The sequence below is a fragment of the Leiobunum rupestre genome, chromosome 3 (genome assembly GCF_980474605.1).
Source record: "Leiobunum rupestre chromosome 3, qqLeiRupe1.1.hap1, whole genome shotgun sequence".
NCBI classification, from domain to species: domain Eukaryota; kingdom Metazoa; phylum Arthropoda; class Arachnida; order Opiliones; family Sclerosomatidae; genus Leiobunum; species Leiobunum rupestre.
Genome location: NC_143386.1, coordinates 59,668,807 through 59,740,895, shown reverse-complemented (window position 1 = coordinate 59,740,895; position 72,089 = coordinate 59,668,807).

The following is a 72,089-nucleotide window of genomic DNA, read 5'->3' as shown; positions in this document are numbered from 1 at the left end:
TCGCAACGAAGCAATGGGAGAGGGGGGCGCGGAGAAACTAGCGGGGGATGCGTCCTGTACCATTTTATGTGGAATCGGACCGAAAGTCGGCAACCTACCAGTGACGCATGCGTCGTGAACTGCACGTGGGGGAGGGGGGACGAAAGCGTTAGGGCGGAGGGTTGGAGGGCGATAGCGGCTGCCCTGGTGGAGAGGTGGAGAAACAGCGGAGCTACTCTATGATACAAGCGCACAGGCGTCAGTGTCTGGCTCCAAATGTAGGACGCAGCTTCTCCGTTTTCGCGCGCGTCGAGAGAAAGAGCACACTAGACATTAGAAAAATAAATTTCTTTTTCTACAGGGGGGGAGCGTTTTTGAGGGGGGATTCCTTTTTTTATCTCTGGTGGAGCTGGAAGTAAAAAGGGGGGTTTTAGCGGGCGGTGTTTACTTCGTTTGGCTTCGAACCTCCTGATATTGAAGTCAGGAGGATGGAAAAAGGGGGTCTAATAAAAAACAAAACCTACTAAAAAGAAGAAGACGAAAAGTTAAGAAGAATAAAAAAACCCCCAACAAGTGGGTAGTAAATGGTATTGGATAGTATTCCTGGAACCATTTTGCAGACGATTATATCACGTGTAGGAGTTTATATGGGATTTTTATGGGGTTTAAAATACTGCGAATAAATTGGAAAGGTTTGTAGAACAATAAGATAGTTCCACTATGTATATCTTTGATCATTGGCGCCATTTTGGGAACAGTTTATTGTGGGGGAGGTGCGCGGGTGACGTCACACGACGTCGCAGGCTGGTGGTAGTATCTGTAGAACCCTATTAAAATTTGTAATACCTACAGTAATCACTCAATCGATTATTAGGATTAAATCGGACGCTTTGTCTGTTAAAAGATTAAATATGATTAAATTGTAATTAAATATTTAATCTTGATTATTAGGAGTCGAGTAGAAAATCTGCCCCTAGCTAATCCCACTATTATCAAAATTGCAATAGTTCAAAAGGCATGGTGGCGTCTTATTGCAACCCTGTTGAAGTTTTGTGGTCACAAATTAAGATTCAAAACTCAAATACCTCTTTACTTCAACAAAACTAATGCTAGAACAAGCTTCTATTTTCCAAAGTTTACCTATATTATTTAAAAATAGATTTTGTAAAGACTATTTACGACTTACAACCGTGGCAAATACTCCAAAAGCCTGATTGCACAGAGACGGACGCCCTTATAGGCCATGACGTAAAGATGCTAATTTTAGGCTATCAGTTCCGCTTTTATTTCCGAGAGGGGTCCTGTGGCTGGGGAAAAGGCGCGCAGGGCGAACACCTCCGCAACCCTCCCCCCTCGCGTCTGCCCCCCCCCCCCTCTTTGCTAAAAATAAAAAAAGTGGTGACGACAAACCTCCCACACACAGACAAACACTAAGCAGGGGGGCTTGCTCAAAAAGGGTGACGAGGGGGAAAATGGCGGCGCGCGTGTTAAAAAGAGAGGGAAAAGTGGATGGGCCAATCGAGAAATTTCCCGTTGCCACGGAAACCGTTATTTACTTTAGATTCTGGTTGGTGTTTCGGCGGTTGACGTCACGAGGGCGCGAGTCGAGATTAATTTCAATTCACAGGCGCCCCGATTGCGCCACCCGACCAATATTCAACTACGCGCGTTTAGCGACAAAATATTGTCATGGAAATGTACTAACCTTGTTAGGCACAGTATGCAACCCGAAGATAAACAAGTGGATAGAGACCCCCCCGTAAGGTAAACAAATTGTTAAATGAGCCTCCCTTACAAAGGAAAATAAGTCTATAAATAACCCCTAAGGCGCGTTAATTATAAATAATTTCATGGTAAACAAGTTGATAAATTCCCCAATTGTAAATAAGTGGATAAATACCTCTATGGTAAACAAGTGGATAAAATAAATAACAACTAAGTTAAAAGTCACAACTTTAATTACGCAATAATTCAAACCTGATGATGCGCCTATTGGATCTAAACGGTTTTTAATTGTTTATAAATTTGTTTTGTTTTATTGCGTAATTAAAGTGGGGACTTTTAACTTAATTGTTATTTAATATCTGATACGCAAGTAGCCAAAAAGGTTACTTTATAAGCAATTTATTTAATTAAAAAGAGTGGATAAATACTTCATATTGTTAACTAGTGGATAAAAACGCCCCAAAATTAAATAAGTTTATAAATAATCCTAAAGATACTTAAGTAATAAATAACTATAAATAACCAATAAGGTGCGTAAATAATAAATAACCCTTAAGGTTCGTAAATAGTAAATAAACAAGTCTATAAAAAACCCAGGTAAATAAGTGGATAAATACCCCCATGGTAAGCAAGTGGATAAATAAACCTAAGGCAATCAAATGGATACAAAAGCCTCAAAGGAAATAAGTCTATAAATAACTCCCAAAGGTAAACAAATGGTTAAATAAATCACTCCCAAATGTAAATAAGTGTATAAACAAGCCCTTAGGTAAGCAAGGAATAGATACACTTATGATAAATTAAATTGATAAATAACCCCCAAAAGGTAAATAATTGTATGATTAACCCCTAACAAACAATAAATAGTTCCAAGTAAACAAATAGTTAAATAATAAGTAAGTGTGTAAATAATAGTAAGCGGATAAATAAGTTAAAAAAAAATAGTAAGCGGGTAAATAAGTTCAAAAATAAGCATAAGCGGATAAATAAGTTCAAAAATAAGCGTAAGCGGATAAATAAGTTCCAAAATTATAGTAAGTGGATAAAAAAGTTCAAAAATAATCCTAAGGTAAACAAGTTAATAAACAACCCCAAGATCAACAAGATACTAAAAAATCGAGGGGCTAACCACTCTTAGAAAATCTGTACACCGGATTACGCTTAGATTAGCACTGCCAAATGCAGGGACTTCAAAGATTACGCGTATTCCCATTAGTACAGTCAAAGGTACGGCTCTGTACACCGATTACGCTGAGTGATCAGCCCCTCGTAAAAAACCTCAAGGTACACAAATTAATAATTAAACAAGTGGATAAATAAACCCAAGGTTACACATATTAATAGTTAAACAAGTGGATAAATAACCCCAAGTTGCACAAATTAATAAACAAGTGGATAAATAAACCTAAGTTACACAAATTAATAAACTAGTGGATAAATAACCCCAAGGTTACACAAATTAATAGTTAAACAAGTGGGTAAATAACCCCAAGGTACACCGATGGATAAATAATCGACAACCTAGGTAAACAATTGAGACTAAGAACTCCAAGCTCGCGGTGGGAAAAAGTGACGCTAAAGCCACTAATACCAGGAACGAAAGTACCCCAGAAGAAGCGTACAAATATAGCCGAAAAACCACAGAAGTGAGCAAAAGACCGCATTGGTAAACAAAGGACCACCGAAAGTAAACAATTATCGCGCATTCAGTATCAAGATCATTGTTGTAAAATAAATACTTCTATACCTATTTAACTATTTTTAAATGAGTTTTTTGTGTGGAAAATAACTTGGTATATTTTTCAGTTGATAAGCGGCATATGGGGCGCCTACCCATACATTCAGAGTGAACTGGGTCACGTAATCAGCGCGTTGGAACGGGCAATAGTTTGTTGACGTGTTCGAATTAACGAATCACATTCTGAACCCTCAAAGCTTTTCTAAACAATGGACGTATTAAATATTAGGCATCCGAACGGGAACTTGTACTCGGAAAGCGAGCCTCATAGAAGCCTACACGTCATGTATTGAATGTTAGACTAGATTTTAAATATCGGCATTATATTTCTGTAGATTTGGATTTCTTCACATTTCCCGAGATCTCTTCCGATGTTTCTAAAAGCTTTTCAGTATTTCATAAATCTTTTCGATATTTCTGAAATGTTTCCGATATTTCTGAAATCTTGTCGATATTTCTAAAAACATTTCGATATTTCTTAAATGTTTCCGATATTTCTGAAATGTTTCCGATATTTCTGAAATCTTGTCGATATTTCTAAAAACATTTCGATATTTCTGAAATGTTTCCGATATTTCTGAAATGTTTCCGATATTTCTGAAATGTTGTCGATATTTCTAAAAACATTTCGATATTTCTGAAATGTTTCGGATATTTCTGAAATCTTGTCGATATTTCTAAAAACATTTCGATATTTCTAAAAACATTTCGATATTTCTGAAATGTTTCGGATATTTCTGTAATCTTGTCGATATTTCTAAAAACATTTCGATATTTCTGAAATGTTTCGGATATTTCTGAAATCTTGTCGATATTTCTAAAAACATTTCGATATTTCTGAAATGTTTCCGATATTTCTGAAATGTTGTCGATATTTCTAAAAACATTTCGATATTTCTGAAATGTTTCGGATATTTCTGAAATTTTGTCGATATTTCTAAAAACATTTCGATATTTCTGAAATGTTTCCGATATTTCTGAAATGTTGTCGATATTTCTAAAAACATTTCGATATTTCTGAAATGTTTCGGATATTTCTGAAATCTTGTCGATATTTCTAAAAACATTTCGATATTTCTGAAATGTTTCGGATATTTCTGAAATCTTCTCGATATTTCTAAAAACATTTCGATATTTCTGAAATGTTTCCGATATTTCTTAAATATTTCCGATGTTTCTTAAATATTTCCCATATTTCTTAAAAATTTACCATATTCCTTCAATATTTCCCATATTCCTTCAATATTTCCCATATTCCTTCAATATTTCCCATATTCCTTCAATATGTCCTATATTTCTTCAATATTTATCATTTTTCTTCAATATTTGCCATATTTCTTAATTATCTCACAAATGGAGGAAATTTTACCATAGTCGATAATTGAAAATAACGGTCGAAATAGCCGCCGATCAGTTTAATGAAATATTGCGGCGGCGCAAACGTCCAACATTTTAAGTGATGAGAAATAGCACTGCCAGGCAAACACTTTCTTAGCCGGTCATAAGGATATTTTTTTAGTAGTCAGCCTGACTAGTGAGGCCCCATCCTAATTTATTTTAGTAGTGACTGACTAGTGGGGGTAAAAATGTGGGTATAAAAACAAGAAGGACAGCCAATATTTCGCTTTACCAGTCAGAATTAAAATAGGAATTTATTATCACTTTAGTTACATGATGTTATTTTCTTTTAAATGAAATGGGATTGATGAATGACGAATTTATGATACGCCATATTCACCATTATTTATGAATATTTTTGGCGAGGGGCAGGTCACTTCCTTGAGTAACGACGCACCCCTCAAAAGATTAAATCCGATTTAAACGTGATTATGTTGATTAAATCACGGTTACTCATAATTACAATGTTTAAATCTGATTTAATCATGATTAAATGATTAAATCTGATAAAAATCATTAAATCCTGATTGAAACGATTAAATCGCGATTAGAAATTAGAACGAGAATCAAACACAATTGCGATAGAACCATCAATATTAATAATTAATATTAAATTATCGTACTTTAGTTTTGATTTTTATAATAAAATCTCGATTCGACAGATTATATTGATTAAATCGTGATTAAAATGATTAAATCGTGATTAAAATGATTAAATCGTGATTAAAATGATTAAATCGTGATTAAAATGATTAAATCGTGATTAAAATGATTAAATCGTGATTAAAATGATTAAATCTGATTAAAATGATTAAATCGTGATTAAAATGATTAAATCGTGATTAAAATGATTAAATCGTGATTAAAATGATTAAATCTGATTAAAATGATTAAATCTGATTAAAATGATTAAATCTGATTAAAATGATTAAATCTGATTAAAATTATTAAATCCTGATTAAAGTGATTAAATCTGATTAAAATTATTAAATCCTAATTAAAAATATTAGATCATAATTAGAATGATTAAATCTCGTTTAAATCGTGATTAGATAGATTAAATCATGATTAGATTTTCTAATCGTGATTAGATTTTTTTCTAATCTTGATTAGATTTTCTAATCTTGATTCACTAGTCAAGTAGTCAGAGCATTTATTTTAGTAGTCAAATGCCGTGACTAGTGCCTTATGTCATAAATAAAGGATAGAAGTGTGGTTAGATTCAGATTATTTGGTTTTAAATGACCAACTGTAGTTTCGCCGCTGAATGTGGAGCTAGAAAAATAATCTTTTCGGATCGACTTGGACTATACAAATAAATTCGAAACCGATCGAATTCTCGCCAAATTGAACGACCGAGGCCTGAACTCGGAAGTCCACAAGGAAGTAGTGACGGGATGGTCCCCCAAAAGTCACAATTAAGGTTCGATTCCTGTTTGAGGCAAGTTATTGTTCATTATTGTAATTATTACTGCACCAAAATAAATATTAAAATTAATTAAATTAATTAAATTTTTAGGAACTAAATTTTCCTCTTTTACGAGAGACGTATGTGAAAACTAATTTTGTTTAAAGAAATATCATAAAAACTATTGCCATTTTTTATTTTTCTTATCTGTTAAAAGGTTAGAAATTTTCTCCGTCGCCTCATTTTTTATTGTGTAAATATTGTTTTTAAAATTAAGTATATAAATCAAACGTGTTTGCCTGTTTACCAGTGCCAGCAAGTTCAGTCTAACGCTCAAATTTGTATGTCGTTCTCTGTAAAATTGTAGTAATAAAAGTTTTAAATAGACATTATTACTCTAGTTGAAGTAAATTAGTTATTGCTAAGCAAGAGAAATAGACAATAAATTCTACAACGTATCCAATATCTATCTAGGCCATTGAAATGAAAAATGTTCCTTCGTAGGCTCGACGCGGATCTAATTGTATTCTAACTTCTCACACCACATGATCCAAATCGCGAACGTGTAAACATTGGAGTTGCGGAGTGGTTAGCACTTTCGCCTCGCAGCAAGGGGAGCCAGGTTCGATCCCAGCAGGGCAGGCCCGTACACAGCCGCCAAAACTCGGGGGCGCTCAAATTCTTTTTGGGGGTGGCAATGCCTTGAGTCATTTTTATCTCCCCACCTATTAAATTAGTAAATTGGGGATGCTCAAGTACTCATTTGGGGGCGCTGAGCATCCCCTGCCCCCCCCCCCCCCCATGTACGGGCCTGCAGCAGGGGCGTAGGAACGTTCTAGAAGTTGGAGGGGGCAAAGAGAAACGAAAAGGGGTCTTGAGAATGGTTTTAAATTTTTAATGGCGTGTAGCTTCTCCGAATGCATGTGTACTGTTTACTACTATGTAAATTGGCGGGAAAAGACTGGAATTTAAACATAGTTGTGGTTCTATAAAATTATATGCGTTTAAAATGAGCATTTGAGCCTTTTGAAGATTTCAACAGACCAAAAAGTTGGAGGGGGGCAATAACATGAGGTCTAGGAAGGGGCATGCCCCCCCCCCCGGTTCCTATGCCCCTGGATCCCAGCTTGTGGCACTAGGTGAAAACTCGGAACGACTCCTTCCGCGTTGAGTTTGCAAGTTAAAGGGGTTTTCCCACGAGGTCTCCGTTTTTCCCTTCCATAAAAACTTGTCGAGGTTAACGATAATAGTTAATGGAGGGAGCTGTTGGCTCGCGTGGCATGATGGGGCTTGCCAACACCCTCCTACGCGTTGTAACCCGGCCACCTGAATTAATGCCTTTAAAAGTCGCTTGATGAGTTAGGCCTAAGGTGGTGCCTTGGGTATAGAGTAGTAGCACTCCGTAGCTTTGGCCATGGCCGCCATTGTGGGCGCGAATTTTTTATGAATAGGAAAACGATTGGTGACGTTGTGTGACGTAGCACTGCCATTACTCTATTAGCCTAGCTGATTATTATTATTAGCCTTACGGCTCAAACTTTACCAAGAATGTATTTATTTATACTCAGGGAGAATGAATATGTCGAGATTATTTTTAGCGTTTCTCCAATTCCATCCGTTGGGGCCCCCGGTATGCTCCTCCGCTTTAATAAAATCAAATAATACTGCAATCTCATTGGTTCTTAAAAATTACGTTTTTCGACGCGATTAACGCTGCTGCGTGCGAGGACGCAAAAAATAAGACCGCCTCCCCCCCCCCCCCCCTAGCGTGATGGGGTTAGGGCCTCAACGTGTCCGTCGATTGTCTCGACATATTCATTCTCCCTGAGTATAAATAAATACATTCTTGACTTTACTGAGTGTAAAAAGTACACCTATTTCCTATTGCTAAACCCTATTTTCCCGATGAAATAGTATTAGCATAAGAGCCAAAAGTAAGTCAGAACGGTATAGCAGTTAATGAGAGTTTGTCGCAAAGTAAAAAAGGGAAACGAAGGGGGTCGGAAAATACGTCATGAAAATCGAGGTACACCAGCGCCGCCGAGTGAGGCGTTTTAGAACGTATGTCAACGGGCGAGTAAATCGAAGAGAGAAAATCGCGCCAGACCGTAGACTAAATATAAAGTTGCTAGTACTATTCCAACTAGTAGGTTATGTAGTCTATAGTGTGACTAGATCTCACAAGCAATTTTAATAGGCGCGAAGGTACAGCTGACACACTTTTGGGTCTTACGCTACTTTTGGTATTAGTAAATCAATGTTTGAAGTTCTGAGCCCCCGCACCATTTTTTCGTCCCATTGGGTTTTAAAATGCACGGGATCCTGCGAAGGTAAATGTTTCAAGCGAATAACGTTAGCAGGATACATTGCCGTATGAACCCTTAGCCCTACGCTTCCAGCTTCTTTGAACACCACCAACATCTCCCTGCTTGGCCCCTGCTTGGCCCCTGCTCTTGGTGTCCCCCTGCGGCACTGCCAGGATAAGTAGATGAATATACTTATCTTATAAGAGTGTATTATAAACTTCCGCTATTAGTAATTATTTAGACTAACTGACACATTTACGAAACATAATCACGGAAAGACACTTAATATAGCTTCATTTTGTATAATTGATTTCAAGTTTTCAACGTAATCTTAATAAAATCGATAGTCTTGTGAAATAGGCTTTTCAATAAAGAAACATTTGCCTTCGATTTGGGTACATTTGTTCGAATTTCATTCGTCCGAACGGTGGTACAAATGTCCGAATGATCATTTGTCCGAATGCCGGAAAACAGGATCGTATGTCCGAAAACGTATTTCATTTGCCCGAAAAATTTATCACAACGTTGGTGATTTAGTCGTTCAATTTATGTTAACTTTACTGGCGAATTTCATTTGTTCGAATAATCGTTTGTCCGTTTTTTCGAACATTAGAAATTGGTTGTTTTTTTTTAAATATTGTTAATATAAGAAAATAGTAACATTAACGTGAACCTAAAATATCCACAACATTCAACGCAATTCCCACTTACTATATCGGCCAAAGGAAAAATGGACATAATTGGATAAAATGATTAGACATTATAATTATATAATGCTTATATCCGTTTATTATTGAAATATTTTACATTTCATTTTTTACGATATTTACAATGTAGTTTTTTATTTTTAATTCTTGCACTAAAAAAAATCCGGACCAAAAAAAAACAGCAATAAGAAATACTAGTTTAGCGACAGAATTCGGACAAGTGATGCTACATTTGTTCCACCGTTCGGACGATTGAAATTCGAACAAATGTACCCCTTGCCTTCTAGTTTTGATGTTGCTGCGGCGTCACGGGTGACGTATCGATGACGTTTTACTACGAAACAGTGTTTCCACTCTGCGGTCGAGATTTTCGTCTATTTTAGGGGCAATTTTACCAGTTTTCGCCGGTCCTATAGTCGATTTTCACCACCGTTTTCGCCAAATTTCCTCCCATAGATTTACCTTAATTTCCTTTAGTGTCACTGCATGTTTCTTCTATTTATTTCCAATCTTAGATTTAGGCAATATATTTATATTTTACAAAAGGTAACTATTTGTTTTTTATATAAAAAAACATTTTAGATAAAGTTTATATCTGTCGAAAATTTGAATGGGTTGCCATTGGGGGCACGATGATTTTTTAGTTTTTCTGACTGAAAATATCAAAAAATATTTTCGCTTGCCGTTTTCAATGGTTTTAAAATTTCTGGTGCTCACCAAGACAGTTTTTGCCGAAATCGTCCCTTTTCGCCGCAAAGTGGAAACACTGCTACTGGACAAAGAGTAAATTTAAGCTGGGGCTAAAATAATGATTTTTAGAACTGCCTAAACGAACCCCCAAAACATAATTTCATTGGGTTATAAAACGAGCTATAAAAGCGCCGAATTCAGAATTTGTAGCAGACGAATATTTTAACAAAATTATGTGAGAGAAAAGGGCTGTAAATAAGGAACTTAGTTCGTCAAAATTGGCTGCGTTTGTCGAGATGTACCGGAAGGACCCGTCGACCACGACATCTGCCATGAGGTCATCAGTGTGGCAGAATTTATAGCCCGGTGTACCGGTAAGATTAAACCACACCACCGGAGGTGTATCATCATAGTGCCCTACGCCAGCGTCCACAGCCCAGACAGGTGATGGTTATCTGGTATTTTAAATTTTTCATACTTTTTGCGATAAATTCACGATAAATAGCACTGCTCAAATCGGATTTTAGAACTCCCCAAAACTGCCAGAACTGCCCGCTATTTTAGGCCCTGAATCAACCTGTCCTTTAACAAAATCAGGGAAGTAATTGTTGACAAACAAGAGTAACTTTACTACAAAAAAATAATTACAACGCTATATCAATCACACTGTTCATTAGGAACAATATTTAAATCACCCTGTTCATTAGGAACAACATTTCAATCACTTTGTTCATTTGGAACAATATTTCAATCACCTTGATCATTAGGATCAATATTTCAATCACCTTGTTCATTAGGAACAATGTTTCAATCACCCTGTTTAAATCATCCTGTTCATTAGGAACAATGTTTCAATCACCCTGTTCATTAGGAACAATATTTCAATCACCTTGTTCATTTGGAACAATATTTCAATCATCCTGTTCATTAGGAACAATGTTTCAATCACCCTGTTCATTTGGAACAATATTTCAATCACCTAAAAGGACTGCCCACTGTTTTAGGCCCTGTTTTTAAACGCACTCTCGCAAGCTCAAAATTTGTGTTAACGTCGAGTTCGGGACTACTTATTTCCTTTAAATTTTTTTCCATTAGATAGTAGCGGCAATGAGAGTAGCGGAGGTTTCTCTAACTACGTTGTGCAGCCAAAGGTAGCGGAGAGAGGATTTTCAGCCCCCTGGAGTGACTGATTTCTAACTCTTTGGGCATATAGTTCGTTCCTTCCCACACATACTTTTACTCTAAGGTTCGACTTTCGCAATAAAGATTGAAGTGAGATTGGAATAGCTCGTAGCACGCGCCGCGATAGACTCCATCGCCATCTCTTTTTCATAAAAGAACTAAAAGCTACCTTTGAGAGAAAATTCAGCTGGCGAGAGCGCGTTTAAGCTAGCATAGACTGAACTGAATTTCTATATATTTCGTGACGAATGAGCTACATAAAAAATGTTCAGCAAGCGTAGCTTATATTATAGAAAGGCCAAAATCAACGGGAGCCTGCCTAGGTACATGTTACAAGAAATTAAAAATTAGTAAGATTGGTGCTTCTTTCGTAAGAAATATGTTATATACTTCTGATAGTATTGATATGAAAATGGACCTGTCTGTCTGCCTACACAGACCAGACTCGATCTCTTTCTCGCTAACGAAAGTTACCAGATTAAAAAAGAAATTTTTGTGATTTATTTGAGAGGTTTCCAGTGAAAGGGGGAATGAAGAAGGGGGTGTCAAATTTGATTTTCTTTGGGGGGGGGGGGGGAGAAAGAGTTAAAACTGGATACCCACTTTGTTTTTTTATGTTATTAATATTTTTAACAGCTAGGGCTGTGTACGTAAAGTTACCGTTTACAACTTCCACTTAAAGCGGTACTCAAAGTATTAAATTTTAAGTTGCATTTCCGGTACGAGAAACTTCATTCACTTTTCTTCAAACATTATTATTACCGCCTATAAAATTCACTCAATCATTTAAAGAAATTAAATATGCATATTGCTTATATTAAGATTTAAAAAAACAAGCAACCGCCAAAATGAAAATAAAGAACGTATGTTGATTACTGAGGACGTACGAGTGTATCTTCAAGGAACTTTTAACGTAATGTATTAACAAAAATATATTTATTTCAAATAGGAAAAAATTTGTGTTATAAGTCGGAAAATTTTCCGGAAACTGACCGAGGCCTTTTTCCTGGAAATCCGTATTTTTCCGAAAAAAATAAAAAAAGTTTTCATTCCATGATTAGTCTAATAAATTGTTTGCAAATTTAAATAAAGCGGAATTTTTTCGAATCTAAAAGTAAAACTAAACCTCTAGACTAGTTTAAAATGATTAACAATGTAACACTATTAATGTTTTGTAATATGTTTACTGATATTAGACATTTTATATCGATAAAAAGTTAAAAAGGTTAAAAACCTTTAAAAAGTAATTTGTGTTACAATTTTTATTTTTCCGATTTGCGGAAAATTGCCGCATTTTATTTTTCCGTAAAAATTAACAACACTAGAAAAAATACTATAGTCAAATAATTTTCAATTATTCTATTGAATTTAAATAGGCCTTTCCATAAATTCGCTACGACTGGCTAACTTGTTTTTGAGATAGTGCAATCAAGGCTATGGACGATTTCGTTAGCTCTCTTTAGTGGGAGAGCTAGGAAAGGATTGAAGAAGTGGGGAAAAACCGTAAACAAGAAGGCCGCGTTATTTTATTTCAGTCAATTCCAGTGGCGGATACAAGGAGGGGGAGCGCTAAAAGACCTCTTGAGCTATGGGTGTAATAACAAATCCACAAGTCCTGCAGTGGCGTAGACAAGGGGTGGGTTCCGGGTTCAGACCCCCCCCTTGGTAATACCTTTGAATGTACTAGATTTCCGTCCCCTTCTCGACCCCCTCTTAACATTCACATACTTCGACCCCCCTTGACGAATTTCTGGCTACGCCACTGATAAAGTCACATGCAAAGCTAACCGCCCCCATATGTATCCGCCACTGTTCAAGCCTCAGTACCTCTCGCTTCTAAAAACGCCTCGACTCGTAACATTATCGATAGATTAAATAGGTTCTTTAGTAAATAATATAGGGTTCCACCGTAGTAAGACTACCTTAGGTAACGACCCCCGTATCTAGATGGCAGCAACAACGCCTACATTGTTGTATTCGGCCCCCTTCCACCCCGAATCTGACAGGATAGAGAATATATATATACAAGTCAAAAGACTGCGCGGGGAGGGAAGCTAAAAGAGACGAAGTAAGGGGGTGATAAGGGGTAGAAAGAGGGGAATAAAGCGGATAGAACGAGGGGGGGGGGTTGGAAAACTAGCGAGAGAGGAAAATCGAGTATTTGGCCATCTTCTTCCGCAACTGCGCGAGAGAAACCGACTTCGTAACGCGGGCGACCGAAACTAGGTGGCGCTAGCAGTTCGAATTAAGACGCGAAATGGGAGAAAGTGTTTCTATCTCTCGAGTCGCTGGTATTTAGAACGAGACCTAAATTTTATCGGATTTAAACTCTCGGGGAGGTGAGGGAAAACGCGACGGTGAAGGGTTATCCCATATTTTGGCCTCGGGGAAGAATTAATCGGAGCTGAAAAGGCGGTGAAGGTTAAAACCGATCTACAGGTTTGCCCCTCGGTGGGATGGAATCACGATCAAATACGTAATGTTAGGGCGCAAAAAATGCGAGATGTAATTGTTTGTCCTTTGATCACAATGACGATTTCTACGAGGGAGGGTGGCGTGACTAGAGCATAGCGCCGATTTGATTTGGGTCGGCGGCGGCGTTTCGCGAAAATCACCCGGTGGCGGCGGCGGCGGGAAAGGGCAAATATTTCTACCCCCTTTTCAAAATTTTTAAAAAACAATTTCTAAATATTTTTGTAGGAAAAAAAATTAAGTTACATAGAAAATCTCAAAAACAATTCGGCGGCGCGATCCAAATTTAACGGCGGCGCGCCGAAAAGTGAATGACTCGGCGGCGGTGGATCAGCGCCAGAGAACATATCGGCGCGGCGGCGTTGGATCGGCGGCGCTAGGCTCTAAGCGTGACTAAGGGGACGCCATCCGCCTCTTTTGCTCGCCACTAGAGGACCTCTGGGAGGAGACAAGGTGACGCGGGAGGGACGACAACCCGGAGCCGATATGTCACAACTCGGAAGACCTCCGCCAGTTCCAGTATAGGAATGACACAGCGATGGATCCCGAAACATTCGATACCCTTTACATTATATCATTTATAATTTCTCGTAAGTCATGATCGAGGACAAACCTGTAGACAGAGTTTCGAAATTTTACTCTACTTTTTAAGAAAGATGCTTATTACTTCTATTTCCATTCTCCATTCCTGGATTTTGAACTGTCGTTTTATTATATCCCGATATTTGGAACTATTTTCTTATTATACCCCAAATTATTTTCTATTATTATATAATGCCACGAGATTTAGAACTAATTTCATTCTCCACAAGGGGGTTTTGAATTACACAACCACGAAATTTTGAACTATTTTCACAACTCACCCCGAGATTTGGAGCTATTTTCACAACTCACCCCGAGATTTTGAACTATTTTAATACCCCACCCCGAAATTTTGAGCTATTTTCACAACTCACCCCGAGATTTTGAACTATTTTAATACCACGCCCCGAGATTTTGAACTATTTTCATACCCACCCCGAAATTTTGAGCTATTTTCACAACTCACCCCGAGATTTTAAACTATTTTTATACCACGTCCCAAGATTTTGAACTATTTTCATACCCCACACCGACATTTTGAGCTATTTTCACAACTCACCCCGAGATTTTTAACTATTTTCACAACTCACCCCGGGATTTTTAACTATCTTAATACCTCACCCCGAGATTTTGAACTATTTTCACAACTCATCCCGAGATTTTCAACTATTTTCATACTTCACCCCGAGATTTTGAACTATATTCACACCCCATCCCGAGATTTTGATATTCTAATTATTGATAACTTATAATTTAATAATTATGGGTTATCCGAAGTATATGTATGAATATTTTGAAGAAAAAGTATCTAAAAATTGTTGAAATTAAGGGGGGAAAAGTTTATAAATATAAAAAATAGATAAATTTTAGCCTGACAACGCCTTACGGAATAAAAGTTACGGTTTTTAAGAAATCTAAAACTTACCTCATTAGGCGCCAAAAAAATTCGCGCTGGTATTTCTTGAAAACGGAAGCGGAAAGCGATTCTTTAAAAGTGACTCGTGCATAGCGATCTCGTAATACGTCAAAAGAGCGAGGCGGCAAAGATGACTTCCGTCGCTTCGATTGAGCCACAGACTTTCAAGGCTCTCCACAGAGACCGAATAATCTCGGGATTTTATGTCAACCGCAGAAACGGGAACTTACGATATCTTGTAATTCGAATAAGATCGAAAATGATTAGCCGATAAAATGTGTCGATTCAGATGTCGCCTGTAAAGTTGGCAGAATTGTTTTCTTATTTTAAGAATAAGATCTTCTAAGTTAAATTATTTTAATTGTGTTACTGTAATTAATAATAATAATAATAATCAGCTAGGCACCACCTTAGGCCTAAGTCATCAAGCGACTTTTAAAGCCTTTAATTCAGGTGGCTGGGTTACAATATATAATCTGATTACGAACAAGTTGGCAAGCCAAAATATACCTCTCATCGGAAGAGTTTTTAATTTTCAGTGAAGTGTAACTGTATCCGTGGTTCTGACGGTAGAACGCTCACCTGTCGTTAGAATCCCGGCCGACTAAAAAATTATACTACACCCAATGACAAAAAGGGGGCGCTTTTGGAAAAACCTTTTCCCTGATTCTAAGAAACTGGGTAACAGTGATTACCCTTTGCCCCGAAAATGCGAACGCGTTCGCAGGCCTGACAGACAGACCCACCCACAGACAGACAGACACGGTGGTTGTATAACCCCTCCTAGGGTACAAAGTCCCCTCGGAGAGGTAAAAATTAAACTAATTTTTGGTTGTTACAAACGTCGCCTAGATGGATACTATATTATAAAATTCTGATAATAGTAAATTTTATTTTAAATTTTATGTACACATCATTAAGAAATTTTCCATTTATTATAAATTGTAATTTTGTTTTATCCAGTAATATTTACAAGCTGCAATTATTATTGTATTTAATATCTATGTTTTGTGAATGACAAGTTTTAAACATAATGATTAAAATATGATTTAAACAACCATTTGAAGAAAAAAAGGAAATAAAATTGGTGCTATTTAAAAGGGCCCCGAGTCGTTTTTCGCGGGGGGGGGGGGGGGTGGAGTTCCTAGTTACGCCACTGGTTCAAAGGATTGCAGTTCACGCTTACTATTTCATCGACGTGTTACGTGTATACTACTAAATTAAAGAAAACTATTAGCAGCTAATAGTCGAAATTCATAATTTGAAAAATAAAAAAATAAAGCCAATTTCGGTATATTTACCAATTTCAGGACTGGGAGTTAAAAATTGCGGTTTTTAGGTTTGGCGGCTGGTTACGGACTTGATTTAAAAACAAACTGCAATTTGTTTAAACGTGTTAAACAATTTTAAATTTATTGTCTTTTAATGTTTTATTTTTAATTATATTTTTACCCAAAGTAGAAAATAACTAACAGTTCAAAACACGGGATAAATTGGGCTTTCTGTTGGGGGTTTTTATTCAGTTTTATTTAAAAACAATTTTCGTTGTTTCGCTTTTTAACCTCAAATTGAAAGCATTCTTAAAGGAAGTATGACCAAAGAATTTCACAGGCTTTAAAGAAGCAAGAGGTGGTTGGGGCTAATTAAGTAGACGATTTTGTGATTTAGTTCATACCATAAGCCTATCATAAGGTCGAGGGGCGGGTCACTTCCATTTTAGGTGCGTCTTAATCATAGTAAAATGATTAAATCAGGGTAATCAAGATTAAAAAATCTAATAATTTGAATCAGATTTAATCATTAAATCATGATTAAATGAGATTTAAACATTCTTTTAATTGATTAAACATTCTTTTAATTGATTAAACATTCTTTTAATTGATTAAACATTCTTTTAATTGATTAAACATTCTTTTAATTGATTAAACATTCTTTTAATTGATTAAACATTCTTTTAATTGATTAAACATTCTTTTAATTGATTAAACATTCTTTTAATTGATTAAACATTCTTTTAATTGATTAAACATTCTTTTAATTGATTAAACATTCTTTTAATTGATTAAACATTCTTTTAATTGATTAAACATTCTTTTAATTGATTAAACATTCTTTTAATTGATTAAACATTCTTTTAATTGATTAAACATTCTTTTAATTGATTAAACATTCTTTTAATTGATTAAACATGATTTAATCAACATAATCGTGATTAAATAGAATTTAATCAACATAATCGTGATTAAATAGAATTTAATCAAAATAATCAGGATTAAATCGGATTTAATTTTTCGAGGGGTGCGTCGTTAATCAAGGAAGTGACCTGCCCCTCGCATAAGGCCCCCATAAGCAAAGGTTTCGGCCAAATTTTTGACGATCACATACCCGTTATTAAGAGGTAGGTATTCTAAATCTGCACCTCCTAGTGGTTATGTTCTCAACTAGGCATTTCCCCAAATGAATTTCGCGCGTTGCAAGATGAATGCGCAGAAGGGGTGCGCGAACGTTTTTAAACTTAGAATACCACGCGCAGGGCCGGATTAAGACTTTATGGGGCCCTAGGCCCAAGTTAATTTTGGTGCCCTATTTCAATAGCGAGCGAAACGAGCTAGGCGCTTCCTCAATTTGTAACTGAGAAATGGAAAGAAAATTCATTTTGCTGCCAGATTTAGTATGTCGTCAGGGGCTAGGCAGCAGTCCGTCAGAGAATGTGACAATCAAACGTTTTTGGTTCATAGGGGTGGACGAATTTACTAAAAATACTCCGGAAAATATTTTGTGAAAAGCAAATGATTAAAGTTTTGTACTTTTATTTTTTTTCGATCGCTCTTGGTGCCCCTTGTAGGCCTGGTGCCCTAGGCCCAGGCCTATTCGGCCTATTGGTTAATCCGGCCCTGACCACGCGGGATAAATCTCCACCGCGAGCCCTTAGCACCGTACCCAAGACTTATTCACAATTTTATCACTTTCAAACTTAAAATTAACACTTATCGTTGCAAAATGAATAAACTGGCTTTTAGAAATAAGATAAGTTGTTTCTGAAGGTATTTATTTTTCAAATTTGAGATTTAGACGCGTTTTGTGTGGCATTTATCAACCCGAGCTTGGCTGCTCTACCAAGTAAGATAATATTTTAGATGTAGAAATTTTGAAAACGAAGATGGCGCTACTGCCCTATCGTCAGTACGTTAATTTTCTTCTCTCCAGGACAACGCCGTTAACAGGGGTAGGTACATTTGTTCGAATTTCAATCGTCCGAACTGTGGAACAAATGTTCGAATTTCATTCGTCCGAACCGCCGAAATAACAAATGTTTCAATTGTTCGAATTGGACAACTTGTTTGTTTCAATCGTCCGAATCGGTAGCATCACTTGTCCGAATTCTGTCGCTAAATTAGTATTTCTTATTGCTGTTTTTTTTTGGTCCGGATTTTTTTAAGTGCAAGAATTAAAAATAAAAAACTACATTGTAAATATCGTAAAAAATGAAATGTAAAATATTTCAATAATAAACGGATATAAGAATTATATAATTATAATGTCTAATCATTTTATCCAATTATGTCCATTTTTCCTTTGGCCGATATAGTAAGTGGGAATTGCGTTGAATGTTGTGGATATTTTAGGTTAGGTTAGGTTCACGTTAATGTTACTATTTTCTTATATTAACAATATTTAAAGAAAAACAACCAATTCCTAATGTTTGAAAAAACGGACAAACGATTATTCGAACAAATGAAATTCGCCAGTAAAGTTAACATAAATTGAACGACTAAATCACCAACGTTGTGATAAATTTTTCGGGCAAATGAAATACGTTTTCGGACATACGATCCTGTTTTCCGGCATTCGGACAAATGATCATTCGGACATTTGTACCACCGTTCGGACGAATGAAATTCGAACAAATGTACCCAAATCCGTTAACACGGGCCCCTATGGTAGACCTTTGCTTATGGGGACCTTATGATAGGCTTATGTTCATATTTGAAGACCGGGCTTGAAAAATAAATAAAGACTGATATATTGTCTACCGTGGGGTATCGTTGCTTGACGTAAGAGAGCATCCACTGTCAAAAAATGGGAGGAGACCATTAATTTAATAGTTAAGTAGCGTCAATGGGGATTACCCGAGGCGACGTCATAGTGGGCGTGTTTCAAAAATTCCCATTTCAATGGTAATGTGCAGTAAGTACGCCACAAGGTATTTAAATGACAAATCAAAGGGAATTATTTTACGTGTCAATTGGGAAATAATAACATAGCATTTAATTACCCGCCCATGAAATTAGCTGTTTTTTTTTGTGAATTAGTTTTTAACTGCCCTCTATGAAATGAATAAAGATTTCCAAAGTTGATTGAAATCTTGTCTTTCAATATTTGTTTCCGCTTTGGTCTATTTAAATTAATTATATTCGAAAAGGAAAAATCGTCTGCTACGGTATTGTTTTTACAGTAACTAACATTTAACAAACCTAGCGAAATAAATGGGTAAATGAGGTCATATGACATAAATATGGAACGTAAACTCCCTTTAATAGATCTGGTTTTTCGTTTGTATCGGTAAATAAAATTTAAATTTATCGTAATTAAATATAATTAATATTTGTAGTTTGGTTTGATTTATATTGCTCCCCAAAAAAAAACTAATTTGCGGAAAATCCAGATTTCATTGAAACGGCCATTGTAATTCATAATGGAAAAATTAGTGAAACTCAACGGAAAATTGTGGAAATTAGTGGAAATCTTCATAAAATTGTGAAAATTTGAAATAATCGGAAAGTTGTGGTAATTAAATGAGTGCAAATCGTCGACAAATTGTGGTAAATGAGTGGAAATAATAAATAAGAAATAAATAATAAAATTAGTGGAAATCATCGAAAAATTGTGAAAAATGGAAATGATCGAAAAATTGTTAAAAAAGGAAATTAAAGAATTTTTTTAGTTGTGGTAAATTAGTGAAAATAAACGAAAAATTGTGATAAGTTATTAGAAATTGTCGAAAAATTGTGATATATTAGTGAAACTCATTGAAAAATTGCGATAAATTAGTGGAAATTAACCAAAATTAATATTTTTGATCTCAAAAGTCAGTAATCAGGTGAACAAATGTTTTAAAAGTTACTATCCCTTGAAGTTGTCTAAAAACAAAATATTTTCTTTAATAAACAATGCGTTATTTCTAAATAAGAAAACAAAAATACAAAGAACATTTGAATAAAAATTAAAGACAGTATAAAATGAGGGGCGAACCGCTACGGGCGTTAGCCTTTTCGAGTCGGCAAGGGGAAGTCAATCCAGACTAAAATGAACAAAAAAAAGACCACCATTCCTTGACGCGCGCGGGGGGAATTCGGGGGGGGGGGGTATTGGACGCCATAGGAGGAGGTAGAAATCATGCTACGTTCCCTTGTCCCCCTAAAAATCCGGTTTCGGACGCAATTTCACCCCCCCCCTCCACTGAAATATTTTTGTTGAAAAATACAACTACAACTACTGGTACATGTACAAAGAAAACTGGCCCTCCGTTTTTCATGCTCTCTTTATTTTGAGAATTTTACCGAAATCGTCCACCTGATAGCTCTACTGTAAGGGGGCGGAGAGGTAAAGTTTATCTAGTACCGCTTCTCTATCGTTTTCTTTTTCGATAACACCGTCTTTTCTCCGAGAAAATACGAAATCATTATTTCCAAGATTCCACTTTGTTTTCCGTTGAAAATACACGTTTTTTTTTCCCTGAAACCCTAAATTTCATATTGACAATCGCCAATGCAATATATTACGTAATTAGATAATTTATTAACTTTAAACTTTAGATATTAATATAAGAATTGTCCTGGAATTCCACCAGAAGCAACAGGTTTCGCAGAAAAAAAATAAAATTATTTACCAAATTATTTTCGTGGCTTAAAAAATAAAATAAAAATTGATAAATATTTATTTTAATTAGTTCTATCAATTAAATAAATCATTAAGTTTATTTTAAATAGTCTGACAATAATCCATTCATTCTTAAAGAGAGTGTATTGGTCCATATTTAAGGTGTATTACCTCACTTCAAATTTATCCAAACAGGCTTAAAGGGCTACAGAATAATTTTAATTTTGGGTAACTCGTGAAAGTCGATCCCACTAATCATAATTGCCCACAGAAACTTCGGTTAACCGACGCCAGTTTGTTTAGTCGATAATTCAAAATAACGGTTAAAAACGCCACCGATCAGTTTAGTAAAATATTTTCGGCGGCGTCATCGTCGGCCATTTTCGGTATGGAGGTACAGGCCGGAAGGCAGGCAAGGCTGCCAGATTTCGATAGACCGAAAACGACCGACTCTCTCAAATGTTTTCGTTTTCAAAACGAAAATTTTGCGGTGTAGCTATCGACTAAGATTTTTCGATTTAGAACAAAATTAATGGTCTCTAGCCCCTAAATTTAAAAATAAAACATAGAAATAGAATGTACGATTAAAATTTAAAAAAATCGCCACTCAATTATAGTGAATGTGTTTATCCCATTACGAAAAAGGTCGGTAGACAGTGGCGCCCCCTTTAAACACCCCTTCAAATAAAAATCCCCTTCATCCTCATCCTTTCTTCTTCGGGTTCTTGACTTCGGAGGAACGATTTTGCATAACCTTACAAGTCACACCAAGAATGCATATATTTCTACTGAGCGAGAATGACTAACAAGGAGATATCCCGAGGTGTTTCTCCGCGATTTTTTGTTCAAACTCGGGGGTTGAGTAGACCTTCGGGTACCTTGAAAGCTCCTATATGGAAAAGTTTCAATGGTCATTCGTTTTGCCATGGCAACCAAAATGTTTTTCACAACTCAATTTTAAAATAGCATGGGAAAATCATTTTCCAAAAATTTTTAAATTTAAATTTTGGCAAAATAATTGGGTAAAATCGCAGGGCCCCCAGAGGTCCTGTAATTCCTATAAAATCCTATATTTTCAAAAATGTCCTATAACATCCTATATTTTTAGCAAAATCAGTAAAAAGTCCTATAAAATCCTATAATTTTGATATTTTGCCCATTTCAAATCCAACCACTCAGTTAAATGGCTGGACTTAGCTATAGGATAAATTCCTATACAAGGTCACTCTAGTCTATACTTTGTTATTGTTAAAATGGTTAGCTACTAGTATATTTTTGTGATGAAATGGTTCAATAGTTTCTATTTTTCAAGTGAAAATCAAAGATTTATTTCACTAAATATAGATTTTGTTTTTTAAATGCATAAAGTTAGTAAGTGAAATAACATATTTAGTCCTATAAAATCCTATAATTAGAAAAAATAGTCCTATAAAGTCCTATATTTTTAGAAATATAATCCTATTTCTCCTATAAAAAATTTTAATATTTGAGTGGGGGCCCTGAAATCGATAAAATTGGATAAACCAGATAAAATTTGATAAAACCGATAAAATTGGGTTAAATCAATTTAATACAATCCGTGATTTTGCCATGCTATTTTACGTAGATATTGTTTAAATTAGAGCAGTAAAAACATTTTGGTTGCCATGGCAAAACAAATAGCCATTGAATCTTTTCCCCTTAGGAGCTCTCAAGGTACATGAAGGTCTACTTAACCCCCGAGTTTGAAAAAAATCGGCGAGAACCACCTCGGGATGGCTCCTTGTTAATCATTCTCCCTCCGTAGAAATATATGCATTCTTGGTCAGAGATAAAAGAGAAAATAAAAACATCGAGGTACCATCCAAAATTAAGCCTCTTAGGAAGATAAAAGACTTAACAGCCCCCCCCCCCCCCCCCCAAAACCGTTTCATTTCGATGACGTCACTTCCGCTTCACAAGGGAGGCTATATGGTACCGCCTAATGTCAGGTGTTTCAGTAAATCAAATTACCATAAATCGCGTGAATATTAAATATTTCGTATTGTAATTGGAAGTGAGTTTATGATTTAGGGTTTTTTCTATACTGAACGTAAAGTTATTAAAACACGATTAAAATAAAGTGATATCATAGAAATGACACTAAATTATCAATTTATATTTTAAAAGTAATATTTCATTCAATGTCAATTTATGTAAAATTCTATGATATATAATAAAATATAATTGAATACTATAATGAAACGTATTTTTTAGAAATAATTCCGTAACTCTGTTTTAAGTTATTAAATGCTTCAATTTATGCGAAACTGAAGTTTACAACTTCAAAACGAAAATGTTTGACAAAGATAATGTAAAATTCTATAATGAAAGAATTCATTAAATTCATAAAAAAATGCTTCAATTTACGCTAAACAGGAAAAAAACAATAAATTTAAAAAGGAAAATGCTTTGTAAAAATAATAATTATTAAGAGTTCGTAATAAATTTGAGTGAGATGGCAGCCGTGGTACAAGGGCTGAGTGTAATGACCAGGGGCGTATTAACCATTAGGCATAGTAGGCACGTGCCTAGGGCGCCATTTTTCTAGGGGCGCCAAAACTCTGATAAAGCCCCACGGTTAAAGTATTTGACTTGCCCCTTCTTATCTGACCAACCCGTTGTACAATGCCCAGGGGCGAAAAAAAATTATGTGCCTAAAGGCGCCGAAAGGGTTAATCCGCCTCTGGTAATGACTCTTGCTTTCTTTTATAGAAATTATGAAAGCTACCTATATTCATTTATTGCATCGATCAACATTGCCGGTATACCATAAGTAAAATAATAAAAATAAGCACGTCTTTTGTTACATCTTTCACTTCATTGTAACTCCAAAAAATACCGAAATAGCGCCACCAGGTAGCGACTTCGTGAACTTTACTTCCGGGAATGTTATTGCTAAATCCAACACTCTTTCAAAATTAAAATTAACTCTTACTCCGGCAAATTAATGATTAAATATTAATAATAATTAAATAAATAAATAAATAAATAAATGAATAAAGAAATAACGAAAAAATAAATTAATAAATTAATTAATTAATTAAATTTTATTAATTATTATTAATAAAATTGATTATTTAACCAAAGTATTTTTTCCAACTTGAAAACTGAACGTGTTCTTTATGAAGCTAATGTTAACTTACATTTTCTGACAATTGACGGATTTTGAAATGACGTTTTAGCGCGCGAACTTACAGGTACATGTCTTGGGCACACAGCCATCTTTGCGTGCTTTTTTGACCATAACATGTAGAGGTATTTTCACGCGCAAAATGAATTTTAAAAGCCGTCAATATCATAGCTGGAAATTCTAGTAAGGGGAAGCTCAGTCGATAAAAATTTAGTACAGGAAAAGCTACGCATCAGGGGGGAGGGATATATTAAGCTGGAAACCCCCTCTGCATACGCCACTTTTTTTTTTATTAATATCGGATTTTGGCTGAATTTGAATTTGACTGACCAACAGGGAAAAACAGAACTTGGAAAGATTACTTTGAAGATACACAGTTTCTTATGTAACTTATGATTACACACTGTAACTAGTGCACTTGCATGAGAAATTCATCCTAATAATTGTTAAGTTAAGATTCCACGTCATAAAAGTAATACGGAATAATAATAATAATAATCAGCTAGGCTAATACCCAAGGCACCAGCTTAGGCCCAAGTCATCTAGCGACTTATAATGCCTCAAAAAGGTGGCCGGGTTACAATGCGTAGGAGGGTGGTGGCAAGCCCTTCATGGAGCGGCGGCCCTGGGGCGGTGCGAACGGTGCGACCGCACCGGGCGCCGTCATAGGTGGGGGCGCCGAAACGGGATCGCGACCAATAACTTTTGACCGCAAGACCGAAACGCCTGACTTCGCAATGAGATCTGGCACCACCAGAAAAACTTGCTAGGGCCGCTTCAGCTCATGCCACGCGAACCAACAGCTCCCTACACTCACTATTACCGTTAATTAGTGCACGTCTATCAGAAAGATCATAACTTACGTTTATTACGTTACTTATAATTCCACATTATGAAATTAATACGGAATTACTGCACGTGTATCAGTGAAGTTCATATCTTATTTTTATTAGGTTATTTACGATTCCACACTATAAAATAAATACGGAGCTAGTGCACGTGTATCAGAAGTTCATTACGTAATAGTCCGGAATATATCCACGGCGTTATTTAGTCAACATGTATAACATATAAATAGATGTATCCCCTTCTGCTTAAGAGAGAGAGAACATTAACCTAAATAGGCCTAGCAACCCCCTCAGCGAGAGAGATAGAGAGAAAGAGAGAGAGAGAGAGAGAGAGAGAGAGAGGCAGCTGTGGCGGGGGGGGGGTGTAAGGGTGTCCCCAGGCTCCTCCCCGGCCCGATTTTCGTACACCAGTTAAATTAACGGATAGCATTGGAGCGTAAGGCAGGCAGGCAGTTTCCCCGCAATGCTCCGCCGTATTCCTGGGCAGAGAGCCCTCGACTCCCTTCCCCCGTTCTGCCCCCCCGGCCGCCTCACTGCTGGCCATGTCCCTGGGACACAGTCGCCGTACCGAGGAAGTAGACGGTAAGCTGCGGCGGGAGGGAAGGAAGAGTGGGAGGGGAGGTACTTAGTATGAATCTTTCGTATACCAATTAAGATATACCGCATAATGATTAGTTTCTCATTTCTTTGAGAGGCATCTTCCGCCATTACCGCAATTATTATACGAATAAGTCAGCCCTGGGAATACGATGAATATCAACATGTCATTTGGACGGAAATACGTGATCGCGTATTTCCGATTGGCCTGTTTCCACCATTAAACACAATTTGAAAAAGGTTTTAATCAAATTTCTTCACCTCATCGGAAAAGTAATGTAATCGAAATGTCGTGTAATCGAAAAGCTTAAGTAATCGAAATGTCGTGTAATTGAAACGTCGTGTAATCGAAACGCTAATGTAATCGAAAATGTTAAGTAATCGAAACGGTAATGTAATCGAAGATGTTAAGTAATCGAAACGGTAATTTAATCGTAAAAGTTATTTAACTGAGGAGGTTAAGTAATCGAAATGTCGTGTAATCGAAAAGTAGTATGTAATCGGAAAGGTAATGTAATCGAAAATGTTAATTAATCGAAACGGTAATTTAATCGGAAAAGTAATTTAATCGGACATGTAATTTAATCGATAAGGTAATATAATCGAAACGGTAATTAAATCGTTAAAGTAATGTATTCGAAAAGGTAATCTAATCGTAAAAGTCATGTAATTGAGAGAGTTTGGTAATCGTAAATACTAATTTAATCGTAGAAATAACTTAATCGTAAAAAGAATTAAATCGAAGAAATAATTGAATCATGAAATTAATTTAATCATAAAATTAATTGAATCATGGCAGTAATTAATTCGAAAATAATTCACTAGTAAAAGCAATTGAATCGTGGCAGTAATTAATTCGAAAATAATTCACTAGTAAAAGCAATTGAATCGTGGCAGTAATTAATTCGAAAATAATTCACTAGTAAAAGCAATTGAATCGTGGCAGTAATTTATAGAATCATATGGGTAATTTAATTATAAATACAATGTAAAGCGAGCCGTTCCACCCAAAACATAGTCTCCTTTATTAATCTGGAGCTCCCACGCTGAATGATTCGTGGTTTAAACAATTAGACTTTCTTAAAATTGAACGATTTCTAACGGTCGAAGCCTTCTTTGCTAAAATCATTAAATACAATCTGCTTAAAACTGCCTTAAACGCGGTAAATAGTAACTTTGTCATTTATTTGGGGAATTGAGATCCCCTCTGTTTACAAATTCCAAATTTATTCAACGTACGTTGTTGCTGACAACCCGTAAAAAGAGAACCGACATCGTAAAGCCAACAAGTATCGGCGTCCCGAAAAACAGCCAGTGAAACAAGACGTCAGTTTTGTAAATCTGCGGGTACATTATCCGAACGATTACGTCATATTTACCAATGACAATAGAGCTAGACTCCAGGCTCTATCTCCTTCAGCCGGATATATCCGCGAGCGACCGATAGAGAGAAATAAAGTATCGCGCACCCCCTGGGGGGCTGGGGGATGCGGAGGGGGCGCTGTTCGTACTCGTCTACTTCATCCTCGTATTCGACCCCCAGCGCGCGAACCGCCCTTCGATCCTACGAAAGCGGACGGGGGCTCCTCCGAAATCTATTCAGCTTGTCTTCCTACTCCCGCTATATTTCTGGGGGAGGGGTGCCTACCCCCTTTTCCTAGACTCTGGAATCGATTTGAATCGATCGTACTTCCGTCGGGCGACAAGGGGTGGGGGTAGAGTCGGAAGGGGCTTGGTGAGGCTCCTCACCGTATCCTATCCCAAGGTTCAATTTTTTTTAACATCTTTGCTCCTTCGACATTTTAGACGCACCGTATCTTCCGGTGACTGCCCCCCCCCCCCCTCAATTCAGGCACGCTTTCACGAATTTCACCAAAGGAATCTCACACTTGTACGTACCTGATTCCTGATTTGTCAACGAGGAATTAACCAAGCTTGTGTTTATTTGGTTCGAGGGCCAGTACGAATTTGGCGTATCAACTGATTTTTATCTTTATCGCGAATGGGGTACGGTAAGAGATCACTTAGCTCACACATTCAGAGAGCTGAAGTACGTGAATGTGGAGTGATAAATGCGAACATGTTTGAACACTTTAGTTGCGCTTGATTTAGATGTATATTATCATTCTGGGTTCTAGTAAAAACATTGTAATCTAAATACGAACCATGATCTGAAACTAAGATTTCACTGTAGTGTCGAAGAATTGTTCTACCATAGAACATTGTAATCTAAATACTTCAAAGTGTTCTACTTAATAACACATCTAAATGCGAACATTTATCTAAAATTAAGATTTCACTGTACACACGAAAAGTGGTCCACCGAAACACTGTAATCAAAATACCAACTGTTATTTGAAGCTAAGATGTCACGTTGTCCTTGAAAAAGTGTTCTACTGAAACACTAATCTAAATGCGAACAGTTATCTGAAACTAAGATTTGACTGTACACTTGAAAAAGTGGTCCACTGAAACACTGTAATCTAAATGCAAACACTTATCTAAAAATTAGATTTCACTGTTAACCCGAAAAAGTGTGCTCTTGAAACACTGTTATCTAAATGCAAACACTTATCTAAAAATTAGATTTCACTGAAACACGAAAAAGTGTGCTACTGAAACGCTGTAATCTAAATGCAAACACTTATCTAAAAATAAGATTTCACTGTAAACCCGAAAAAGTGTGCTACTGAAACACTGTTATCTAAATGCAAACACTTATCTAAAAATAAGATTTCACTGTAAACCCGAAAAAGTGTGCTACTGAAACACTGTTATCTAAATGCAAACACTTATCTAAAAATAAGATTTCACTGTAAACCCGAAAAAGTGTGCTACTGAAACACTGTTATCTAAATGCAAACACTTATCTAAAAATAAGATGTCACTGTAAACCCGAAAAAGTGTGCTACTGAAACACTGTTATCTAAATGCAAACACTTATCTAAAAATAAGATTTCACTGTAAACCCGAAAAAGTGTGCTACTGAAACACTGTTATCTAAATGCAAACACTTATCTAAAAATAAGATTTCACTGTAAACCCGAAAAAGTGTGCTACTGAAACACTGTTATCTAAATGCAAACACTTATCTAAAAATAAGATTTCACTGTAAACCCGAAAAAGTGTGCTACTGAAACACTGTTATCTAAATGCAAACACTTATCTAAAAATAAGATTTCACTGTAAACCCGAAAAAGTGTGCTACTGAAACACTGTTATCTAAATGCAAACACTTATCTAAAAATAAGATGTCACTGTAAACCCGAAAAAGTGTGCTACTGAAACACTGTTATCTAAATGCAAACACTTATCTAAAAATAAGATTTCACTGTAAACCCGAAAAAGTGTGCTACTGAAACACTGTTATCTAAATGCAAACACATATCTAAAAATAAGATGTCACTGTAAACCCGAAAAAGTGTGCTACTGAAACACTGTTATCTAAATGCAAACACTTATCTAAAAATAAGATTTCACTGTAAACCCGAAAAAGTGTGCTACTGAAACACTGTTATCTAAATGCAAACACTTATCTAAAAATAAGATTTCACTGTAAACCCGAAAAAGTGTGCTACTGAAACACTGTTATCTAAATGCAAACACTTATCTAAAAATAAGATGTCACTGTAAACCCGAAAAAGTGTGCTACTGAAACACTGTTATCTAAATGCAAACACTTATCTAAAAATAAGATTTCACTGTAAACCCGAAAAAGTGTGCTACTGAAACACTGTTATCTAAATGCAAACACTTATCTAAAAATAAGATGTCACTGTAAACCCGAAAAAGTGTGCTACTGAAACACTGTTATCTAAATGCAAACACTTATCTAAAAATAAGATTTCACTGTAAACCCGAAAAAGTGTGCTACTGAAACACTGTTATCTAAATGCAAACACTTATCTAGAAATAAGATTTCACTGTAAACCCGAAAAAGTGTGCTACTGAAACACTGTTATCTAAATGCAAACAGTTATCGTTTCAGCAGGCTGTTAAGTCCAGGAAGCAAATCAATTTCCGTAAATCCGCAATAAACAAATGATAAATATGAAAATGCAATCTAATTCACTTAGGAAATACTTATTCAAATGGCTAATTTCAAGTTGCATTAGTGGTCGAGTGAACTACCGCTTTTGGAATATTCGTAATGATGAATTTATGAATTTTAAATAGCCTTAAATGGATTTAAAATGTAGCTTGTAAAATCTAATTGAACTAGTACACGTTTTTGGACGTACAAGGTGGCCCAAAACGTTTACTTTTATCGTATGTAACGTAGTCACTCATAAGTATGCCTCCAAAAAAAAATATCAATGAAACTTTGTTTCACACGGAACGTAGGATATTGACTTGTCAGCGTGACGTAGATAATACGTCACCCATACGTTTTCGTGGTACGGCGTGACATGCTGCCAAGTCCTTATTAATGGACTGTAAATATAAGGTTCTTGTATTCCTCGCGCGATTGAAAAGGTTACCATGGGAACGAAATCGCGAGGGCACGAGCTAAACTAAAAATTGTCAAAAAGTAGAAACGTGGCAGGAATTCTACGCTTCTTTTCAAAATCCGCTTCGCTCACTTCCGGTTCACAGTCTACAAAGTTTATGAGGCGTTTTTCGTCACGGAATTGGAAGTGACGTAATTTACGCAGTGGCGGCCTAAGGGGAGGGGGTGGGCGGGGGGCGGTCCGCCCCGGGTACCAGGGCAGCAGGGGGTGCCATCGGAGAAGCTCGAGGGGGGGGGGTGCAAATCAGAACGATTAAACTTGAAGAAGACGGACCTATTACGGCACGTTTACGGAAAATACCTTTATGGCATACTTACGAGTAATTTCGTTACATATGCTTTTATGAATAGTAAACGGATTATATTAGAACGAAAACGAATTTAAAAGGCGCAAAAAACGGGCTTGTGACGGACTGGCTTTTCCCGCGCCCGAATTTTCCCCGTAGAACGTCCTTGAGCCCTTCTCCCCATACGTCACGACTTATACCCCCCACCTCGTCTTCATCCCCCCCCAAACTACAAGACGCGCCTGCGCGGTAGAGCGTGGTTGAAATATCAAAGAGTGTGTGTGTGTGTGTCTCAGAGACTCCGGGCCAGATAAATTTCCGCCTACAAGCACTAGCCAAAGCTTGACCCATTTCTACAACTTGGAAGCAAAAGAATGGCTAAACTTTTGCTTATATTCTCAGGATACGTTTTATTCCGTTATAAAACAAACCAATCTGGGCAAGAATAAGAAGTCGGGGCGGGGCAAAGGAGATAATTATTCGCCCCCCCCCCCCCTGAACGGAGTGGTAAAAAGAAACGTAAGAAAAAGATGGGCGTAGCAGAAAGTCAACTGATTTGGTTCTTTTATAGCGTTATTTATTAATGAAACGTTTTTACATATTTTAATTTTATGGTACTAGTTTTAATGTTATGGACCGGGTTATTTATTGTTTATATTGAGGTGTAATTGTTTGGCTTACCGGAGGGGTTGTTTACTTACTTTCAAAACTAGACCGTTTAATATAGTGAGCGGTTGGCCACTTAAATAAACAGGTAGGAAAGTGTTTGAAATGAACGCAAGGAAATCGTTGGAATGCATTTATAAAAACTGAAATCGCCATAAGAAAATCACAGATATTCACTGAAATTCCCAAAAGAAAATCACAGATATTAACTTAATTCCTCATAAGAAAATCACATATGTTAACTGAAATCCCCATAAGAAAATCACAGATGTTAACTGAAATCCCCATAAGAAAATCACAGATGTTAACTGAAATCCCCATAAGAAAATCACAGATGTTAACTGAAATCCCCATAAGAAAATCACATATGTTAACTGAAATCCCCATAAGAAAATCACATATGTTAACTGAAATCCCCATAAGAAAATCACATATGTTAACTGAAATCCCCATAAGAAAATCACATATGTTAACTGAAATCCCCATAAGAAAATCACATATGTTAACTGAAATCCCCATAAGAAAATCACATATGTTAACTGAAATCCCCATAAGAAAATCACATATGTTAACTGAAATCCCCATAAGAAAATCACAGATGTTAACTGAAATCCCCATAAGAAAATCACAGATGTTAACTGAAATCCCCATAAGAAAATCACAGATATTAACTTAATTCCTCATAAGAAAATCACATATGTTAACTGAAATCCCCATAAGAAAATCACAGATGTTAACTGAAATCCCCATAAGAAAATCACAGATGTTAACTGAAATCCCCATAAGAAAATCACAGATGTTAACTGAAATCCCCATAAGAAAATCACAGATATTCACTGAAATCCCCGTGATAAAATAACTAAAATAAACTAAATTTATCATACTGAAACCACAGAAATCACCACAAGAAATTTCACTGAAATCCCCATAAGAAAATCACTGATATCCAAAGATGTAAATCACTGAATTTCCATAATTAAATCACTGAAATTTCCATAAGAAAATCACTGAAATTCCCATAATTAAATCACTGAAATTTCCATAATTAAATCACTGAAATTTCCATAAGAAAATCACTGAAATTCCCATAAGTAAGTCACTGAAATCTCCATAAGTAAATCACTGAAATTCCCATAAGTAAGTCACTGAAATCCCCATAAGTAAATCAATGAAATTCCCATAAGTAAGTCACTGAAATCCCCATAAGTAAATCACTGAAATTCCCATAAGTAAATCACTGAAATCCCCATAAGTAAATCACTGAAATTCCCATAAGTAAGTCACTGAAATCCCCATAAGTAAATCACTGAAATTCCCATAAGTAAGTCACTGAAATACCCATAAGTAAATCACTGAAATTCCCATAAGTAAGTCACTGAAATACCCATAAGTAAATCGCTGAAATTCCCATAAGTAAGTCACTGAAATACCCATAAGTAAATCACTGGAATTCCCATAAGTAAGTCACTGAAATACCCATAAGTAAATCACTGAAATTCCCATAAGTAAGTCACTGAAATCCCCATAAGTAAATCACTGAAATTCCCATAAGTAAGTCACTGAAATCCCCATAAGTAAATCACTGAAATTCCCATAAGTAAGTCACTGAAATACCCATAAGTAAATCACTGAAATTCCCATAAGTAAGTCACTGAAATCCCCATAAGTAAATCACTGAAATTCCCATAAGTAAGTCACTGAAATACCCATAAGTAAATCACTGAAATTCCCATAAGTAAGTCACTGAAATACCCATAAGTAAATCACTGAAATTCCCATAAGTAAGTCACTGAAATACCCATAAGTAAATCACTGAAATTCCCATAAGTAAGTCACTGAAATCCCCATAAGTAAATCACTGAAATTCCCATAAGTAAATCACTGAAATCCCCATAAGTAAATCACTGAAATTACCATAAGTAAGTCACTGAAATCCCCATAAGTAAATCACTGAAATTACCATAAGTAAGTCACTGAAATCCCCATAAGTAAATCACTGAAATTCCCATAAGTAAGTCACTGAAATCCCCATAAGTAAATCACTGAAATTCCCATAAGTAAGTCACTGAAATACCCATAAGTAAATCACTGAAATTCCCATAAGTAAGTCACTGAAATCCCCATAAGTAAATCACTGAAATTCCCATAAGTAAGTCACTGAAATCCCCATAAGTAAATCACTGAAATTCCCATAAGTAAGTCACTGAAATCCCCATAAGTAAATCACTGAAATTCCCATAAGTAAGTCACTGAAATCCCCATAAGTAAATCACTGAAATTCTTATAAGTAAGTCACTGAAATCCCCATAAGTAAATCACTGAAATTCTCATAAGTAAGTCACTGAAATACCCATAAGTAAATCACTGAAATTCTCATAAGTAAGTCACTGAAATACCCATAAGTAAATCACTGAAATTCCCATAAGTAAGTCACTGAAATACCCATAAGTAAGTCACTGAAATCCCCATAAGTAAATCACTGAAATTCCCATAAGTAAGTCACTGAAATACCCATAAGTAAATCACTGAAATTCCCATAAGTAAGTCACTGAAATTCCCATAAGTAAGTCACTGAAATACCCATAAGTAAATCACTGAAATTCCCATAAGTAAGTCACTGAAATACCCATAAGTAAATCACTGAAATTCCCATAAGTAAGTCACTGAAATACCCATAAGTAAATCACTGAAATTCCCATAAGTAAGTCACTGAAATCCCCATAAGTAAATCACTGAAATTCCCATAAGTAAGTCACTGAAATACCCATAAGTAAATCACTGAAATTCCCATAAGTAAGTCACTGAAATACCCATAAGTAAATCACTGAAATTCCCATAAGTAAGTCACTGAAATACCCATAAGTAAATCACTGAAATTCCCATAAGTAAGTCACTGAAATACCCATAAGTAAATCACTGAAATTCCCATAAGTAAGTCACTGAAATCCCCATAAGTAAATCACTGAAATTCCCATAAGTAAGTCACTGAAATCTCCATAAGTAAATCACTGAAATTCCCATAAGTAAGTCACTGAAATCCCCATAAGTAAATCAATGAAATTCCCATAAGTAAGTCACTGAAATCCCCATAAGTAAATCACTGAAATTCCCATAAGTAAATCACTGAAATCCCCATAAGTAAATCACTGAAATTCCCATAAGTAAGTCACTGAAATCCCCATAAGTAAATCACTGAAATTCCCATAAGTAAGTCACTGAAATACCCATAAGTAAATCACTGAAATTCCCATAAGTAAGTCACTGAAATACCCATAAGTAAATCACTGAAATTCCCATAAGTAAGTCACTGAAATACCCATAAGTAAATCACTGGAATTCCCATAAGTAAGTCACTGAAATACCCATAAGTAAATCACTGAAATTCCCATAAGTAAGTCACTGAAATCCCCATAAGTAAATCACTGAAATTCCCATAAGTAAGTCACTGAAATACCCATAAGTAAATCACTGAAATTCCCATAAGTAAGTCACTGAAATCCCCATAAGTAAATCACTGAAATTCCCATAAGTAAGTCACTGAAATACCCATAAGTAAATCACTGAAATTCCCATAAGTAAGTCACTGAAATACCCATAAGTAAATCACTGAAATTCCCATAAGTAAGTCACTGAAATACCCATAAGTAAATCACTGAAATTCCCATAAGTAAGTCACTGAAATCCCCATAAGTAAATCACTGAAATTCCCATAAGTAAATCACTGAAATCCCCATAAGTAAATCACTGAAATTACCATAAGTAAGTCACTGAAATCCCCATAAGTAAATCACTGAAATTCCCATAAGTAAGTCACTGAAATCCCCATAAGTAAATCACTGAAATTCCCATAAGTAAGTCACTGAAATACCCATAAGTAAATCACTGAAATTCCCATAAGTAAGTCACTGAAATCCCCATAAGTAAATCACTGAAATTCCCATAAGTAAGTCACTGAAATCCCCATAAGTAAATCACTGAAATTCCCATAAGTAAGTCACTGAAATCCCCATAAGTAAATCACTGAAATTCCCATAAGTAAGTCACTGAAATCCCCATAAGTAAATCACTGAAATTCTTATAAGTAAGTCACTGAAATCCCCATAAGTAAATCACTGAAATTCCCATAAGTAAGTCACTGAAATACCCATAAGTAAATCACTGAAATTCCCATAAGTAAGTCACTGAAATACCCATAAGTAAATCACTGAAATTCCCATAAGTAAGTCACTGAAATACCCATAAGTAAATCACTGAAATTCCCATAAGTAAGTCACTGAAATACCCATAAGTAAGTCACTGAAATCCCCATAAGTAAATCACTGAAATTCCCATAAGTAAGTCACTGAAATACCCATAAGTAAATCACTGAAATTCCCATAAGTAAGTCACTGAAATTCCCATAAGTAAGTCACTGAAATACCCATAAGTAAATCACTGAAATTCCCATAAGTAAGTCACTGAAATACCCATAAGTAAATCACTGAAATTCCCATAAGTAAGTCACTGAAATACCCATAAGTAAATCACTGAAATTCCCATAAGTAAGTCACTGAAATCCCCATAAGTAAATCACTGAAATTCCCATAAGTAAGTCACTGAAATACCCATAAGTAAATCACTGAAATTCCCATAAGTAAGTCACTGAAATACCCATAAGTAAATCACTGAAATTCCCATAAGTAAGTCACTGAAATACCCATAAGTAAATCACTGAAATTCCCATAAGTAAGTCACTGAAATACCCATAAGTAAATCACTGAAATTCCCATAAGTAAGTCACTGAAATACCCATAAGTAAATCACTGAAATTCCCATAAGTAAGTCACTGAAATACCCATAAGTAAATCACTGAAATTCCCATAAGTAAGTCACTGAAATACCCATAAGTAAATCACTGAAATTCCCATAAGTAAGTCACTGAAATACCCATAAGTAAATCACTGAAATTCCCATAAGTAAGTCACTGAAATACCCATAAGTAAATCACTGAAATTCCCATAAGTAAGTCACTAAAATACCCATAAGTAAATCACTGAAATTCCCATAAGTAAGTCACTGAAATCCCCATAAGTAAATCACTGAAATTCCCATAAGTAAGTCACTGAAATACCCATAAGTAAATCACTGAAATTCCCATAAGTAAGTCACTGAAATACCCATAAGTAAATCACTGAAATTCCCATAAGTAAGTCACTGAAATTCCCATAAGTAAGTCACTGAAATACCCATAAGTAAATCACTGAAATTCCCATAAGTAAGTCACTGAAATACCCATAAGTAAATCACTGAAATTCCCATAAGTAAGTCACTGAAATACCCATAAGTAAATCACTGAAATTCCCATAAGTAAGTCACTGAAATACCCATAAGTAAATCACTGAAATTCCCATAAGTAAGTCACTGAAATCCCCATAAGTAAGTCACTGAAATACCCATAAGTAAATCACTGAAATTCCCATAAGTAAGTCACTGAAATACCCATAAGTAAATCACTGAAATTCCCATAAGTAAGTCACTGAAATACCCATAAGTAAATCACTGAAATTCCCATAAGTAAGTCACTGAAATCCCCATAAGTAAATCACTGAAATTCCCATAAGTAAGTCACTGAAATACCCATAAGTAAATCACTGAAATTCCCATAAGTAAGTCACTGAAATACCCATAAGTAAATCACTGAAATTCCCATAAGTAAGTCACTGAAATTCCCATAAGTAAGTCACTGAAATACCCATAAGTAAATCACTGAAATTCCCATAAGTAAGTCACTGAAATACCCATAAGTAAATCACTGAAATTCCCATAAGTAAGTCACTGAAATCCCCATAAGTAAATCACTGAAATTCCCATAAGTAAGTCACTGAAATACCCATAAGTAAATCACTGAAATTCCCATAAGTAAGTCACTGAAATACCCATAAGTAAATCACTGAAATTCCCATAAGTAAGTCACTGAAATACCCATAAGTAAATCACTGAAATTCCCATAAGTAAGTCACTGAAATACCCATAAGTAAATCACTGAAATACCCATAAGTAAATCACTGAAATTCCCATAAGTAAGTCACTGAAATTCCCATAAGTAAGTCACTGAAATACCCATAAGTAAATCACTGAAATTCCCATAAGTAAGTCACTGAAATACCCATAAGTAAATCACTGAAATTCCCATAAGTAAGTCACTGAAATACCCATAAGTAAATCACTGAAATTCCCATAAGTAAGTCACTGAAATACCCATAAGTAAATCACTGAAATTCCCATAAGTAAGTCACTGAAATACCCATAAGTAAATCACTGAAATTCCCATAAGTAAGTCACTGAAATACCCATAAGTAAATCACTGAAATTCCCATAAGTAAGTCACTGAAATACCCATAAGTAAATCACTGAAATTCCCATAAGTAAGTCACTGAAATACCCATAAGTAAATCACTGAAATTCCCATAAGTAAGTCACTGAAATACCCATAAGTAAATCACTGAAATTCCCATAAGTAAGTCACTGAAATACCCATAAGTAAATCACTGAAATTCCCATAAGTAAGTCACTGAAATACCCATAAGTAAATCACTGAAATTCCCATAAGTAAGTCACTGAAATACCCATAAGTAAATCACTGAAATACCCATAAGTAAATCACTGAAATTCCCATAAGTAAGTCACTGAAATCCCCATAAGTAAATCACTGAAATTCCCATAAGTAAGTCACTGAAATACCCATAAGTAAATCACTGAAATTCCCATAAGTAAGTCACTGAAATACCCATAAGTAAATCACTGAAATTTCCATAAGTAAGTCACTGAAATTCCCATAAGTAAGTCACTGAAATACCCATAAGTAAATCACTGAAATTCCCATAAGTAAGTCACTGAAATACCCATAAGTAAATCACTGAAATTCCCATAAGTAAGTCACTGAAATACCCATAAGTAAATCACTGAAATTCCCATAAGTAAGTCACTGAAATCCCCATAAGTAAATCACTGAAATTCCCATAAGTAAGTCACTGAAATACCCATAAGTAAATCACTGAAATTCCCATAAGTAAGTCACTGAAATACCCATAAGTAAATCACTGAAATTCCCATAAGTAAGTCACTGAAATTCCCATAAGTAAGTCACTGAAATACCCATAAGTAAATCACTGAAATTCCCATAAGTAAGTCACTGAAATCCCCATAAGTAAATCACTGAAATTCCCATAAGTAAATCACTGAAATTCCCATAAGTAAGTCACTGAAATACCCATAAGTAAATCACTGAAATTCCCATAAGTAAGTCACTGAAATACCCATAAGTAAATCACTGAAATTCCCATAAGTAAGTCACTGAAATACCCATAATTAAATCACTGAAATTCCCATAAGTAAGTCACTGAAATTCCCATAAGTAAGTCACTGAAATACCCATAAGTAAATCACTGAAATTCCCATAAGTAAGTCACTGAAACACCCATAAGTAAATCACTGAAATTCCCATAAGTAAGTCACTGAAATACCCATAAGTAAATCACTGAAATTCCCATAAGTAAGTCACTGAAATACCCATAAGTAAATCACTGAAATTCCCATAAGTAAGTCACTGAAATCCCCATAAGTAAATCACTGAAATTCCCATAAGTAAGTCACTGAAATACCCATAAGTAAATCACTGAAATACCCATAAGTAAGTCACTGAAATACCCATAAGTAAATCACTGAAATTCCCATAAGTAAGTCACTGAAATACCCATAAGTAAATCACTGAAATTCCCATAAGTAAGTCACTGAAATTCCCATAAGTAAGTCACTGAAATACCCATAAGTAAATCACTGAAATTCCCATAAGTAAGTCACTGAAATACCCATAAGTAAATCACTGAAATTCCCATAAGTAAGTCACTGAAATACCCATAAGTAAATCACTGAAATTCCCATAAGTAAGTCACTGAAATACCCATAAGTAAATCACTGAAATTCCCATAAGTAAGTCACTGAAATCCCCATAAGTAAATCACTGAAATTCCCATAAGTAAATCACTGAAATTCCCATAAGTAAGTCACTGAAATACCCATAAGTAAATCACTGAAATTCCCATAAGTAAGTCACTGAAATACCCATAAGTAAATCACTGAAATTCCCATAAGTAAGTCACTGAAATACCCATAAGTAAATCACTGAAATTCCCATAAGTAAGTCACTGAAATCCCCATAAGTAAATCACTGAAATTCCCATAAGTAAGTCACTGAAATACCCATAAGTAAATCACTGAAATACCCATAAGTAAGTCACTGAAATACCCATAAGTAAATCACTGAAATTCCCATAAGTAAGTCACTGAAATACCCATAAGTAAATCACTGAAATTCCCATAAGTAAGTCACTGAAATACCCATAAGTAAATCACTGAAATTCCCATAAGTAAGTCACTGAAATCCCCATAAGTAAATCACTGAAATTCCCATAAGTAAATCACTGAAATTCCCATAAGTAAATCACTGAAATTCCCATAAGTAAGTCACTGAAATACCCATAAGTAAATCACTGAAATTCCCATAAGTAAGTCACTGAAATACCCATAAGTAAATCACTGAAATTCCCATAAGTAAGTCACTGAAATACCCATAAGTAAATCACTGAAATTCCCATAAGTAAGTCACTGAAATACCCATAAGTAAATCACTGAAATTCCCATAAGTAAGTCACTGAAATCCCCATAAGTAAATCACTGAAATTCCCATAAGTAAGTCACTGAAATACCCATAAGTAAATCACTGAAATTCCCATAAGTAAGTCACTGAAATACCCATAAGTAAATCACTGAAATTCCCATAAGTAAGTCACTGAAATACCCATAAGTAAATCACTGAAATTCCCATAAGTAAGTCACTGAAATACCCATAAGTAAATCACTGAAATTCCCATAAGTAAGTCACTGAAATCCCCATAAGTAAATCACTGAAATTCCCATAAGTAAGTCACTGAAATACCCATAAGTAAATCACTGAAATACCCATAAGTAAGTCACTGAAATACCCATAAGTAAATCACTGAAATTCCCATAAGTAAGTCACTGAAATACCCATAAGTAAATCACTGAAATTCCCATAAGTAAGTCACTGAAATACCCATAAGTAAATCACTGAAATTCCCATAAGTAAGTCACTGAAATCCCCATAAGTAAATCACTGAAATTCCCATAAGTAAGTCACTGAAATACCCATAAGTAAATCACTGAAATTCCCATAAGTAAGTCACTGAAATACCCATAATTAAATCACTGAAATTCCCATAAGTAAGTCACTGAAATTCCCATAAGTAAGTCACTGAAATACCCATAAGTAAATCACTGAAATTCCCATAAGTAAGTCACTGAAATACCCATAAGTAAATCACTGAAATTCCCATAAGTAAGTCACTGAAATACCCATAAGTAAATCACTGAAATTCCCATAAGTAAGTCACTGAAATACCCATAAGTAAATCACTGAAATTCCCATAAGTAAGTCACTGAAATACCCATAAGTAAATCACTGAAATTCCCATAAGTAAGTCACTGAAATCCCCATAAGTAAATCACTGAAATTCCCATAAGTAAGTCACTGAAATACCCATAAGTAAATCACTGAAATTCCCATAAGTAAGTCACTGAAATACCCATAATTAAATCACTGAAATTCCCATAAGTAAGTCACTGAAATTGCCATAAGTAAGTCACTGAAATACCCATAAGTAAATCACTGAAATTCCCATAAGTAAGTCACTGAAATACCCATAAGTAAATCACTGAAATTCCCATAAGTAAGTCACTGAAATACCCATAAGTAAATCACTGAAATTCCCATAAGTAAGTCACTGAAATACCCATAAGTAAATCACTGAAATTCCCATAAGTAAGTCACTGAAATCCCCATAAGTAAATCACTGAAATTCCCATAAGTAAGTCACTGAAATACCCATAAGTAAATCACTGAAATACCCATAAGAAAATCCCTGAAATCCCCTTAAGAAAATAATCAAGAAAAAATATGACATTTTTTTAACTTAAAATGGGGTTCCAGTGTTCTGGGGGACTCTGGACCCCGGGGTATTAGTTGTCTTGCCCCTTCTTACTCGTCAAACGTTGCTACGCCCCTGATCGAAAGTTACGAGCCAGCTGTTACTATGTCTGTGTCTATTCTGTTGCCCGCTAAGCCCCCAAATCAATCGAAAAAGTATTCATCTAAGTACCCAAATTTAATGTCGATCTAAACGACTGTTGATGCATAGGAGACATTTTGGATTGAATATTATCTCTAATGGCATCCAGAACGACGCCTCCGGATCATCAGATCCGATCTTTCATCCCCATCCTCTTCAAAGACCCTTTCCTTTCGTAGCCTATCATCGCTTCTTATTTACAGTTTCGGAGAAGCTACAGTCTGAGATAGATGCTAAGGTGCTCAAAAGATCGTGTGGCTACGCTAAAGCTACGTTCACACTTACCCCTAAATTCGCTTCGTTTAGATAACTGGTTTTTAAAACCAACGTGAGAAATCGCTTCGTGTTGGTTCGGGAAGCAACTCGTCCAAGTAAGTTCGCTTAGAATCGCTTTCAAAACGACAAGGCGGGGCTGTAAAATTGCTCGTATTTTCAAAAATAATGGGGATAAAATTCTAAATAATGTCAAATAATATTACTTATAATAAACATGATTAACTAATTGTTTTGGGATACATTTTAGTATTTTCAAAATTCTAGTCATAATTTGAAATGGCGTTAAGCCTTGGCTATAAGCGAACCGGGGTGAAGCGATTTCGCACGTGTGAACTAAGAAGTATCGTAGGCGGTCAAAACTGGCATACAAACCAACCTAAACTGGGTTTTAGGCTCTAGTGTGAACGTGGCTTAAGAGTTTTTAGTCAGGTACCGGCCAAGTACAGGTTACGGGCCTGCACGTCACCACTCAATAGATCAGGGTTCCGAAGTGGGATTTAACAGGTGCTAAATAATGGTATATTTCCATGAATTATTTACAATATTTAAAACTTAAACCTACATTTGTAGAGATAAAACCTTTTGAGATTTTGAACAGACTTGTAGAGTAATTAAAATAAAGTTTAAGATCTACTGAAGTTGATATATTCCTTTTTTACACACAATCCTAAGGATTTGTGTGTATTAGTTTCACGTACAGTGTAGCCGTTGCCGATGCCGCCGATGGCGCCGTGTCGCGCAAATCTCTTCAACGGTTAGGGCTCGAAGAGTCAATGATATCTCGATCGAGTGTACATGCATCGCCATTGATAGCCTTTCATAAATTTTTGAAATCGAAGCCCAAGAAGTTGGGCATTTGCCCAATTTACCGTTTCCGGTAGTTTGGCTTTGTACGGTTGATATTTTCTTTAAAATTAAGTCCGATAATGTTAAAAAAAAATATTATTGGATAGGTTAGGATTCAGCGGACCTACAACTTCGGTTATATCAGTAAATATTAAATTTAAGTATAATTTTCAGGGTTATTTACGGGACCCCAATATTTGGTTTTATATTTTCGCCTAAAAATCTACATACAGTTCCTTAATTTAAGTCCGATTTTCATGAAAGTTATATTTTTGAATAGCTGTGGTTTACATATAACCTAGAATTGCAAATACGTCCCCCGCAATTTCCAACATTGTAAATCCGCGTGTTTATAGAGGTCTACGCGCCCGTTTCCCTCTGGCGTTTTTCAAGGCCGTTCAGAGTGCGCCGCGCTTTCAAAGTATGACCAGAAGTAACAATTAAGTATGACACTGATCGACCTAGTCTTCGGTGTATGACCAGAAGTAATAAGTGTGACACTCAACGTAACAAATACGTGTGATCAGAAGTAACAAATAAACGAAATCAGAAGTAACAAATAAGTGTGATCAGAAATAACAAATAAGTGTGTTCAGAAGTAACAAATAAGTGTGATCAGAAGTAACAAATAAGTATGAAACTGATCGAACTAGTCTTTGTCGTATAACCGGTATATTCCCATTCGATCGAAATCTCATTCGACCGAATTCAATATGTTTCCGAAATAAAGCCCAAAAGGCCGATTCGGTTCATTGGGACTTTTAATTTTGTTTTTTACTTCTGCCATGGGGTTCCACGATGTCACTTGGAGGTAGGTTAGGTTAGGTTAGGTTAGGTTAAGTTAGTCTCTCACTTCCCTAGGGTGGTACGCTTTTTTAAATATATTTATGCTTTGAACTTTATTTATATCAAGAATACAATAATTCGAACAATTTCATGTACTATAAGAAATAATATAAACGTGCAAAATTGGGCTGTAAACCGCACAATTGGGGTATTTTCGATCGATTGGGACTCAATGTTAAATCGTTTCGAACGAATGGGATTTCGGTCGAATGGGCCCAAAGCGTATAACCAGAAGAAATAAGTTTGACACTCAACGGCTGACTAGTAGTAACAAATAAGTGTGATCAGAAGTAAAAAATAAGCGTGACACTGATCGAAGGAATCTTCGATGCTTTCAAAGTATGACTAGAAGTAAAAAATAAGTGTAAATATGTATATATGTGTGACCGTGGATATATTTTGGTTGTGATACCGGCGTTGCAGGTTGCTGTGAATAGCTCAAACAAACTTAACACATTAGAAGGATTGTGTGTATTCTGACCGTCGTACGTCTTGTTTTAAATTATGTTCTTGATATTAATATAAATCACCATTTACCTTTATTTAAAAATAATTACCATTATTTGTCACTATTTACTGTTATTGACTGTTATTTACCATTATAAACCATATTTATCACTATTTATCATTATTGACCATATTTATTACTATTTACCATATTTATCACTATTGACCATATTTATTACTATTTACCATATATATATCACTATTTACCATATTTTTCACTATTTACCATATTTTTCACTATTTACCATATTTATCACTATTTACCATATTTTTCACTATTTACAGACTACTGGAATAAATCCTTTCTATAAAATGTTACCTGTGTTGAAAAACATGGTAACTTGGGATACATTAAAACTAAGGTGTACAATTAACACTTCAATTTACTACTAACTCAAAATGTTCCAATTACTGTTTAATAGATTTTGTCTTTGAACAGCCGATATGCTTAAATCATTGTTTGAATGACCTTGCTGGATATTTACTCTAGTAAAGCCATATATTATCTACTTCTGGCTTAACTAGTTAGTTAGTTTGCTTAGAACTTCTAAATAGTCAATCACTGAAATTAAAATATTTCCAAACTACAGCGAAAGAACTATGACTTTAGACGGACGCAATAATTGAAACGGACGGGGTGCGGTGGCCCGGGGACCAAAGGCGCCAACAAAACCCCATTAGCAAAAACAAAACCAGTCAAAAGTAATAAAAACTGAAAAAAAAACGGCAACCAAGGTCGCAATGTGTCTCTCAATAAGCTATATAGAAATTTGATATACTTTTACACTGTGTAGATGTAATTTGGGGACTTTTCCCGATTTGAAGGTTGCGTTGAGACAGTCGGGGGGGAATAAATAAGCAACTCCCCCTGATTAAACCAAGGCTTAACAAGAACCTACGTTTAAAGAGGAAAAATATTATCAAACGCACTTGATATATTTAAAGACGCGGTGAAAATTGAACGGGGGAAAAGAATATCTATAAAAGAGCGCCCCCCCTCCCTTCGGGCGTAAGAAACCCCCCCCCCCCCTTTGACAGATTTTATTTAAAAAAGGCCGGACTTCTATCGCGTGTCTGTAAAAAAGAAATCCGACGTCCTCTTATATTGAAAGCGTTTACGAAGAGGGAAGACGATTATGTCACCGTAGGCTTTAACTAGCGATCGATGCGGCTACGGCGACGCTGGCAAGTTAACTCGTCGTTCGACTTATATTCCAGATGGGGACGCGCTCGTGATCGGGGCACGTGCAGTTCGGCGCGTGCCGCGATCCGCGCGCGGAGCCTCGGGTCGATTCGCCCGGACTCTCGACCGGAAGCCTAAGCCCCCGCAGCCGGCGTTCGCGACCCGATAGTCTCGTTTCCGAAGCGGTTCCGTACACTCTGTTAAGCCCAACATGGCGGCCACGATATCGCGGGTGTGAAACGAGTCCCGCGAAAGCGTTTCCTTTCTACCCCACGCTTCCTTTCTTGAAAAGCAAATCTGTTTTTTTTTTTCTTTCTTTTTTCCACCAACCCCGCTGGCTAGCCGTTATTTACAACTAGATAACAGAGAGTATCCCCCTTCGTTAGGAGCCGATTTAGACGTAAAATAGTTTCGATTGTACGCTAGTCCCCTCCATTCCGATTTCATTAATACTGTATTTTCTATGTCTGTGACTCCTTGTTGTGTATCATTTACTCGATGATGCTACCATTTTTTTTTTCCGTTTTTTTCCGGCGGGGTTCGTTGGAAGAATATAAAGAGATATAATTGTTAACACGGAATACCACAAGTGCGAATATTACGGAGGTTAAGTTTTCTTAGAACGCTTTAGGAAGTTTGAGGGTGGGAGCAAAATGGGGGGAGGACGCGTAAATAAGATTGTCAAGAAAATCTGGCGACATAAATATTCATTGTTGGAATAGCGAGGCTGAGCTTTCTTTCCATTGTTACGTACCTGTTATGGGAATAAAACTTCAAAACGTTTAATTGAATTACAAATAAAATAATATAAAAATACGGTATATAAATATAATGATTTCGGTTAATGATATGCTGTCGTTGAGTGATTGCGTAACCGGAAGTCGCGTAACCGGAAACTTGCCCCTTCTTTCTCTCTTTGCTGAAGAAATTACTGCCAAATTAGTTTGATAATTATTAACTTTTGTAATCGTAAATTCAATCGTAAATTGCTTTGTCAGTCATTAGCCACGTAATTATTTATATGGTCATTGGCGAAATAGACTATCATTAAAAAACTTGTGAGAATAGTAAGTTTCATACTTACGTTTATTATGTTACTTATGCTAGAATTTTAATGAGTTAAATGACGTAAATTTCACGTCACTAAACGCGTAGATAAATTCCGCGATTAAGATATTAATACAGTCGAACATACGATAATATTTCAAGGGCAACAAAAGACATTAAAGCCGACATGGTCAGTCCATTATCGTGAGGTTAATTCATTACTCAGTGTTGTAAAAAAACACGACATATTACACGTTTCTAGCATAGGCGTGATAGGAAGTAAAATACTTTTCTCCCCCAGAGATAGTTTATTATTAACTTCTGATAATATATAATCACGAATTACCTCTGCCTTTGAACCATGACAGCCATCTTAAGTTCTTAACCAAAATTTTTTCGAAAACTAAATTAAATCTATAATATATAATCATGAATTAACTCTAGTGATACCCGTATCCCCCCCATATTGCCCTGACTTTGAACCATGACCGCCACCTTAACCCAAAATTACTAACAAAAATGAAATCTATAACAGTTAACCCAGTGAAAGTGATAGTTTTTGCTCACAGCTCTCCAACCCCACCGCTAGGGGGCTCCCAACATCTGCCAACTTATGAGAGGGCAATTGAGAGGGGGCAGAGGGTGGTATGATTCAGCATGACTGGAGGCATCACCTCATCACTTGTTATACGGGGGGACGGGGGGTGGGGCACTAGTGCAGAGGCTACTGCCCAATCTGAGCTGGATAATATATTTCGCTCTGCTTGTTAAGGCATGAAACGATGTCTAATATTTGGTTAAGCGGTAGCTACTTAAACGCTTTGATTCGTTAAGATAATTCTATGGCTAACTTTACTATTTAACCTTAATAACCTATTAAATATAGTATCGCAAACCGAGGCTCGGGCGCATGGATCGATTGGCCGAGGCTTAACGATTACATCGAGAGTTCGAGACTAACTTGTTGCGTTAATTACCCTTTCTTAATTTGTTGAACTTAACTTTATAAACGCGAGAATGTTATTTTACACTAAAGATGGTTTAATTTCTACATTTATGTTTTTTCAGTAGTTTGATAATTTGAATTATATGTTTAAACTGTATAATAATATATAATAAGAATAATTTAATAATAGGGTAAATTTTAAATTGATGTAATTGTTTGATAAATCGATTTTTTTTGTGGAGGAAATTGGTAATCGGAGACTTTTGTTTCGAATCTTAGATGGCGTTAGGTGTTCAGTCGCTCTATTTTTATCGATATTTTTATTTCGTGTTATCGACTGAAATTAATTAATGAATTATTCAAAAGTCGCGAATTCAATTTTTCATGATGTTTTTCACGTGTATTTCTATTTATCTGATTGGTTTCAACGAATTGGATATTAAATTTATTTTCGTTACGTAAAAGGAGGGTTAACTGTGAAATATTTATTCTGTTAACTTTCGTTAATAATTATCACTAAGCTTAGCTACCTTAGCCCCTACTTACCTAGCCAATTTTATTCAGTGTGAACGTGATTGTTTTTCAGTTTGCGGTGTAATAACTGTTCTACACTCGGCACAGGTACGTTGCGTTCATACTAAACTTTTACCTATATTTCTTAGCTAGCTAGCCAACTAATTTCAATGCGAACGGGCTTGTTTTTCAGTTTTCTTTGTAATTCCAATTGGTGCGTTCACACTAAAATTTTAGCTATATTTTCAATTACCCAGCTTGCCAACTACATTCAGTGTGAACCGACAGGTTTGCCAATTTTTGTTTGTTAACTGTTAACTGTATGTTGAACAGCAAAAAGTCGCGTTCACACTGGAACCAACGACAATTTCATAAATAAGTCGTATGTAGAAGTATAAATATATAGCAACTTGATCGTTGTACCGCACGTCACGATAACGGAATATCATATCGCAAATTGTAAATTATAAAGTCGAGCGATAACACGAAGCTCTCCCGCCTTTCCACTAAACGAGAAGCGGTTTTAATTAAGTTAATTGAACGGAAGGATCATTAAAAACCAAGTTGGAATTTAAATTTTCAAGAGAAGAGCAAAAATAATAAAATGTTCGAGTAAGAGGGAGCATATAATAGAAAGCGTACTATATATGGAGTGTTTGCGGAGAGGAGGTCGGCAGCGGGGAACGAAATATTGATTGGGGGGGGGGATTGCGGGTAATCTTTCCCCCCTCTATTCACTCTCTCTCTATCCCAGTAGCGTCCAAAGCCAGTTTTGCCCTTGTGTTCCGCATTTTTATTATTCAACCCTATTTATATTTTAAACTTGTTTGGCTTAAATGTCAATGGTGATTTTATATCGTTTAGGAAAATGGCCCTAAAAATATCGAGTTGGCCGTATAAGACAAAAGCATCTAGGAAGTGGAACTGCCAATGTGTGGGGGTGTTACGGCTAATAAGATGACGTCAAAAGGATGCGACGTCACGAGAAACGTTTACTCAAAGGGTGGCTAATTTCTAGCCGACGTGAAATACTACGGCAATTTTAACGGAGAGCATTTAAAATGAACGGCAAAGGCTTAAGAAATTATACATTTTGATTACAAGCTAATTGGTTTTTGGTTTTAGGGTAATTAAGGGTTGTACTTTGATTCTAAGCAATATAATTTTGGCCGTTATTGTGATAATCATAGTTGTTCACTTTTCAAAGAAGTTGTTAATTAATTAATGGACCAATTATTAGAAACATTAGGCCAAAACTATTCGCTCGCTTTGGGACGAAAAGAGTATACCTTTTAACCCATACTACCAACTTCTTCCATACAATAACAGCCAAACTGTATTTTAAAGTTGCTCGCTATTTCCTAAAGTGTATTAATTAATTATTTATGAAATGAATGTTCATTAAGCCCGTTTTGTAACTGGTCCCACAAATCAATTGGATAATTGGAGACGATTAAAAGTCACTGGTCCTGAAATTGGTCCGGAGGTTAAGATTGATTTCGAGGGGACCAATTGAAACATATATTTCCAAAAATGGTTTACCTACGCATATTTTTCACCTGTTTTCACCACTGATAAATAATTTTAAGGAATTAAGTATTATTTAATCCATACTCCGAAAGTTCAGTAGTCTTAAACTAAATCGAAAAATCGTCTGCTAAAACGCGCTACGGCTTGCTTTAAACGTAACTAGCGACAATCATCTAAAGCTTCCCTTAAACCTAGTGGCTGAAATGCGAAATAAATAGTCCTTTAAATAAAAGACCATTCATAGCCGTTTATAGAGTTTGTGCTTCTGCGACTGGACATATAATTGGTTTGTTTATGAGTTCCCTTTATACTGCCAAAGCTGATAATTTTCTATGCATAGATCTGGCAGCATTTTTCAACCGGGGGCAAGACCGTCAGAGAAGGGTTTATTTAAACGCCTATTGTTGTACTTCGACATGCTTTAATAGGGCTGCAAAATGAACTTGTTGAAACGCCTGGAAAAGCGCGGTAGAAGCCTAGACGTTCCCCGTTTAAGAAGGGCCGTATGCTTAATCCCTCTAATATGACGTGAACTGATAACTGTTGATCGGCCAATAGTCGCCTTGCTGAAATAAAGTCGAGTAGAGCGGAAAAATAAAGCACTACAAATATCCATTTCTTATGTAATATCGACTATTCTGAATGATCCTCCATTTTATCCCCCTGTCCAACAGGCCCCCCCCCCCTGTGTCGTCGTATCTAAGTCGGGGTTGAAATCCCCCCAAAGTAGTTTCCTTCCCCCCTCGCCCGGCTTAAGAGAAAAGACCTCGAAGCAGTTTTACCGAATTTTTGATCGAAAGCCAATTTTAATTTACTTTTTTGTTCGGTCGAAAAATCGCCTAGAAATTTGCCTCTAGATAAAGTTGAAAATGTTTTACAACGCAATAAAGAATTGATTCAAATTCCTGTAGTACGTTGTAAAATATTTATACTCTTATCTACTAGTAAAGTAGTTTTATTATTTATAGCCTAAGCCTCCAGGTTTAAGCTTTTAAGTAACATATTAATTATAGTTAGCTTTAATTTATAAGTAGTCTAGGTAATATTATTCATAAAGGAAAGGTTATTAATAAAATGTTAAAATAAAAGTCAAAAACATCATTGCTCAAACTGGTCATGTACTTCGGAAATTGCTCAAGTGTGTACGAACTGGTCAAAGTGGTCATCTATTTTGAAGATTGTTCATACAAATCATCTGTTCTACAATTGGTTAAAATTTGTCATCTATTTCCACTTCTGCTCAATGTAGCAATCTATTTACACGAGTGGTCAATGTAGCAATCTATTTACACGAGTGGTAAATGTAGCAATCTATTTACACGAGTGGTCAATGTAGCAATCTATTTACACGAGTGGTCAATGTAGCAATCTATTTACACGAGTGGTCAATGTAGCAATCTATTTACACGAGTGGTCAATGTAGCAATCTATTTACACGAGTGGTCAATGTAGCAATCTAATTATAATAGTGGTCAATGTAGCAATCTATTTACACGAGTGGTCAATGTAACAATCTAACTATAATAGCGGTCAATGTAGCAATCTATTTACACGAGTGGTCAATGTAACAATCTAACTATAATAGCGGTCAATGTAGCAATCTAATTATAATAGTGGTCAATGTAGCAATCTATTTATACGAGTGGTCAATGTTACAATCTATTTATAATATTGGTCAATGTAACAATCTATTTCTACGAGTGTTGATGGTAATAATCAATTTCCACTAGTGGTCAACTAGTAGTAATATATTTGAGTGATCAAAGTGGTCACCTTTTTCTGTCAATTGTGACCAGCGCAAAGAAAATGAGTGTGACTACTACGATATAAATTTAAAAAAAGTAAATGCTCCAGATAATGTTTTCGAGCATCAAAAAAAATAAAGTTTGTTTACAAAAAATGTCTTTCCCAACTTTCGAATAGGTCGGTATAGAAAGTAAAGGTAGTAAATTATTTATTGTCGTCCTTGCCATGATTTAACTGTCCTTAGCGGCGAAACAGAGGAGGGGTGCATTTCGGTTCCAGTGGTTGCCTCGTAACACTAGTTTACCTTCTAACACCCACCGACCAAAAAATCATACAGCCTCCATTTTTAGAACGTTGGACAAGGCTACGGCCTTACACTCTGTTTCGTATTATCAGAAGTACATAATACCACTCTTGATATATATATCATATACTTCTAGCATTAATTACGTCACTCGCGCAAATTCTTAAGTTTTATTATTTAGGATTTTAAAAACTTTTAATTTCAAGGTGTTTGCTATAAGTAAGAAAGGTTATATCAGAAGTTTATATTACATAACTTATTAAAGAAAGTATCTCCATTTAGGACGTAAAAATGAAACATGTACATTCGCTGCTGGAGGAAGTTTTAAAACTTCTTTTTTCTTACACTGTGTACTCCCGGAAACAAAATCCTGGCTACACCACAGTGGCGTAGACAAGAGGGGGGGTTTCCGGGTCCAGACCCCCCCCCCTTGGGCCTACCTTTGACTGCACTCAATTTCTACCCCCTTCTCGACCTTCCTCTTAACATTCACGTACTTCGGTTAATGGGCCCCCGTCTTCGAACTAAATATTTTTTTTCATTCTATTGGAATTTTATATTTGTGGCGTTAATAGAGTCAAAAAGTAAGGTCTGAATATTTTTAAGGGCCCCAAATTCTACTTTGCACAGGGCCCCCAATAATGTTAATCCGACCCTGCTCGTAGGGAAATTTATTTTATAAACCATATTTTTCAGGTGTAATAGTTCACGTAATTTTGGGGGGCGGGGCCTTTCCAATCGTTACATCTGGCGTAGTCGAAAAGTCAATGTTAAACGTTAAGTACTTTGTGGCCCTAACATTAGCAATCGCTTTCATTGAAAACTGCGTTGAGCCTGCAAAGGTACATGTTTCAATTTTACTTCATAGATCGATAATTATCTCATTATATTCTTTTGGTAACCAAAAAAAATGTTAAATAAGCGAAAACCTTTGTAGGTTAACTTTTAAATACTTAAAAATCTGCAGAAAATAATAAAATAATTGAAAATTTAGTTATGATCATCCATATTTTTCTAGCTTTAGGAAATAAGAAGAGGTTCTATTAATTAATTATTCATTATTTAATTATTATTAATAAGGGGTCTACTTAAAGGCCGACTACATAAATATTCGGTTTACTCTGTCTTTCACTGGAAGTCAGCTGACTGCAATACACGTGTGCCATGCAGTCAGCCGACTTCCAGTGAAAGACAGAGTAAACCGAAGATTTATGTAATCGGCCTTTAACCTAAAATTACTCGCACCACCACAGTTTCATAATAAATTGTATTAGGCAAATAAAATTAATAGTTAAATAGACCAGTCCTGTTCAGAAACTGAATAACCCTACGACTGAGGTAGCTTAGACGTTCCCGTTCGTAAATTCGGGGTTCTTAACCTCACTTAAAACGAACAACACAATTTTACGTCAATGAGGGAAAATTGCGAGAACTTCTTCCTCAATTTCGCAAAAGCGGGCTACATAATGTATAAATACGCGAAAGAAAAAGGGTACGTGTATGGCAATGGAATCAGAGTGTGACCGCTTCACGGGCCCGCGGGGAAAAGATTTTACCCTAAAAAAAAAGGACCAGAAAAGAGAGAGAATGCCTGCAAATTATTCTTTAATTGCGATTTCGCTTTTCAAAAGATGGAAGATATGGAAGTTAGAAATTGTTTTATGTGATTATTCAATTTACATTTATTATCATTATGTCAGGTGTAAATTAACGAGTGATGTCTTTATCACTGTGTTATGATATAATGATGATTAAGTGTGACTGACTACATGAAGTCAACGCAGTTTAGTTTTACAATAAATAACATAATACCAATAAATATGACAATTAACAAATAATATCCAGAGCTATCAAGGTAAGGTGGCGGAGTGGTTAGCACTTTCGCCTCGCAGCAACAGGAACCGGGTTCGATCCCAGCTTGCGAAAACTCGGAGCAACTCCTTTCGCGTTGAGTTTGCACTGGTTTAATGGGAACTTTTCAGTTTCCCCTTCCATATACACTTGTTGAGGTTAACGGTAATGGTTAGTGTAGGGAGCTGTTGGCTCGCGTGGCGTGAAGGGCTTGCCACCCCCCTCCTACGCATTGTAACCCGGCCACCTGAATTAATGGCTTCAAAAGTCACTCGATGACTTAGGACTAAGGTGGTGCCTTGGGTATTAGCCTAGCTGATTGTTATTATTATTATTATTATTATATCCAGAGCTATGGCGCAATCAAGGTTTAGTTCTCAGAAAAGAGCCCCCTAGTGTCTAAATAAGCCCAAGGTGAAACATACTACCTACAAGGACGATAATATACCCCTCATTACGGTTGAAGCTGGGTGAGAGTGTCAGTGTCGAAAAAAGATTCGGTCAGAAAATTAACGTTAAAACAATAGCATATTTGGACACCAGGTGGCTCTGTGCTGATAACTTCGTCGTGCAATAGCTCTGAAAATCAGTTCAGGGATTATGTTTCCTTAGAGCTCGATTTATTTAAAAAACGTTGGTAAAAAGAATATCGTTTTTTACGCAACCAAGCATTTATTTGAATAAAAGTGGAATTTATTTAAATAATTGTTTGTTTTATTTAAATAATAGGCTTATTCACTATCGATTATTTAAACATTTTACAATTTTTATTCAACTATTGGTTATTTAAATAAATATTATTTAAATATCGCCGAGCTTATTTTATTCATGGATAAAAATTAATCGAAATCCGAGCACTATGTTTACTAATTGATATACTTATTGCTATGTTACTTACGGCCCTAATAGTAGAATGTTTTGTCCTGACGCGATAACTAAACCATGGAGGAAGGATAAGGAGAGACGACTCAGCCGTTTATATGTAAAGTGCCTGGTTGCCTGCTGACTGTAGCGCCTCTGGCTGTCATACGTTAGTAAAATAAATATCGCGGCGCGCGGGCCCGGCTACTTTTGAAACTTTTCTCGTAATGGCCGATGGTCAAAAATCAAATCGCCGTTGTTGCTTTTTAAATTGTCCTAATTCTCAACTTCCTTTTTTCAACTTCCCGAAAGATGAAAAAAGGTGAGTAAAAATATGTTAGAACCATATTTATTTTCATTTCTTAACTTAAGCCTTGGTTGTAGATGTCAAGATTAGTTGGAAAAATCTGGAAGAAATGATTTGTTAGGTAGAGAAGAACATGTGTTTAAGAAAAAATTCAAAGTTTGTAGCGCCCATTTCCAGAAGAACCAGTACCTCACATTAACGCCTAGGTAATAAAATTATTTGATTAATGCTATGTACCCGAAATACATATATTTCATTAAGTAGTTAAGTATAGTCAAACAACTTATCCGAAGAATATCCTACAGCATATACAGGGTGTTTCAGAAGTCAGTGCAATAAATTTGAAGTGTTATAGGGGTTGAGTAAAGATGTTTGACTGTCTTTGTCGCGATCCTCTGCGACGAATAGGAAAAGCGTTAGAGAGCGTTAAAGTTTGGCCCTAAAACGCCTAAATGTTTAATATTTTTTTTGGCTCGGGAGCCAAAAAAAATTATGAAACTTAAGCATGTTTAAATCATTTTAATATATATTCAATAAAATTAACTAATTTTTAATACCATCTCTGCATTCTTATATTAAATAAGTTTAAATTTCCCGCGCTTTGCTATGCGATACATCACTTTTGTAACGTATGACGGCCAGGTGGCGTTAGCATCTCCTTCTTTACATAGCTCAAAGGCAGAGTCGTCTCTCCTTATCCTTCCTCCATGACTAAACCTTGAATTTGCTACAAAATAAAGTTGAAATTTTATCTGCTTATAGTTTTTGGTATATTCTTTCTTATTCTTTCTATATAACCTTCTTTTTGAAAAAGATAAATAAAACCTTATTTTGTTTTAGGCAATATAAGATACCACCATTTTTTTTTCAAAAGTGAAAAACATAACGTAGTAGTATCGTTTTGTCTCAAAAAAAGACCTTCTAAAAATATATTTTTTTAATTTATTAATAAGCTTCTACGTTGTTGTCGAAGATCAAAGTGTAGTACATTTTCGCGTTAACAAAAAAAAATGACTTCCTAAAAATATATATTTTTAATTTATTAATAAGCTTCTACGTTGTTGTCTAAGGTCAAAGTGTAGTACATTTTCACGTTAACAAAAAAGATGACTTCCTAATTTTTTTTTGGAATTTAATAAGATCAAAGTGTAGTAGATTAAACTAAAAACCAAGTTAATTCTATAACCATGGGGGAACCACACCTGTCTAATAGGCTTTTCGTATTTAACCTTTATCAATTGCATAATTAATAACAAAATTATTCTCTTTAACTCCGATAGATGGCAGTGTCGAATATCGAGACTCGCTTATTACCGAACATGTCGAGGAGAAAACAGTCGTATAAATAAAGCCATAAACTATCAATCCTTAAGTCAATTTAGCTTTTGTGTTTTGGCGCTAGACCATCCTATAAATATAGATCACGTCTTTCGAGAAGCCAACAAATTGTATCAGAACCAACAGACAGCCCTTAAATCAAATCGATCAATCAAAATAAAGAAAAAAAAACAGCTAAAAAAATCGATTGACCTTTCGAGAACCACGCAAAAAGGAACCGCGCTTTGAATGTGAAAGTATACACGTGTTCGAAAATAAAGGAGACAAGTGTCAAATCCCGCAAAACAGCGGATAAAGACACTTCAACGAACACCAAAAAAACTCAATAACGGTTTAGCCATTCTCAACGGCCGAAAACTTTTCACTAATATATTCACAGACTAATTATTAAATACAATAAGACAGAAACGAAAGACGCGTTCAAACAAATGAGAATGAGGAAGAATAAAGCGCGTAACTCCTTCCCCAAAATAATGCTACGTAGGTAATATATTTGTAGCGTACTAAAATAAAAATAAATCAAAAACAAGAAGCCCCCATACTGATCACTATAAACTGGTAGAAATTTTGTATATTAGAGCGAAGGTTCGGCTCCTCTATGTAGGTCGCCCGACGAGTTGTCTTTTTCCATAGCCATTTTCATCCCCCTTTCGCTGCCTTCCCCCCGTTCAACCCGGTTGGTTGAAGCCTCCCCGTATCAACCCCCCTCCCCAAGCGAGCGCGTTCCCTTCCCCCCGCGCGCGCGCCGAGTAAGAGGCCTTGGTGAAATGGGTGGCGAGGAGGGAGAGGGGAAAGCGCCCCCCCTGGTGGGAGAGTTAGGAAGCTTCCTCGTCGTTAGCGATCGATCCGTACTCGGCCCCATTCTAGTCTCCTCCCCCCTCCACGCCCGCCCGCCTATCTTTTGCCTTTGCCGTGCTGCCCCCCTCCCCCGCCTGTTTTGGAAATCCCCCCTTCCACATTTTTGGTTTCACTCCACGTATGGCCATTTCACCCCTCCTCTACACCTCTTCCACACTTTCGCATTTACTTCGGGTTCTAAGTTGCGATGCCGTTTTGGTTTGATACTCTGATCAAGAAAATACTCATCCCATATAACACCTTGTATATATAGACATATCACCCTTTATATTTTATATATAGTTATATACTGTTTTCCAAAACGATTCGAAAAGATAAATAAAGGATTTGGTTGTTTTTCGAACTATCTGTAAATACGCTTGATAAATTTGACAATTTCGCACTTACAACGGTTTTGCCTTTTGTAAATTGAGCCATTAAATACTGATGCATATAAAAGTACAAATTATATTAAAAAAAAATATTATAAATGTTATAAATATTATTATTATTACAATTATTAAACAAATTCGTAAGGCGCATTGCGGGATAAACGCGGAAACTTTTCTAAAAACACTTAATTTTCCAGAAAGATTAATAAATACATTTTTAAATATATTCTGATGAGGTGGCAGTGAGTAGTGAAATCTAATAACGCCTTAAATTGCGATTAAAATATTTTTTAAAAGTGTAAAAATTTTCATTTCTGAAAAGAAAAAAATTTTGTTTTGATTATTGGAAGCTTCAGTTTAAAAATTAATTTATCTTTTGAAATGTAAGTCTTCACATTTAATAGTAATATAATAGGTTTTAAAAACTCTTATGTATATGCTCAAGTAACGTATTTTAACCTGGGTCATTTAATATGAAAATGTCCTTGTTTTTGAGGGCGTGGTCATTCTGTACAGTAGTAAGGCACCAAGAGCCAATGTTGTCAGTCGAGGTTCTTTGTTATCTAAATACGTTTCATAAGAGTATAAGTAACAACATATGTAACAACATCACTCATAAGTATGCAATAAAAGCATTTTCGTGAATGAAACCTTGTTCACGGGATATGACGTAAATTACGTCACTTACAACTCCGTGACGAAATTCGCGTCATCAACTTTACTGATGGGAAACGGAAGTTAGTGAGAATTCCTCGCGCGTTTCTGGCTTTGCCCATGTCAAGATTAGCTCGTGCCTCGCGATTACATGATTTCATTTCCATGGTAACCTTTTCAATAGCGCAAGGATTATAAGCATTTTTGCATTTTTGGGTCCGCTTAATGTATGTTCCACGTGAAACAAGGTCTCATTGAATTTTTTTCAATGGAAATGTTATATAGAGGCATACTTATGAGTAATTATGTTACATATGGTAACAACCATAGCTTGAGTTTGCACTTCTAATACATTCCGTAAATTTAGAAGTCTTTGACTCTTGTCTGGTTTAATTTTTCCCAATTAGTCAGCTAAATTGCAGCTAAATCAATATAATTACTTGGAAAATGTATGTTGATGTAGATCTCAAATTTCCAAAAATATAATACAGACGAAGCGACAGTTTTAAATAGTAAATTTAATGATCCGATTCAATAATGAATCATTATTTTAGTTTTCATTTTCAAAGAGTTTCAAATTTCACGAAATCTTGCCTTTAAAGCGTAAACAAGCGATCGGAGGCTATTAGCCTATTACGTTCCCGGAAGTATAGAGTTGATAAGTTTGGATCTCATTGTGAAGAGAGTTCGGCGGAACAAATAAATTAACCGGCAAAATTTCGATTAATCATAAAAATTTTGGTTAACTGTTTATTTACGAACATTTTATTCGTATAAACAACGATTTAACACGCAAAAATAATCGTTTTTTTCGGATATTTTTGGGATAATTGTCGGTTATGAATACAAATAAATAATTGCATAATTTCTGATTCAAACGCCGATTTCTAATTGTGAACAAAGGACGTCAACATAGGCTTATGTGTAAGTGTGTCATTTTCCAATCTTCCACGTGTTAAATTTTTACTGATATTCATTTGTAAAATGACCGGCCTTTGTTATTGGACTTCAGATGAAGTCACTTTGAGCCATTGCCGAGGTGTCGGGATAATTTGTAATTTTTCAAGCTAGAGACAGGATTCTGCTTCTTAGCGGTCACAAAAATGAATAAAATAAATTAAAAGTATTTGTTCATATAATCATACGTTTTAGGAGTGCACGCGGCGTATATTTTCTATTACCACGTCACTCTACGAGTAACTATCAATCATTATTTCGACAAACCGACACACTTTTGGACTATAATTATAAACTTATGATGTCATTTAATTTTCGTCACGGTGAAGAAAGGACGTTGTTAAAAAAATGTATCCGATTGTCGTACTTATGATAAGATGTTTCTATAGCAAATTAACAATCAATAAATAGACTTATAGAATATAATTATAATCTTATGATTAGCTTTTAACGTCACTGTGAATAAATGGCGTAGTATAAAAATGTACCCTATTGTCGTACTTACGGGTTATAAGTGACTCCTGATAAGATGTTTTTTTGAACAAATGAACAATCAATAAACGCACTTATGGTGTCACTTATGAATATATTTTGATGTCACTATGAAGAAAGGACATAGTAAAAAATATAACCGACTGTCATACTTAAGGCTAACATTTGACTTAAAGGGAATATAACCTGCAAAGCAATCTTTACGGAAGACCCCTTCAATTTTTCAAATTACCCTGTACAGTGGCGCCAAAAATTTCTAAAGCCAAAGGCAAGAGCGGTCAGAGCTGCAAACTTTGGTGTTCCACACCAAATACCTGAGGTTATATTCCCTTTAAGATAAGACGTTTCAATAACAAATTAACAATCAATAAACACACTTCAATTCAATTCAATTTAATTTTAATTTTCAATTTGGTTTTTCTTTATACAAGAGATTACTTATAGAATAGAATTATAAACTTATGATGTCATTTATGATTAGATTTCGACGTCACTTTGAAAAAAAGTAGCAGACTATCATACTTACGTTGAATAAGTGACTTATGAAAAGAGGTTTCTACAACAAATTAACAATCAATAAACAAGGCCATGGAAGAGCTGAAGCTAGCTAGCTTTATAACAAATCATGTTCTTCCGTGTATATAATGCATATTCACTTTTATAATTTGAGCGTGGCTGCGAACGTTATTAGGAATAAGAGTAGTGGCTAACGGTGCTTCGTCACGCCAACAAACTTCACCAAAGGCCCGTACCAGCTAAGAAAATTCACTTGGGAAGAAGGCTTATAAACAGCTTACCGAAACTAGGAGTGTTCAAAACTGTATAACTGCAATACAAAAAGATGAGAATCAGTTCAAAGTGGAAAAATAAACAAACCTCAAATAAAGTTATCTGGCCAAGGTCGCGTGTAGGTCATTTAAAATTATCCTGCATTTATTGTTTCCTATTAATATAAGAATTTATTTACTTTTAGCATGAGAACAACGCTAAAAACGCCTTGGTGGTTTCTTTTCGGTGGTTCCGGGATTTCGGAGTAGGGTAAATAGAGTAAGGCTATGACGTCATTTTACTCAGATTCGGTGTTGGTGAATAGTTTGAGTCGGAGTAAAAACGTTTTTCCAAAATGGCTACCGGTGGCCTTTTCAGTGGATAAATTCTGGCTAGCAGACGACAAAATCCGATTTACCCTTTTACACCTCCTTTTCAGAAGGAGTAAAAAGTGTAGCCCTAATACTCCGGAACAAGCGGATAGTTTATGGGCCGGAGTAATTCTCGTTCACGGAGCAGGCGAATTAAACGTTTTAGGGTAAAAAGAGTACACTTTTAGTCCGAGAACAGGCGAAAAGAATCTACCTAGAATAACAAATTTTCATGTGACACACCAAATATTTATGGTAAATTGGTAATATTCCCATTAAGGGAGATGATTTCATGTCACATTAATGAAATCAGAAGAATATAACAAATATCTTAGCAAAAAGTATGCACATCATTGGATACGCGTACTTTCTCAGGCTTCGGCCAAAGAATATAAAGCCCCAGGAATGGAAGGATTGATATTATTGGCCGCGTGTTTTGGTTGCGTTAGAAACTTCCGGCAAAGCAAATCAGAGTAACCGGAAACGGTTAACGCAACCCGGTCTCTCTTTAAAAACGAGAGGCGCAAAAGTTCCACTAGACGGAGCTACACCTTCCATTCCTGGGGCTTTATATTCTCTGCTTCGGCTGAATCTTCAGAATTACACCATACAGTGATTTCATAATAGAGAAAATATGGTTTATACATGAGTAAATAACCTTATTATCAAATTCTATATTTATTTCCATCGCTAGCGAAGTAATTAATTAATACAATTAATATTTGTTAATATATTAATATTAACAAAAGTGTATAATATATTCGTCATATGCCATTTTTCCGTTTTGTAGGAGATATACTACAATAGATGGGTCCAACATTTGCAAATTTTACGTACGGAATTTGGAAACTTAAAATGATTTCAGAAATCACAAACTGATTTTGAGATTTCAGAACGCAATTTTCGTGTTGATTTATCTTTTAATTAGCTAGGCTAATTACCAAGGCACCACCTTAGGCCTAAGTCATCAAGCTACGCGTTCGAGCCAACAGCTCCCTACACTATCTATTACCGTTAACCTAAACAAGTTTAGAGAATTTGCAACTAATTTTCGCCCAGATTTCGGAATTTTCAAGTTGATTTTTAGATTTATAAAATCATTTTTCACTAGAGAGTTTTACGAATGTCGGACCCCTCGACCGAGGGGCTAACCACTCTTAGAAAATCTGTACACCGGATTACGCATAGATTACCACTGCCAAAGGCAGGGACTTCAAAGATTACGCGTAATCCCATTAGTACAGTCAAAGGTACGGCTCTGTACATCGATTACGTGGAGTGATCAGCCCCTCACCCTCGACTACAATACTTCTGGAGAAACGAAAAGTATGTGATAATCTAAAATGGAGCTTCAATCCTGGACCTAACCACCCTCCCAAAACGACGGGTAAAACATTTCCAAAAAGATGAATTTAATTGGTGATTCCGAAAAGAAGGGTGGTTACATGATTTGGTTACTTTCTGTTGCATGGTCAAAGCTAGGAGCAACAAACACAAGGAGAACGCAGCTAGCCTTTAAACACGCTAACGAAGGGTTGTGTACGAATTTCATTGGACGAGCGTCACGAGCCTTTACACTGAATGTTTTACGGGCGGGGGGGGGGGAGACAATTTCCGAATTTTCCCCTTTCGACGGCAGCAGGCGCTAAAGCGTCTAACCAATGAAAATTGTACACAAGAAAATCCACGACTTTTAGGTCACAGTATTTGAGCATGTGCTTCATTTTTCATTTTCAACGCGCGTGCCACAAATATCAAGAGCGCGCGCCCAAAACATTAACTCTTTTGTACATGTATTTGTCGATATATGTGATATATTTCAGAATCACCTATTTGAACAACAACGTCGTTTTGAGAATGAAGGGGCAAAGTACAGCGTTAAGCGAAATAATTAGAGGCACATCACTTGTTGAACCGCGGAGAGTGGAGGCCGGGGTCGGAACTGGGGGCCGGGAGGTCGGCCCAGAAAGAGACTGTGTTGTGATGTTCAACTAGCTCAGAGAGCCGAAGAGTCTCAGCCTTATTTTATGGATTTTCCAGGGGGGCGTAGCGGCCGCGTCCGGAGGCTCGGCGGCCGAGAGAGAATGCCGACCCCGACCCCCCCTCTTTGTCAAATTATCCCCCCTTTTGTTGGCTAAACTGTATATAAAGGACGTAATAAACGGTGGACGGTGGATATTACCTGGTGTCAGCTACAATAAACGTTTGTCCTGGAATTTCGGGTGTCATAGGGTGCTACGAGCTTCAATATCGCACACATTCGGGGTTAACAAATATCATCAAACGTCAGAAATGTGATTCTAAATCACGCTAATCTACATGGTTTCTTAGGACCTCCCTTTACCCCCCCTACTACAATCTTTGGTAGTTCTAATTCTGTCATCAGTTACGTAATCACTTTAGTACTCCCTTTGTTAGTGCTAATTCTGTAATCAGTTACTAAATCACTTTAGAGAAGCCTTTGGTAGTGCTAATTCTGTAATCAGTTACGTAATAACTTTAGTACAGCCTTTGGTAGTGCTAATTCAGTAATCAGTTACGTAATCACTTTAGAACAGCCTTTGGTAGTGCTAATTCTGTAATCAGTTACGTAATCACTTTAGTACAGCCTTTGGTAGTGCTAATTCTGTAATCAGTTACGTAATCACTTTAGAACAGCCTTTGGTAGTGCTAATTCTGTAATCAGTTACGTAATCACTTTAGTACAGCCTTTGGTAGTGCTAATTCTGTAATCAGTTACGTAATCACTTTAGTACAGCCTTTGGTAGTGCTAATTCAGTAATCAGTTACGTAATCACTTTAGAACAGCCTTTGGTAGTGCTAATTCTGTAATCAGTTACGTAATCATTTTAGAGAAGCCTTTGGTAGTGCTAATTCTGTAATCAGTTACGTAATCACTTTAGTACAGGCTTTGGTAGTGCTAATTCTGTAATCAGTTACGTAATCACTTTAGAACAGCCTTTGGTAGTGCTAATTCTGTAATCAGTTACGTAATCACTTTAGTACAGCCTTTGGTAGTGCTAATTCTGTAATCAGTTACGTAATCACTTTAGTACAGCCTTTGGTAGTGCTAGTTCAGTAATCAGTTACGTAATCACTTTAGAACAGCCTTTGGTAGTGCTAATTCTGTAATCAGTTACGTAATCATTTTAGAGAAGCCTTTGGTAGTGCTAATTCTGTAATCAGTTACGTAATCACTTTAGTACAGCCTTTGGTAGTGCTAATTCTGTAATCAGTTACGTAATCACTTTAGAACAGCCTTTGGTAGTGCTAATTCTGTAATCAGTTACGTAATCACTTTAGTACAGCCTTTGGTAGTGCTAATTCTGTAATCAGTTACGTAATCACTTTAGTACAGCCTTTGGTAGTGCTAATTCTGTAATCAGTTACGTAATCACTTTAGTACAGCCTTTGGTAGTGCTAGTTCAGTAATCAGTTACGTAATCACTTTAGAACAGCCTTTGGTAGTGCTAATTCTGTAATCAGTTACGTAATCATTTTAGAGAAGCCTTTGGTAGTGCTAATTCTGTAATCAGTTACGTAATCACTTTAGTACAGCCTTTGGTAGTGCTAATTCTGTAATCAGTTACGTAATCACTTTAGAACAGCCTTTGGTAGTGCTAATTCAGTAATCAGTTACGTAATCACTTTAGAACAGCCTTTGGTAGTGCTAATTCTGTAATCAGTTACGTAATCACTTTAGTACAGCCTTTGGTAGTGCTAATTCTGTAATCAGTTACGTAATCACTTTAGAACAGCCTTTGGTAGTGCTAATTCTGTAATCAGTTACGTAATCACTTTAGTACAGCCTTTGGTAGTGCTAATTCTGTAATCAGTTACGTAATCACTTTAGTACAGCCTTTGGTAGTGCTAATTCAGTAATCAGTTACGTAATCACTTTAGAACAGCCTTTGGTAGTGCTAATTCTGTAATCAGTTACGTAATCATTTTAGAGAAGCCTTTGGTAGTGCTAATTCTGTAATCAGTTACGTAATCACTTTAGTACAGCCTTTGGTAGTGCTAATTCTGTAATCAGTTACGTAATCACTTTAGAACAGCCTTTGGTAGTGCTAATTCTGTAATCAGTTACGTAATCACTTTAGTACAGCCTTTGGTAGTGCTAATTCTGTAATCAGTTACGTAATCACTTTAGTACAGCCTTTGGTAGTGCTAGTTCAGTAATCAGTTACGTAATCACTTTAGAACAGCCTTTGGTAGTGCTAATTCTGTAATCAGTTACGTAATCATTTTAGAGAAGCCTTTGGTAGTGCTAATTCTGTAATCAGTTACGTAATCACTTTAGAACAGCCTTTGGTAGTGCTAATTCTGTAATCAGTTACGTAATCACTTTAGTACCGTCAAAGCTTCAAGATTGTACACCGATTGCAGGGAGTGATCAGTTACTCGACAAGATCTCATAATTTACGGACTGAAGATCAAGCTCGCTAGAGCACAAAATCCTAGTTAATTTATATACAAAAATGTAATATTTTCAGTCCAATTTCTTGTAATTTCTAGTATTTAGAGGGGCAGTTCTCTTTTTCAGTAAAGACTAAAATTGGACCCAAAGCGTGCGATTTTCCTATGTAAATTACCATAGAGATTTTTGGTCATGGGTTTGTATGTTAAGTAAGTTAATTATGACATCATTGTTAAAGAAAATTTAAACGTCTAAGTGGCGTGTACTAATGGAAGTAGTTTTAGTTTTAGGTATAGTAGTTTTAGGAGTAGTAGTTTTAATAGTATTAGATTTAGGAGTTGTAGTTTTTATAGTAGTAGATTTAATAGTAATAGTTTAATAGTAATAGTTTAATAGTAGTAGATTTAATAGTAGTAGATTTAATAGTAATAGTTTAATAGTAATAGTTTAATAGGAGTAGATTTAATAGTAATAGTTTAATAGTAATAGTTTAATAGTAGTAGATTTAATAGTAATAGTTTAATAGTAATAGTTTAATAGTAGTAGATTTAATAGTAATAGTTTAATAGTAATAGTTTAATAGCAGTAGATTTAATAGTAATAATTTAATAGTGATAGTTTAATAGTAGTAAATTTAATAGTAATAGTTTAATAGTAGTAGTTTTATTAATTGTAGTTTTAGGAATAATGGTTTTACCAGTAGTAGATCGGCTAAACACATGTTTACTTACAACGCCAATAAACAGCGATCTTAAACTTTTATATCTCATGACAGATTGCCCTTAATGCTACCACAATAAAACCCTCAAAGTCAAAATATCTTTAAAAGTACATAGGGTAAAAAACATCTACAAAAACTAATCGATCTTGAAAAATATCTCAATTTCATACCGTTATGCTCATTTAGGACTGAAAAGTATATGATATTTTTGTACGCGCGCAAAAGAATAAAGTCCATAGAAATAAAATGTATTAACATTGAAAAACCTACAAAACCGGTAACTGATTCAACAACCATTATATTTTTTATCACGAACCGTGGCATTCCAAACGGTATTAAGTCCTCCATACTCAACTCAAACCCAGCCCGAAAACGGTACTTTTCACTCTAAAAATCAGGATAGAAAAATTCTCCACGGTAATTACAAAAATATTACTAATTAAAAGAACATTTTTTATCGATTCAAATTTATAATAATGTCTAAAAAATGCCATTCTCAATTTTACAAACGGATTAAAGTCATTACTGAGAACGATTTTATTAGTTTAGGCTAGTTATCTTTTCAATAATGGCGCTATCCATGGACGAACATAGTGAAAATAGTTCGCATCACGTACCTACACCCCGAAAAAAACCAATGCGATCTCCTGTAGGGCGAGCCTAGTTTTTTCACGCATGGGGAGACCCAAATTAATGGATACTATAATGATTTTATCTCCCCCCCCCCCCCAGTGGGTCTTCCTCCCCCAGTGGGTCGCCCCCCCCCCCCCTTTTTTGACAAAAGAATCGGCCAGTTGAAAAAAAAATATTTATCTGAAAATTTTCTACACAGCTACGACGAAATAAAATGAAACAAAAATTAATAATAATAATAAAAATTATCATGGATTTTCTTAGACAACGACGTTTTAATCGCAAATAAAAATAATAAATATTGGAATATCTGCCGAAACCCGACCGACCAGTTTCAGTTTGAAAACTAGCTCCAGATAGAAAATGTCTTAATTTTTTATTTTTTCTTTCAGTCGGTTTTTTTGTTCGAACAGTAAAAGTACAAACTTTAAAATTACGTAAAGCTCGACTTAGCGAGTGCGTTTAAACAAAGACGGTTAACATAAAAAATAATTGATATGGTCACTTTTAAAAATCCTTAAAGTTAGGTGCATTATAAAAAAATTACTTTATAAAGTGAAATGTGTTAATTGATATTTAAGTAAATTAAAGCAATTTTTTATTTATTTTTTATCTCGTTATTAGACTAGCATTTGAAATGTAGGTAAATTTAAAAAATTTAAACATTAGGCTTAGTAATTTAATATTTAGTTTCAATAAAGGTTAAAAAACGTTTCGTGAATAAATTGATTTTCCATAGCTTATGTTTATTTCCTTATTTGTAGTCAGATTAAACATAAACCAAATGTGCAGTTTTTCATTGAAAACCATAAATGATTAATTTTATTTTTACGGTTACGTAATTAAGTCTATTTTAAATAACAATCGAGATTTTGGAATGAAGACTGAAGAGTTAAGCCTAGGTCAAATTGTTAAAAATTGAATTATAAACGTATTAGAGGCGAAGAATAAAAAAAATAATGTTAAAAATCCCGTTGCGAAAATTCGTTCTAGCATGGGGCCTATCTAGTACAAAGAAATAATTCGCTCAATTCCTTCCCCCTGAAGAGGGGGCGATACTCGACTAGCCGACCGAAACGCCACCTATATTCGGCGTTTTCCTGAGTCAAGCACCTCGTGGAAAAACGACGTCAGAATGGAGGGAGGGGAGAAATTCAAACTTCCAAATGGTGGGGGGGGAATGGGTATTTGGGGGGGGGGGCGGCAAAGGCCGGGTGCTCGTCAAACGAGCTACGCGATTGTTTGCGAGGAAACGGGGGGGGGGGGGAGGGAAGCTCTCCTAGAAAACCCTTTACTTTTTGAAAATCGGAGGACGAAGGGGTGACGGGAAACCCCCTTTTTTTGGAGAATGCGTTGAGGGTATCCCATGCGTCGAAGAATTCGCCCTATCAAATCTATAGCGATAATAAAGCATATTTATTTACATACGGTATGACCCAACAAAGGAATGCCGTCGGTATTATCCGATTTTTGTTTATTTCTCGATCAATGTCATTTACCCGATTACGGTGACTTCAGAACAACGGGCTGATCGGTGTATAAGCCTGTAGCTTATATTGTACTAAAGTGATTAACACAGATTACTGATTTAGCATTGGGCTGTATTCGCTTGTCAGTTTCAAACGTCAGTAATCGGTGTACATATTACTGGGAAGGGGAGACAGATAAAGTGGAGGGTGGTTGTCGTACTTCCGCCACGGGTGTCCTATCCCTATCCCTAAGTATCCCCCCGTTGGCGTAGTCTTTACACATATCTCAGAGAGGCCGAGCGGACTGAATTGTCCCACACGTCACAATCACTACAATTGGGAAGTAGTTAGCCCCTCGCTTCGAAACTGAACTAACTCATTTACTTCTGGTTTCGTATACGGCATTCTGTAGAATATTAGTTGGCGATTTAACCAATAATAAAACGAAACCGATTTTTGAAACATATATTACGATTTTGAACCGATAACGCTATTTTTGTGATATTTGAACTGATATAACGATGTTACCGATGTTAATTTGATATCTATATTTGAACCGATATTACGGATATTGAACTGATATCTATATTTAAACCGATATAACAGATATTTAATTGAGATCTATATTGGAACCGATATAACGGATATTAAACTGATATCTATATTTGAACCGATATTACGGATATTGAACTGATATCTATATTTGAACGGATATTACTGATATTAAACTTATATCTATATTTGAACGGATATTACTGATATTAAACTTATATCTATATTTGAACGGATATTACTGATATTAAACTTATATCTATATTTGAACGGATATTACTGATATTAAACTAATATAACGATATTACCGATAATAAACTGATATAACTGATATTTCTATTTTTATTGTAGTATAAATATCGATTATCGATTATCGAATATAGGTTAATATCAATAAATCGATAATCTCATCAATTTCGTTAATTAAATTAAAATTAAATAAAAAATTTCGTGACATAATTAGTTTTAATCAGCACTATTTAATCTCAGTTTAAGATTAAAAAGTGCCCTTTATCAGCCTGTATTAATATTGTAGTCGTTTTTTAGACAGGCGTAACATCGGGTAGTCGTTACCCTTAGTAACGGCTCGTATCAGAGTCGTACAGGTAGACACACACAGAGAGCGAGAGAGAGACGAGAGCATTGGTTTACGGCCAAAATAGGCTAAAGGAGAAACACCTGTAGTTTTTCAAAAACAGAGGCACTGTATAGGCAACGTAGAAAACCAAAAATTAAGCACCAAATAACTTCTAATTTAGGACGGTTAAAATTATGAAATTACAAAACATAAAATATTCCTTTTAAAATCAAAAGTTTACATATCAGTCTGGAAGTTTTTTTTAAAAATAATTTGGGGTAATAATATTATATTAAGAACGTATGTATGTTCCTGAGAACATACCTTCCAGACCCGGATATTCTCCAATTTCTTTTTATAAAATAAAATCAATGCGTGAAACGGCGCTCTTAAAGGGAATACAACCTCCAAAGTGTTCTTCACGGAAGACCCCGACAATTTGAGAAATAACCGCCGCGACAAACCATTAAGAAGCGCCATAGGATGGAGCGGTCATTATTGGAACAATTGGGGGGTTATAAAAATACAAGAGATTATATTCCTTTTTACAGAGCTTTATCATGTTTTGATCACGTTCTGTGGAAACTCTAACGTTGCTAGTGACATAAGTTGAGTTGTTTTAAGGTAAAGTATGACGTAGACAAGAAAGTTTTCTGGCTATGCCCCACCCAATTTATCGAGGGACAGGTCACTTCCTTGATTAACGACGCACCCCTCAAAAGATTAAATCCGATTTAATCGTGATTATTTTGATTTTATTCAATTTAATCACGATTAAGTTGATTAAATCACGTTAAATCATGATTAGAATGTTTAAATCTGTTTAAAATGATTAAATCCTGATTAAAAAATTATATCGTGATTAGTATGATTAAATCGTACTTTAGTTTTGATTTTAATGATAAATTATCGATTCGACCGATTATATTGATTAAATCACGATTAAAATGATTAAATCTAATTAAAATGATTAAATCTAATTAAAATTATTAAATCTAATTAAAATGATTAAATCTAATTAAAATTATTAAATCTAATTAAAAAGATTAGATCATGATTAGAATGATTAAATCTCGTTTAAATGATTAAATCCTGATTTAAAAGAAGATATCATGATTAGAATGATTAAATCTCGTTTAAATCGTGATTAGATTTTTTAATCTTGATTAGATTTTTTAATCTTGATTACCCTGATTTAATCATTTTACTATGATTAAGAAGCACCCAAAATGGAAGTGAGCTGCCCCGCGAAATTTAGTAAGCCAACTGTTGTATCAATAATAAGTGCACCTACCGATGGCGTTACTGTTTGAAATTAAATTACGATTTTTCAGTCAGGATTCTGTAAACCTGGAGATTTCTCTATAACTTAAATGGGTTCTTGATTATATGACAGATGTGGAGCGAATGCGGGACATAGCGCCTAGAAGTTTACGCGACAAGTTCCAGGTCTTTTATACGATGGAGGTTTAACCCAGGTCCTTGTTGTTGGGTACTTAAGTACACTTTGGTCACTGTCCCAATTCGCAGATGTTTCATGACACCTTCGAGTCAATTTGGCAGTAATTGTGCCAAGTCTCGTTTTTTAATCATCGATGGTCCATGCAGAATCCACGTTTTAGGAGCATTCGGTTAAAGGCCATTTTCAATGTCACGACGAATTGTTAATTACAGGGCTCCCACCAAAATCTTTAAAAAATAAGTGAAAATATGGTGAAACATGGACCAAATATTTCAAAAAAGGAATCAAATAGGGACGAATTTAAAACAAAATGAGAGCTTTATTTGAAATAAATACCAAAACTGACTTGGTATTTATATTTTCTTTAAATTTTACAACCTAACAGGGTGGCTCTGTTTTACAAATTAATAATTTTATGAACAGATTTGACTATTTTGTATAAAAATATTTTAAGCCTACGATGGTTTCCCTGAATTTCACGAAAATAGGGTACTTTAGGGACCAAATCCAGATTTTAGGGTATTATTTTTGAAGGAAAATAAGGACTTTTGGGTATTTTAGGGATTTGGTGGGAGCCCTGTAATTACGAATTTCGCGAGGGTTGAAGATTGCAAAATAAGGGTATTTTGCAAGAAAGTTCTTGGATGAAGAAGGTTTTTTTCGAATAGCAAAACCAATGACGGTCAGTAGCAGTGGAAAATGCGGATATAGTGGTACAATGTACCTTCAAAAAATGTATATTTTTTGAAGGTGAAAATGATTTAGTTAGATACCGAATTGAACTTGTTAATTGCTAAGCTCTAACCGTACTTCATTTTCGTTAAAAGTATTAAAATATACCACTGGTAACGGTTACCCGGGATAATCAAAATTATCGACTTAGTCATCGATTGCAGAGATGGATTAACAATTAAGCAGTGCTTAAGGCACCAAGGGAACACCTTTCCTTGAATATATAATATCAAGAATGTATTTATTTATTCTCAGGAGAATGAATATGTCGAGACTATCGACGGACACGTTGAGGCCATAACCCCGTCACGCTAAGGGGGGGGGGAGGAAAAAATGAGGCGGTCTTATTTTTTGCGTCCTCGCAGCAGCGTTAATCGCGTCGAAAAACGTAATTTTTAAGAACCAATGAGATTGCAGTATTATTTGATTTTATTAAAGCGGAGGAGCATACCGGGGGCCCCAACGGCTGGAATTGGAGAAACGCTAAAAATAATCTCGACATATTCATTCTCCCTGAGTATAAATAAATACATTCTTGATAATATATAATAAATATTACATAGAAATGGTTACATTTTCAATTACATATAACCACTTAATATTATCGAATGATCAGATACAATATTTAAGCATTTTTCGTAATTCATAAGCGTTTAATATTTTCGAAATATTGTGGTTGTACTACGCGTACGCTAACATCTGATGGAACGGTAGTACTAAAGTATATGACGAATAAAATCGTTGATTTAGGACATAAAAATTAACTCGTCATAAGGTGCTTTTAGTTTTAAAAGTAATTTTTTATTCAGTCACATAATTATATTCGGTATTATATATATATATATATATATATATATATATATATATATATATATATATATTATATGTAAGGAATAATCAGCTAAGCTAATACCCAAGTTAGCTAGTTATAATGCCATTAAACAGGTGGCCGGGTTACAAGGTGTAGGAGGGTGGTGGCAAGCCCTTCGTGCCACGCGAGCCAACAGCTAAGGAAGAATGACTTCACAGTCTAACATTAAGCTCCTCCCCTTAAGAATCAATCAAAACTTAATACGGCACTGTTCACCTGTCTATTATATTTAAATAAAATGAAATTTAAAATTAATTTTGGCACGTGAATTTGAATTTGGTATAACTTCAAAAAACCGTTAATGCCTATAGAAATGTAGGACATAATATTTTTCCAAATTTTTTTGTTCCGTTGCACATTATTTTTCATCATTTCCTCTCAGACATATTTTGGCGTTGTATCTGCGCTCCCCCTGCGTATATTTTAATGCTAACTTAAATATAGATATAAATACACGAGGAAAATCCAGAATCGAGAGCAAGGCGACATATACACTATTTAGAACTTTGAAACGAGAAACCTTGTCGAAGGATTTCGCAACTTTCTTTTGACTCTCGATCCAATACGATGATAATATAATTTTCTCGTTGCTTCGAAATATTTTATTTCTTGTAACGTAAGAGTCTAGACGCGGTCTCGAGTAAGAGCGTCAGAAGCTGATGCTAAATGATAATATATTTAAAGGTGAATAGAATTTCCGCTCTTGCGCGGTTCTCTCCTCAGACCCGGACGAAAGAGAGGGGTTATAAGCAACCGGGGCCCGGGCGGCCTTGGGGGTCTGGGTTGTACCCAAACGTATCGAAAAACTAGCTTTGTATTTTGTGATCCTCCTAGGTAGCTCTATTTGGGTCCGC